General features: G+C 49.5%; 10 gene segments (V, D, J or C); all 10 read right to left on the reverse strand.

The window, feature by feature from the left end:
- Nucleotides 1–1,293: 1,293 nt before the first annotated feature.
- Nucleotides 1,294–3,983, reverse strand: LOC119050712 (immunoglobulin lambda variable 5-37-like). The segment is given in 2 exon segments: nt 1,294–3,002; nt 3,120–3,983. Coding segments are annotated over 2 exon segments (651 nt in total).
- A 2,109-nt stretch (nt 3,984–6,092) lies between these two features.
- Nucleotides 6,093–8,101, reverse strand: LOC119050716 (immunoglobulin lambda variable 1-40-like). The segment is given in 2 exon segments: nt 6,093–7,896; nt 8,009–8,101. Coding segments are annotated over 2 exon segments (489 nt in total).
- A 4,857-nt stretch (nt 8,102–12,958) lies between these two features.
- Nucleotides 12,959–13,631, reverse strand: LOC119050713 (immunoglobulin lambda variable 7-46-like). The segment is given in 2 exon segments: nt 12,959–13,431; nt 13,517–13,631. Coding segments are annotated over 2 exon segments (507 nt in total).
- A 3,864-nt stretch (nt 13,632–17,495) lies between these two features.
- LOC119046263 (immunoglobulin lambda variable 8-61-like) lies at nt 17,496–18,052 on the reverse strand. The segment is given in 2 exon segments: nt 17,496–17,830; nt 17,934–18,052. Coding segments are annotated over 2 exon segments (366 nt in total).
- A 9,301-nt stretch (nt 18,053–27,353) lies between these two features.
- LOC128627642 (immunoglobulin lambda variable 5-52-like) lies at nt 27,354–28,271 on the reverse strand. The segment is given in 2 exon segments: nt 27,354–28,094; nt 28,171–28,271. Coding segments are annotated over 2 exon segments (426 nt in total).
- Nucleotides 28,272–30,833: 2,562 nt separating this feature from the next.
- Nucleotides 30,834–31,381, reverse strand: LOC128627644 (probable non-functional immunoglobulin lambda variable 11-55). The segment is given in 2 exon segments: nt 30,834–31,177; nt 31,260–31,381. Coding segments are annotated over 2 exon segments (390 nt in total).
- A 94-nt stretch (nt 31,382–31,475) lies between these two features.
- Nucleotides 31,476–34,618, reverse strand: LOC128627645 (immunoglobulin lambda variable 1-40-like). The segment is given in 3 exon segments: nt 31,476–31,622; nt 33,982–34,400; nt 34,511–34,618. Coding segments are annotated over 3 exon segments (624 nt in total).
- A 6,269-nt stretch (nt 34,619–40,887) lies between these two features.
- Nucleotides 40,888–41,553, reverse strand: LOC119034577 (immunoglobulin lambda variable 7-46-like). The segment is given in 2 exon segments: nt 40,888–41,360; nt 41,447–41,553. Coding segments are annotated over 2 exon segments (507 nt in total).
- Nucleotides 41,554–61,804: 20,251 nt separating this feature from the next.
- LOC128627629 (immunoglobulin lambda variable 8-61-like) lies at nt 61,805–62,393 on the reverse strand. The segment is given in 2 exon segments: nt 61,805–62,139; nt 62,243–62,393. Coding segments are annotated over 2 exon segments (366 nt in total).
- Nucleotides 62,394–66,586: 4,193 nt separating this feature from the next.
- LOC119038795 (immunoglobulin lambda variable 5-45-like) overlaps nt 66,587–70,694 on the reverse strand; it is a gene marked incomplete at its 5' end in the record, with an annotated part of 5,811 nt that continues 1,703 nt past the window's right edge. The window contains 1 exon segment of the V gene segment in view: nt 66,587–66,915. Coding sequence covers nt 66,587–66,915 — 329 coding nt within the window.

Raw genomic sequence — 70,694 nt, forward strand, 5'->3', positions numbered from 1 at the left:
ACCATCGGAAAGTGGAGCGTGCTACCCATTTCAGAGTTGCCTCCCTACCTCAGTTTGTGGAGTTTGTGTGCCTGTGTCACATGTTTCTTGTTGGGGTTTTGTGATAGGTGACCTAACATCTGTTTATATCTTAAACAAATTTCTACCCACCTGTGTTCTCTTACTGATTGTCTGATTTTTGTAGCAAGATAAATGTGAAATTGAAGTTTTCTTTTTAAATTTGAACTATGGTGTTTTTCAGTTCTTTAATTTCCATCGGGTTTGTTTTCATGACTTTATTTCAATTCTAAATTTTTCTCTTTACCCATTTGAAACGAGCAGGCTTATGACCGCTCATCAAATGGATGTTGGGATTGCTCTCAAAAAATCCCAGTCACAACATTTCCTCATCTAAGTCACCTCAGTGTTAGCAGGAATAGATTTTCTTTGCATTCATGCTTTGTTTTTTTGTGTATTTTTAACATGACAAGCAATATATTTACACTGGATTTGTGACTTTGTGGATTAGACTAGGAGGAGCTTAGCAGAAAGAGAGTAAGGCTTGGACCTCACTCCTGCCTGTACCCCACCTACCCACACTGGGCAGGGGCTCCTTGTCCCCCAGGGTCCTCACTGTGCTGCAGGAGTCCCCACACCTGACTCCTTCCTCTAAAGAGATGACCTCCTCTGCATGAGGTCTTCCTCCTGCTCCCCCTACCATTTAGATAATTATGTTGGTGGGACCATATAGGTGCCTGAGCCCTCAGAGTGAACGTGTCCTCCACTCAGAGAAAGGACGGGCGGAGGGAATGAAGACCCCGGCGCACCTGCTTTTTCAGGGTGACCGGCTCCTCTCTTCCCCCTCATACTTTTTTTCCCACATGTTGTCCCAGTGCCATAAACCTCTTCAATGGTCCCATCACCTGAGATGGGGCCTGGGTCCACTTACAGCAAATCACAGGGGACGTCTGCAGAAAGAGACCGGAATCATTCAGAAGTGAGATCTGGCTTCTTCTTGTTCGGCCCCCTGATAGCATCCACATGAGACGGTCACAGCACTTCCCTCCCAGGACGCAGCCAGGTCCCCACAGCCATGGACGTGTGACTCCTATGCAATACAGTGAGCTGATGTGCCCTGTGACTTATTCAGAGGAGGTGTCAGGCCATCACAGGAAGATAATATGCACTTGTAAACTCAGTGAGAGTGGACTGTGACTGGATAAAAAAGTAACTATGTGTACACCCACACACATAACCCAAGAATTTATTAGATTAAGTTTCTAAGGGCATAATTGTGTTAACATTCGGTACGTGAGAGGAATACGAGTCTGACACACAGTAGAGTCTGGAGAAGGTGTGTTGAGTGAACACAGAGCCATTGTGGATGGTGAGGGAGGCTGTGACAAAGCCCCAGGGACGTTAGGTCATCATACTGAACACTCTCCCTAAACTTCAGTGCTTCTTTGACAGCCGTGTTGGTATCATCACAGTTCAATGGTCATTTTCAGCCCTGTTCTCGGGCTGCAGGCTCGTGATGGTCAGAGAAGCCATGTTGCTTAACCTGGAGCCAGAGAACCAAGCTGGGATCCCTGAGGGCCAAGTAGTTCTGAGCATCACAGCTTTGGGGCAGCACCAGGGATGTGTTGGTACCAGCCTGCACCAGGGCTCCCAACACTGCAGCCGTCCCCAGGGCAGGGGAGGCTGACCTCCTGTCCTGCTCATTTTGTTCCCATTGCAGATGGAGAGTGAGCATGTCACCCCCCACTGTCCTGGGGCCCTTCCTGCTTCACTAACCAAAGGCCTGGCCCACAGCAACTTCCCTCATTTATTTGAATGATCAGTATCTTTTCCTTTGCATTCTTACTTGTGATTAGAACATTCCGGGCCCCACCCATACATCCACGCCACTCCTACTTATTCCGCCAATTCCAGACTGAAGATCAGTCTATTTATTAGGCCTCATTGGCCCATCTCCTCACCCACCCTCAGGTCCAATCCCACCCACACAAAGCATCTCCCGTGCAGGTGCTTTTTTCCACTCCTTACACTTTTCCTCACAGCACAGCTTCAGGGGCTGGTAACAAGCAGACAGAGAGCTGTAAATACACAGATGGCATAGTTCTGGTTTCAATTGTAATTAAGAAGACATTTATAAGTTCTTTAGATAAAAACTCATTTTTATCGCATGTCTGGAGCATCCAAGTGTATATCCCAGTACAAATTCAAACCCCTCTCCCTTTAGGACAGCCCCACAGCGCCCCCTGCTGGGTCCACATCCCAATCCCTCCAGGTCCTATGACCTGTCTGAGGAATGCAAGTACAATGGTCATGATTTGGGATGATTTTACTAATAACTCTGGATCTAACTGATTAGGGGTCTTGGAATTTTGGTCCACACAGAGAACAGAAGAGACTGTTGTAAATTTGTAGGATACACCTTATGTGATCTTTGCAAAATATTTAGTTTGTGAGCAGGCAATAAAGATAGTAATACTAGAAAACAAAATTTTTACCTATAGACAATAAGGGATAAAGCACACATCCAGGGGTCCTAGGAAAAGAGTTGCCCACTGAAGACGTGACAATAAATGTCACTCTACATTAGTCTTTGTCACAGCCACCTCAGGAGGGACAGCCGCAGCCAGAAAGAGCAAGGGGAGGATTCAGTCTCACTTCCCCGTGGCTCTGGAGCACCGTGTAAGTACCACTGCTGTCCCATGCAGCACAGTAATAGTCGGCCTCGTGCTCAGGCTGCAGCCCAGAGGTGAACAGGAGCCCGGCATTGGCCGAGGTGTCTTTGGATCCAGAGAAGCGACTGGGGACCCCGGAGCCTTGATGTTTACTTGAGTTTGTGTGATAGTACAGCAGATACCGAGGAGGGCTCCCTGACTTCTGCTGGTACCAGAATATACCACAGCTGCCGACACTGAAGCCACTGCTTAGGGTGCAGGTGACTCTGGCTGAGGCTCCAGAAGATGCAGAGAGGGAGGGCAGCTGAGTCACCATAGGCTGGGAGAGGGAACCTGCAAATAGAGACATGTGTCACTGATGGGGCAGAACCAGGGGAAGCTTCTCAGGAGATGGAGCAGGAAGGGAATAAACTTAGCAACAGAGCCCTACTCCCCGAGGCCTGTCCCTACCTGTGCAGTGAGAGAGGAGCATGAAGACGAGAGGGGTCCAGGCCATGGTGCACACAGCCCCTGAGCCCACAGTGGAGCTGGGCTGCCCAGGCCTCCTTTTCTCCCCACCCCCTGCCAGGGGAGGGGCTGTGTATGCAAATGTGTGTCCATCCAGGGGCCGCCCAGCCCCTTCCTGAGCCCTGGTGCTGGAGCTCAGTTCACACCCCAGACAGAGGGGGATGGAGGTTGGCTTCACCCCTAGAAAAATCATGTGGATCAGACAATATCAGGTACATTCAGGACAGCATGGCCTTATGGACCATCTGAATGGACCCCAAACACTACTTTGATAGAACATCAGCAGCCCTATGTTCATGGCGGCATTGTTTATAGTCTACAAGATAGGAAGCAGCCTCAGTGTCCATCAATAGATGAGTGGATAAAACAACTATGGACATTTACACAATGGAATACTGCTTTGCCATAAAAATGAAGAAAATTTTACCTTTTATGACACGATGGATTGACCTGGAAAATTTGATGCTGTGTGAAATAAGCCAGTTAGAGAAACACAAATACCATATGATTTCACTCATGTGTGGAATCCAATACACAAACTGAACTAAGAAGGAAAGTAGAGACAGACTCTTAGAGACCAGGGTGACAGCTAAGGAGGGGGAGTCAGAGGGTGGAGGGACTGAGACAAAAAGGAAAAAAGACTCATGGACACGGACAACAGTAAGGTGATGGCTGGGGTGGGGGGAGGTGATTAAAAAAGAATGAATCATAATGGAAAAAACATAATTAAAAAAAGAAAAAGCATGGGGAGGAAGCACCTGCTGAGAGAACACAAAGGTCTTTGCTCAGAGGATCTGCCAGGCCAGAGAGGACCCATCTGCAGGGTAACAGTCAGTGAGTTCCAGCCCCTCCCCCAGCCCCAGGCTCCATTGAGTAAAGAGTCCTAACTGAGCTACTGTGTATGGAGCACAGGGCAGTCCCACAGCGCCCCCTGCTGGTTTCAGCCCACACTCCTCACCAGGGCCTGAAGCCCTAAGAGCCCTGCTGGTCTCTGCAGCTCAGCAGGGTACACATGGTTCCTTGGGCTTCATTCCTAAAACTGCAAGGACTGTATGATCCTGAATTCCATTTGTGGGTGTTTATCTGAAGAAAACTAAAACATCCCTAGAAGAAACGTGCAACCCCAGGTCCAGGGCAGCACTGTTACACAATAATCAACATGTGGAAATCACCTAAGTATCCCTTCATGGGTCAATGCCTAAAGATCAGGTCATACATAATATAAAATGTCAAATCCATGTATAAATGAGCCTTTGAGAGAAATGGAATCTTGTCATTTGACACGACATGAATAAAACTTGGGGACATTGTGCCATGTAAATAAGTCAAACAGCAAGACAGATACCATGATCTCACTTACATGTGTGATCTGATCAACAAAAAAACCCTGACAAACAAAACATGCAGAGAAAAAACTGGTGGTTGCCAGAGGCTGAGGTAGGGTGAAACAGAAATTAGTGAAGAAGTTCAAAGGTACAGATTTGCAGTTATAGCATAAATCAGGCCCTGGCCAGGTAGCTCAGTTGGTTAGAACATGTTTGGATGAGGCAAGGTTGTGGGTTCAACCTTTGGTCAGGGCACATACAAGAAGCAACCAATGAATGTGTAAACAAGTGGAACAACAGCATCCACATCTGTGTGTGTCTCTCTCCTTCTCTTTCTTTCTGTGTCTCTCATACCTCCTTCCTCTCTCTCTCTAAAGTCATTTCTCCAAAAAACCATCACTATTTTTTTAGAATGCTCTAGAAGCCAGTATCTGGGAAAAGACAGGCTCATCACACTGGGCACCGTAATAAGCAATCACACTAAGCAGACAAGACAATAAAATATTTAGAGTAAACTAGTGCAGGAACATGCACATTTGTAAATATTTCCATATGCAATTGGACATGCCCATGAACAAACCTGAGTTCACGTTCCTTACATCTGCAACTCTGACACGTCACTGCCGGGAGCATCACGCCTCCTCCCTGTGGTGATAAGTGTCGATTTCCATTCCTGGAGTGAGGAGTCTGGCCCCCACCTGTGCCCACCCACTTATGTGATTATGTAACGACTGTGCACAGCACAGCCACACCTGCACTGTTACCTGGACCCCCTGGGAATCCACTTTACCACCTGGAGCACAGTTTCATGTGCAGTTTCCTTTGCTGTTAGTGTGACCGGCGCCCTCACTGTCACAGGTACTTCGGTCAGTAACTTCCTTCCCCTTCTCCCCAGGGCAGTGGCTCCTGCCTTCACAGTGCAAACTGATGGGCTCCTGTCACTTCCGCATCCCACCACGGGACCCTCAACCTCCTAAACTGCATTTCATGTGCACACATTAAGGTCTGTCATTGTGCTTCTCAGTTTTCAATGCATTTGACAAGCTCGTAGTGCCATTTAGGTGCCCTTGCATTGTCACGTAGAATAATTCCCTTGCTCCTCCTTTTTTTCACACAGTCAAATTTACAACAGATGTTCAGACACTCCCCAGAGTTTTGCCTCTTCCAAAATGTGGCATCATTAGAAACATAATGTGAATCACATCGTCTTTTAAAAAGAGGCCACTTGTTGGAGGACCTCACAGCTGCTTCCTTGGGTGAGTCTACACACAGCTGTAACACACACCCACACACGGCCTTTCGGTTGCTCTCAGGTTGGGGAGACTGTTAATAAAGTGGCTGTGAACATTGGCATGTAAAATTTTCTGTGGATAGAGACTGCGCAAAAACACTAACCCATTCACATATTGGATGTTTCAAATGTGTTTGATACACATATGTACTTATTTCCAAATACTGAACAAAAGGAAGCTTTCCTGATTCTTATAGAAAGCAGGTATTATGGAGAAATAAACACCTAACAGAGAAAATACAAAAAAGAAAAAAAGGACAGAAATTAAACTGAATTATTAATGTAAACATTCTAAACAAAATATTAACACAGAGATTCCAAAATCAGACTAGTAAATAGACACACCTTCACCACAGCTGATTTGTTCCAGATGCAAGTCGAGTTGCATACTGGCAGCCCTTTCACAGAGCACATCATTTTAAGAGACCAAAGGATAAAATCAAAACACCTCAATAGATTCAGAAGAAGCCTTTGAACAAAGTATAAATAAATTTCTCATGAAAACACGCACAGTGTAAACTGCAGGCACATCTGCAGTGCGGGCACTCACACTCCCTCCTCACACACACGCCTGAGCCCACACTCAGCTCTCAGCTACTGAGGCGGGAGGACGACACTCCCACACAGATCGAGAGCTGGCCAGTGTGACCTCACCTGCGTTGTCATTCAGCGTCACACGGCAAGTATGAAAATGCACGTAAACAAGAAGGAATCCATGGTCGGATCGTAGCACTGATGGGAACAGACACGGGGTCACTCCCCGGCCCCAAAGGTCCGCCACAGTCTGAGGAGCTGTGGGGCCAGGTCAGCCAGGACAGGGGCCTCTCTCTGGGAGCTACAGGGACAGGGGTTCACAGTGAGGGACAACAGAGAGGACGGCAGCTCTGGAACATCGAGGAAAGAGGTCAGTGGTCAATGACAAAGACCCAAGGCTCACAGTGACTTTAGAGTTAGTGTCTGAAATGACCAGAGATGGTACCCCCATTTCAGCCCCTGGGCTTCAGGGCAGAGCCACTCTGTGTCCCCAGCTGATGGGGAGCTGACTTCTGTTTGTTTGGAGACCTGCTGTCTAGGAAGGGGCTGCAGTGAGGTGCTGTGAGGGCAGCAGGTGGAGGAGGCACATCCACTCCCCAGGGGCTGCCCTGGAGGAACCTGGCCCCGGGTGGCGGCAGAAGCAGAAGCCACAGGTGTTCTGAGTGGCAGATACTGGAACGTGCCCTCCCAGCTGATGAGAAGGAGCTTCTCCTGGTCTCAGGCCCCACAGGCCTGCAGCTCTGTGTGAGGCAGCCTTGTCCTCAGCTCTGAGCCCAGTGAAGGTCCAGGAGCCTGAGCTGCCAACCTGATCCCAGGAATGGATTGTGGGCCACACAGGGTGGATGACATCAAAGCGATGTAGAGAGGAGAAGCTGAGTGGGGACATGTTGGTGACAGCACACACATGGGGCCTTCCTGACGTGCACTGATGGGGACACAGCCGGGTCCCATGTCTCTGGTTGTTCCTTGCTCATCACAGACTCTGTTCCCAGCACAGCCTCCCCCTGACACACAGGAAGTTCCCCTCATTGAGAAAACTACACACTGTGTTGTTGGCACAGACTGGCCTCAGAGGCAGCGTTCAAAGGATGGACAGATGTTCCCATCACAGTCCCCTGTGGTGGGTCTCAGACTTGAGTTCAGGCCAAGCAAACTGAGAAAGCAGCTGTCTTCTCAGAACAGTGGGGACTGCACCAGGGAAGCACACTGCAGGGGACAGCAGGTTTTTGTCTCACTTCCCCACAGCCCTGCAGCACTGTGGGAGCACTGATACTCTTGTCCCATGCTGAGCAGTAATAATCGGCCTCGTCCTCAGCCTGGAGCCCAGAGATGGTCAGGGTGCCGATGCTGCCAGACCTGGATCCAGAGAATCGTTCGGGGATCCCCGAGGGTCTGCTGCTGGTACTATAGATGATGTTTTTAGGGGGTTTCCCTGGGAACTGTTGGTGCCATTGCACACTATAACCATCCCCGATGTTGGAGCTGCTTCCAGTGCAGGAGATGGTGACACTCTGTCCTGGGTTCCCAGACACTGAGGGCGGCTGAGTCAGCACAGCCTGGGCCCAAGACCCTGCAGGAGGGAGAAACAGAGAGATGGTGATTCTGGGTCCAGAGACAAGAGCAGGAAGAAGACCCCCAAGTGTCCTACCCAGGTTTCCTCCCCTGTCCCCTTATCCAGTCACCTGTGCAGTGAGCCAGGAGGGTGAGCAGGACAGGGGACCAGAACATGGTGGAGACCATCCCTGAGCCCTGCCTTCTGTGACCCCACAGCTGAAGCACAGATGGCCCCAAACCTCACCCTTCCCCTCTTCATACTCTGGGAGAGGGAGGGCCCACTCATGCAAATAAGACCTCCCTCCCCTCAGATTTCTGATCCCTCCCTGGGCCCTCCCTTGGCGACCTGTGCCTGGGGATTTCAGGGTAGGGGTTAGGAGTGTGCCTGTGTGAAGCCCAGGGCGTGGCAAGGTCATAGCCGTGTGCCCTAAACAGAGGGCACCAGGCAGTACCAAGTCACAGGTCCCAGCTCTGATTAGCCCAGACCTTCAGGAACAGTCCCTGAGCGCCCCCTGGTGCTCAGACTTAGACACACCATTGTGTGACATACTGGCTGAGGCCCATCACAGACAGACCCTGCCTCCCCACAGCCCTGTCCCCTGACCTGCTCCCTTAGGGGCAGTCCCTGTGCCCCCTTATGAGGGGTCCCCGTCACTCCAGGACACTTTCATGCCCTACTCAGATTACTCAGGATGAGTGGGTCCACGTGTCCCTTGGCTGAACCATGGTCAGCACTGTGCTGCTTTCACTCCTGTCATCCTCCTGAGAGCAGAGTCAGCCCAGAGCAGTGACTGTCCCACGGGAGCATGAGCCCTATTTCAAGGCAGTTTTATTTTTTACTGTGATTACTCCCTTGTTAGTAATTAATCTGCATTCCTCCAAGGCCCCCCAAATATACATTCTCTCAATGTCCTTCCTTTTTATAAGCAGACAATAAGTATATTTTTATGCCTATAATTTTGGCCAAGCTTTACCTATTATCTGGTATGGGGGGCTTTGCCTGAGGAGCCCTCCCGTCTGCCGTGGATGAGAATAAGTCTACCAAGGCCTGGACTGCTTGGGGAGGAAAGGTGGCCAATCTCTCAAAAAAGAAGGACCAGGAGCCTGTTCCTCAATGGGTTTTTATTGGATTTATCCCCAGAGAAATACAGCGCATCTACATAAAGCTCATCAATCATTGTCAGGCAGTAATGATCAAACAATAGATAACTTTCAAAGAACTATTCGGGTTTATTTTGAGTCAGAGTCAGAGAGCTAAAGGGCCATAAAATTTGGGGGAAACTCATTCGACCCTTATCATTTAAATTGAGGGTATTAGTAAAGTAGGTTTCATAGGACTCTATGCATTTTTTCTTAGGCCTGATGGCCCCTGGGAACCAGCCCTTTCCAGCACTCACCTCAGGCATTGTTTCAGGCTTAAATTGGGCAGGGGAAGTAAGGCAGACAAGAGATTTAGAGACTTCTTGCTGACAGAATGAGGACTCAGGCTATGTCCCAGCCAAGGGGCAAGGGTCCATCACCCTGCTTCTTTTATAGCCCCCAAGTTTTCCCCTGAGGGCTCCTTCCTGCCCCTGTCTGTCTTAGGTCTTCTCTCCTTTGAGAAATCTTACCTTAATTGGTTAACCAGTCACCTGCCTGGGGCCAAGCAGGGTGAAGTAAAAAAGGCAGAAGTGGTACCCCTGCCAGGGAGATAAGCTTTCTCTCCTTAATGGTCCCAAGGGGAAGAAGGCTTATGAGACCTAAGCTCATGGTCCCAAGATCCTTTACTCAGCATTAGCCATGTGGGACTAGGGCTTCTGAAATCAGGCAGGGCAGTTCCCAACAACCTGGTATCTTCATTATGTTATAAATTGAATAAGTAACTAACACTGGTCCTGTGTATATTTGAATTAGAGCTGGATATCAATCGTTTTAGTCAGGCTCACTCTGATCCCATTTCCCTTCTTTGCCTTTCCCTAACCTTTTCCTGGAAGGATCAGCCCCACAGTGCCCACTGCTTGTCTCTGATCCAGGGCCCACCAGCCCCTGGACCACACCCAGCACTCACAGAGGGCATCCTGATTTGGCACTGGGGCCTTTGGGATGTCACTACCCAGAACAGGAGAATGAGTGGGATTCTCCATGGGGTTGGGAATTAAGACATTATTGTCTCTAGATAACCAATGACTTCCAGGTGGCTACATGCAAGACGCATTCACCCTGTTTATGTTGCCAGATATTTCCGGTTCTCTTGACATGTCCTCTTGCTCCTTCTCCTTGTGAGATGCCATTTCACATATAGAAACATCTTAATCCAAGTTCAAGGCTCAAAACTTTCACTGCACTCTGCTGGCTCTCACTGACAAAAAGTCTATGGGATTTACATTTACTCAATAACATTGTGTTGCTGGTGTGTGTTGGAGACACTGCTGTTTGAGTCCCACCCCCACTGCCCAGGTACTGGTGGGTCATGTCCCTCTCTGTCACTACAATCAACACTGTCAGAGAGAAAGTGTCCTCCTGCTCTCCACTCCAGCCCGTCATGTCCCCTTCAGTGCTATTCTGATACTTCTTTCTTTCCTCTTTTGCCTATATTATATGATTATGTGCTTTTCCCCTTTACCCTTTTTGGTCTAATCCTAAAATTATGTTCAGTCTAAAGATTGAAATCTACATCTTTACTATAAACATCTCTTTTGTGTATATTGTTTCTCCTTTTCAATGTAATGGCCTCATTCCACACTGAGTCATAGTCAACTTGTGTGAAAATGCCTTCAATGTTGACCTGGAAGAAAAACCAACCAGAGCTTTCTTGAAATTTCCTTGTGTTTTTGATAATTGATGGCACTGAGGGTTGCCTCACTGGCTCTAGATGCCAATAAACTGAAAAGTTTTAAAAAACGTTTAAATAATTAAGACTTTCGTTATTAAACTGGGTACTGCTAAAGGTTGTGTTCCTGACAGCCAGGGCCTGAAAGAAACAGGGCTCTCTCCTGTGCATGGGAATCCAGAAGTTCCTCAAGGATGATCTCAGGAGAAAGAGAACACCCTTCTGTCTGCAGATGTCAGAGCTCAAGGAGTCATCAGCACATCCTGGTCCAGGCTCAGGGGACAGAAACAGGACTGAGCAGCAGGAAACCCGAAGCTTCTCCCTGAGCAGCTGGGCATGGACCACAGCAAAATCCCACAGCACCCCCTGGTGTTGGTAGTGCACACATCTCTACATTTCCTAAAGGCCTTAGAGCTCAGCTGGTCCCTGCAGCTCAGCAGGTCACTGACTCTATCCCCATGTCTATGCCATACTCCCCAATACTGTGATTCTGATCCACTGTGTATAATCACAGTACAATCCCTCACTTCGGGATGGAGGCCCCACCTGTTGCTCATTCCTGACTGCAGAGATACACATGCCTCTCAAATTCCTAAGACACTGTCATTCTCAATGCTCTGTGCACAGCATGTCCCCAGTCCCACACCTCCCTGTCCCACTCCAGGTGGTTACGGGTTCGTTCCCCTGTACACTCTCCAGGACCACTCAGGTTCCCATGTCTGCTGCTAGAATTGGTCCTCACTTTGTTGTATTCTTTGCATAATTACCAGTTATGTTTCACATATACACATGTGGTGAGGCCCCTGTCTGATGATAAATCTCTCATGTATACCCTCTCTACAATAACTAAGAGAAAATCTTTAGTGTCTCATTCAAGGTATCTGGGTCAAGTCAGCACAGGGTCCCACCTCCTCCCTCCCATCTCCCGTCTGTAGCCTGTGAACTAGCACACGTGGACCCTGGAGGCTAAACTGAAACTTACCTCTGGACCCTTTTGGGTTAAATGCTGGTCAGACCACACCCCCCATTACTAGCACTGTCCTTACAGGAGACACGAGCAACCTTTCACCCTACTGCATATCCAAAAACAGTGTCAGTTTAGACCTGCTGGGGGATGACTCTCAGCCATCAGGCAAGGCATGAGCAGTTCTGAAAGAGCTTCACAGCAGGGCACCCCTGCATCTGCTGGTGTCATCACTGGCTCTGCTTGGACCCTCTAACTTCAGACATAATCCCAGGAGGACGTCCTAGTCTAGGAATTCAATTGACCTGTTTTCCTGAGGGAGGTGGGATTGCAAGATGCCATGCTTGGCAAGAACCACCAGTTCAGTTGGTAGAGCTGGACTTAAGCTATAAGATGCTCACTGTCCTCTTCTTCCACTTAATATTCTCGATGCCCTGCCCACTTGCTTAGCACCTGGTCAAGATTTCTACCTGGTAATAGGCACCAGAAATAGCTCCATATGCTCATATGCTACAAACACATGTCCTTCTCAAGATGTGGGCTATGTTTTTATTATGTTTCACTTTAGCATGTCTCTTCAGAAATCACAGCTGTATAATATTGCTAATGTTCAACTGACAATTAAAGGCCAATGTGAGAGGCTACAAGCATTTATTTGAGATAAGATGCAATTGTAGGCCTGAGGCATACGTTCATTCATGCAGAAAGCCACCCTGTGTCAAGTTACGGGGTGAAGGCAGTAATTTTTATAAGATATGAGAAGAATTAATTTCATGAATAGAAGAGAAGTATTTCAATTGGTGATAATGAGCCAAGAAAGAAATCTCTACAGTGAAAATAAGCGAAGTTGTTCTTTAAATAAACACAGTGAAGCCCTTTGTAAAGAACGTCTTGAATTGTGAGCCCTGTAATCAGTCTGTCTGCTTTCCCATTAGCTTTGCAAACAGTTGTCTGGAACAGGCAGCTGCTTTGACCCAGAACAGAGTCTAGGCATTCCTGCCCTCTAGCACCACAGAGGCTGGAGAAGGAAGACGGGCAAGGACACTCCTCTGGGAGGTGGCTCCAGCTCCATTTCCCACTGTCTCTGCCTCCTCTGATTCTTCACACCAGATTATGAAGTGGGTCTTGGTTATCAAATGCCGGCCAGGCCACAATCAGAACTGACTGTGTATGTGCACATGTGTCCTCATGGGAATAACCTTTCCTTTCCTGTCCTGTCCATTACCTGTGAAATTATTGATGACATTTGCTCTTGTTTTATAAAGAATCTTGTCTTCATGAAACCATGGGTTAAATCAAGTGGTGGCTTAGAAATGTGGATCAGGTTGCACCCCATAGGGCCATGGAGAACAAGCCTTGTGAGCCCACACTTGATAGACCAGCCTCTGAGAGCAGGAGACGGGGGATGGGAGGAACAGAGGGTGGCTGAGCCCTGGGTTTTTCTCTCACTTCCCCCCTGCAAGTGTCACTGTGGTGATAGCCACTGTACCACAGAATACAATAGTACTGGGCCTCATCCTCAGGCTGGGCCCCCGACAGGGTCAGGGCAGCTTTGCCCCCGACAATGGAGCCTGAGAACCGGGCAGGGGTCCAGGAGTGTTTACTGTTTGTATCATAAATCAGCGTCACTGGGACTTGGTCAGACTTCTGCTGGATCCAGTATGGATAGTTACTGCTGGTGACGGCTCCAGTGCTGGAGGCACAGGTGAGAGTGACTGTCCCTCCTGGGGACACAGTCAATGAGGGCTCCTGAGTCACCACAGCCTGAGCCCTTGACCCTGAAATGAAAACAGTCACATGTCAGGAATGAAGACCAAAGGCAGAGGGATCCCTCCAATTCTGTTCTCTGAAGCATCCTCAGACCTGGGCAGAGGGTGAGGAGGGGGAGCAGGAGGAGAGGAGTCCAGGCCATGGTGGGCACTTTCCAAATCCCCTGGCCTCAGGCAGGGACTGTTCTCTGGGTGGCCCTTTATCTCCTCCTCAGGTCCCTGGGTGAGGGGTGTGTTTGGTGGGGCATTATGCAAATAGGAGCCCACAGCACCATCCAATTCTGGGTCCTGGGCCCAGTTAATAGTTCTACTGTCAGAAGGAGGCTGGGTTTGTTGTGAGCTCTGAGTCTGTCCCTTGAGAGGAAGCACCTGCTGGCACTCTAACTCAGCAAGGAATGTGGGCACAAGGCCCATTGAATTAAGAACCATTTGGGTCGGTTTCAGGCCTTGCATCTCTGAGAAGACCCACAGCGCCCCCTGGTGACGTCCTCCACAGATTACTCATGGTGGTGGGAGCTGTGCAGTAGGAATGGGAGCCCAGTTTTCATTTCAATGATCAATCAATCTATAAACAGATAAGAAAAAAATAAAACAATTGATAAACTTTAAGGATCGTTGGTCCCTCTACTGGTTTATAAAATTTCATCTCCGTTATTTCTTATTTCTACACTTCCATTTGGTGTCATTTTATCATGTCTCCTGCTATTTGAGTTTCTCTTCTTTTTCATTTCTTACAAGAATGTCTGTAGCTTCTGCTTACATGGATTTTATGACTACTGCCAAAGAAATCTGTCATATAATTTAATTATTTGAATAATTTCTGTTTTGGTTTCTGTAGACTTTCTTGGTGTCTTCAAGTTTTCATTTTCCTGGTTCTGGGTATGACCAGTGTTACTTCTTACAGGGTCCAGGCCATTGGGAGACCACATCAGGGGCCCCTGAGTCCCCTTTCCTCTGTCTTCCATCAGGCCGCCTGCCTGCTGAGCTACAGCAGAGAAGGTCAGGGGCGGATGTTCAGCTCCCAGTGGCCCCACCAAAGCTGGAGCACTGACTCCCCTGCTTTGACACCTTCTGGGGACAGTGGGGCACTGACTGTCACCAGCTGGTTCCCTTCAAGTTAGAGTGAGTCAGTCCCACAGCCCGGCTCCATGGACTCAGGGAGGGAAGCACAGGGAGGAGGGGAGCTGCTGTGCTCGGTGGGTTGGCTGCCCAGTTCCCCACTGGGTCTCTCGGGCATCACTGACACAAGGAGAGTTGGGGGTCCCTGCATGGCCCACTCCCCTGCCTCCCACTCCTTACTCAGATCTCTGAATGCAACTGGGTGGTCAAGGCTTAGCTCCTCACTGGGTCCCACAGTTACAAGCAAGGGGCACAGGAGTGCACACTAGCTCTGGCCTCTATCCCCTCATCCAGTCTCATTGCTGAGAGATGAGGTTCAAGTTCAGGTCTCTGCTGGTGGCCAGAATCATGGGTGGGAGAACTAGAGTGCTAACCAGCTTCAACTGGCTCTACCTGGCTGAGGCTTGTTGAATTTCTAATGGGAGGGAGTCAGCCTTCCCTGAATCACCCACACAGTCCCAGGTGGCAAAGGGACAGTGCCAGCTTGTGCTGGGAGGGAATGGGGACCCACACCCTGGCCCTTATGGCTGACATCCCTGGATGGGGTTGTAGGTCAGGATTGTATAGTGTGGGAGGGCAATGGGTGGGTGTAGTCTCAAAGATTTTCTCTGAGTGGGCATCTGATTACCAGGTTATTCTGCTAGAAGGAAAGGGTCTTCTAGGAGCATTTGTCTATCTATCTATCTATCTATCTATCTATCTATCTATCTATCTCCCATTTTGTCTGTATATTAGTTGTTGGAAATATGGAGTTCTCTGCACCTATCTGCTCTGTCTACACGGAGGTAATAAGGACCCAAGGACTCCAAACCACTCTGTTCCCCCAGTTTGACTACGTAGGAAGTCTGCCTTCTCTTCACATTTGAAGTCTACTTCTGCTTTGATTGACTAGGTCCAGTGTATGTAAGATTTCCTTGGGCCAGGAGACCAGACAAGGAGACTGACAACATCATTCCATCAGGAGCTCAGGAAGGGAGGTCCCACTCAAGGTGCATCTCGGGCAGAGACAGGACCACATGGATTTGCTCTGTGCCTTCCACTGCCACCCCCAGACTATGTGCTGTTTCTCTGCACTGGTGAGCCTACCTGCTGGGAAAGGAACTTGTCTTTAATCTGAGAGTGGGGCACTCTCAGGTGAGCCAAGCTCTGTCACCAGAGCTGGAGTAGAGACAGATAAAGACCAGGGAGGATCACAGAGTCTTTGTGTCTACTGGGAGGGCAGGGGCAGCAGGAGTCACAATGGCAGGTTGGGTTCCAGATGGAGTTGCTTTGGCTGCACAGCCAGGAGTTTATACTTAAAGAGACTCTGGGAACAATGGGGCTCTTCACAGGGACTCAATCCCGAAATCCTCATGGAATGGAATCCTAATGTTTTGTTTCAGCCCTTGGATGAATGAGAGTCTTTCCTTTCCTGGTTCTGCAGAGAGTATTTATATATAAAAAAAGTGGCTGGTAAACATGATTCATATTTTCATATTTTTTTCCTGAGCACAGATGAACATGAACATAGAACAGGTGGCCGTGGTTTGCATGTGAAAGGCTGACTCTCTGCCCAGGAGCCTTGCACTACCTGGGGGTCGGCCCTGGACTTCCACCCTCCCAGGGGAGAAGGGAGTGTGTTTTCATTCCTCTGTGTGTGTTCATAAACTTTCAGCATTGTGAAAATGTTGCACTTACAGACAAAATGTTAGCAAATAAAACTTTTCCATAACTATCACCCAGTTTTTTCCAACATTACAGTCTTGACAAACTAGTGTCATTTTTACAAACTGAAATGCTAACATTGGTGAGACAACATTAACTAAAGTGCAGGTTGGATTTATATTTCATGAAATTCCCAATATATATTTTTTAGATTCTTAGGACCTGTCCAGGAATCCGTAATGTCTAAATGCTACAGAAAACAATCACAGATAACTATATATATTTCTAACATGCCTGATATTACACTTTTTCTTTAAAATATATTCTGGGTTGACTTGAAGTAAAGTTTTTCTGAGAATTTTTTAACAAAGGTCAGAACAGTAAATAAAAGGACAGTTTCCTTCTCCGCATCTTTCCTCACTGCCCAGTGCCAGGCGCCCAAGGCAGCCTGGTGTGGAGACCCCGCCTGTGGCCCCTCACCTGTCCCTGCACCAAGGGGGGGACCCGGGGGCTGGGAGGGGGTTCCTGGGAGGCCCTTCTAACAGGTGTCATCTCAGAGCATCAATATTCATGTAAGTCATGGAAATCCTCTCAACTTGTGGTTGTAGTTTTCCATTTAAAAACAAGAATAAAGGAAAGCAAGCCACAGTTTTCATCGAAGACCTGAGGTTTTAAACCTGTTTCTGAAGGTTCCAGATTCATGAAGGTTGATATAGGAAAGATCATGACCTGAAATTTCACTTGAGTAAAGTTCAAACAAAAGTGTTCAGGAACAATTTCATAATAATAAAGATAGAGGCAGTTTTCAAACTTTAGTGTTCCTAAAAAAGTGTAAGTGACTTGCTTAAACACAAATTTTGCTCACACACACACAGTTCTGACCCAGCAGGCCTGGTCAGGGGACCAGCATCACCTGCAAGCTCCCAGTGACAGTCTCACTTAAATGCTAATAAAACATTCCTGCAAACACAGTGTGAAATCAGTACATGAGAGGATGACTTGTTAAAGCTCCTGGAACACAGGCAGGATTACAAAGGCCAGTGTGGCTCTGAGTCCCTCTGATGGTTAATGTGTCTGCACTCAGCTTTCTGCCCCCTCATGGTTCTAGGCAGAGGGGAAGACAGGAAGCTCACTCTGCCAGGGTCACAGGGTCACACCCTAGGGGAATGGAGGAGGCACATGGAGAGGAGCCACTGGACATGGGAATGGGGCCCTGGAAACCTTCTCCTTGGTGTGCTGACCATTTCCACCCCCTCTCTTTCCTGTCACTAAAGCTGAGCCATTCTGAGCACAGGAGGAGGTTTTAGTCACACTTCCCCATGGGGTCACATCACTGTGTAAGTGTAACTACCCATGTACAGAGCACAGTAATAAATGGCCTCGTCCTCAGGCTGGGCCCCCGTGATGGTGAGGGCGGCTTTGTTCCCAGAGATGGATCCAGTGAAGCGCTCAGGGACCCCAGAGAACCGGTTGCTTGTAAGGTAGATGAGCGAGCGGGGAGCCTTGCCTGGAGTCTGCTGGTACCAGCCGGGGTAGTTGCTACTAGAGACTGACCCAGAACTAAGGCCACAGGTGAGTGTGACTGTCTCTCCTGGAGACACAGACAGTGATGGCTCCTGGGTGACGACAGTCTGAGAATCCACACCTGAAACAAACAGGAAAGACATGGGTGTTATTATAAGAGACAAGATCACCCTGAGACCATGCTTTGTTGTGTCCCCCAAAAGTGCAGAGTCCCTTCCTCTGACCTGAGCTGTAAGTGAGGAGTCCCAGCAGGAGCACCGTCCAGGCCATGGTGGGGACACTCACAGGACACGAACTCCTCAGACTCCTGGGGTGGAAGGAGGTGTCCCTGGGACCTTTTCTTGCCTCCCAGACCCATTAGGAGGAGAATGTGCTTCATGCAAATCAGCTTCCTCTGTCTTCCTGCCCCAATGTCACCCTGATGTCCCCTGGGGGTTATATTGAAAGAGGTAGGTGCTGGCACCTTACACACAGCAGTGACCGTGCAGTGACTGAGACACTGAGTGAGGCATTTGGTTGGATGTCTTCCACCCAAGCAGCTTCCCTAAGTCCCCGGGGACCTCAGTCCTAATTTCCCCTCTGGAAAATGGGAGGACTGAACAGTGACCTGTGTGCAGTCTCACCTACAAGCCCTAGAGGCTCTGTTTTTCCCGAACCTAACCCCATCCTTCTGACCGTGTTGTGGCCTCTCTGGTAAAACCCCTTCCTGCCCTCCCTGTGGGTTCTTAGCAGGTCTCCTGCCTCCAGCACTGAGACCACTAGGGAGCTAGTGTCAGGGGTGTGAAGGGACAGGAGTCTCCCACTGACACAGCCCTGTCAGCTCTGTGGGTGCAGCAGTCAGGGGACCAGAGCAGTAGCTGTCCCCCAGGTGTGGGTGCCAGCTCCCCTCAGCTCCCTGCAGTCATGGCGCCCAGAGTGTCCTCCACATGGCTGCAGGCTTTGAGGAGAAAGGCAACAGCATCGCCATCAAATTACATGATTTATCCCAACAAAGAAGGGTTATAACAAAATAAGGAAAATATGCCTGATAGTTAGAAACAAGAGAGTCACGTGGTGCCTAGAGTTGTTGGTGTGAACACCAGGGGGCATTTTAACCACCTGGGTCCCCACCATCCGCTGCGGAGAAGAGGGAATGGACAGGAAGGTGGCAGACTTCGGGGGAGGGAAGGTGGCAGGAGATAAAATTTTTTCAGTATTTGGTGAAGATAAAACCCTCAATTGTTTTCATCATAGTATGATATCAAAACTATGATTTCATATTTATTTCTTAATTTCCAGTAACCTGATTAATGAAATTTCAATGTACTTTTTGTTCTCATCATTGTGTTCATGATGCTCAACTTACATAAAATAAAATGATTCCTGCTGAAATACTGTATGTGTATAGTAACCAAATGCGCATTGGATGCAATAGAGACAATTATATAATTACATAGGTGGTATCACCGCATCTTGAAAGGAGAAGAATCTAAAATTGAAGGTAAAAATAAATCATTGGAGAGGTAATTGAAATATCTCAATATATACATAACATCCGTTTCCAGAAGTTAGTAGGAATTACTGTCCCTGAAATAAGGGGGAACTGGACCAGCCAGACATGAAATCAGAATATATGACAGTGAAGGACCCAAGCCTTGACCGTGAGTGTCCTGGTGAACACACTGGGCCCTCACCACTGCTTGCAGGGTTCCTGACCTCTGCAGGGAGCTCTGAGCCTCCTTCGGAAATTGTCTGAGACACTAGGGTTGAAGGCCGTTCTCTGCTGTGGGGAAACCTGGGCTGCAACTGGGAGGAAGTGCTGAACTGAGGGTTGTTAGAACGCATATGGGAGAGGAACCCAGGGGGCCCAGGAACCCATCACAAGGCAGGAAGGTGGAGCGCATTGCCCCCTGGTGGCTGTGGGGTGATGCTGCCTCACCCAGCTAAGAGCTTTCCTTTGGACTGAGCTGTGCATCTGAAAGAACCCTGCTGATGCACTTCATGGACCATGGGCTGCAGTATCAACGAGTCCGTGACATCATGTCTGGTTACATCATCTTGTCCTCTTATGGTGGGTCACAGCAACACCTGTGAGAGCTCTGAGTGGGGCATCTCCCATGTGGTTCAGGACTTCTTCATATTTGCTCTCCCTCCAAAACCCGTGTTCCCCTTCCTCAGAAACATCTCATAAGCCCTAGCTTCAGCCCGTGTCCTCCCTCATGGTCAAGCAAGTCTTTCTTGAAATAACATGGGTTCTACTGGTTTGTTGAGGTATTTGTCCACCTATGCTCATAAATGATGTCCTGTAATTTTGAAACCTCAGACTGTTCCTTTTGGGGGGTTTCTCCTTTTTTGATAATTAGTGAATTAGATTAGACTATATACCTCTATTTCAGGTATTTGAAATACCTTCCTCTTTAGAGTTTAAAGTGAAAGTGAGTTTATTAATAAAGCTAGGAGACAGAGAATGGCCACTCCATAGGAAGAGCATCCTGGAAGACCTTCTAGAGGATTTCCCAGAAATGCGTCCTTTTGCTTCTGGCTCAGACTCAGTGTCAGAGATCATCCCCCTGACACACTCACGTGCACACATACACACAGACCTGGAGAACGTGCACGAAGGCAGGATTAGCACTGTCTAACCCAGGACACTGGGACTGGGGACAGAAGGTGGTAGGAAGACTGAAATAACCCACTTCTTGTGTCCAGATGACAAAAGTAAAGGGCAGTGAGACTGTCCCCCAGGGACATCCTTCACTCCCCCACAATGAAGCTCCTTGTCCAGTGAATGAGGAGGGTGAGGAACAGAAGGGTCTGGGTCATGACATGGGGAAGCCCCAGCCCTCTGCCTGCTCAGGCCCAGTTTTGGAACTGTCTCATCACCAATGGTCTCTTGTCCTGTGCCCAGAAGACTTCATGCGGATTTGTTCCTGAGGTGTGGCAGTCTCTCTGTTTACACCTGGACATCAGGCCGGAGAAAGAATTCTAAAAACTGGGAAGGAAGGAACGTGAGGCAGGTGTGAGAGCCAGAGCCCTGAGCTCACAGGGCCCCTGAGAGTGCTACAGATGCAGTGCCCATCACAGGCAGATTCCACAGGACTTTCCTGTACTGCGGTCCTCACCTGGGAATGCTGCCCATCCCACTGTCTGTGAGAGGGATTCTCTTCTTAATTCCTGCTGTGTAGGGATGAACACTGTTTGGGTGAGTCATTCTAGCAATAACTCAGATAAAATACGGTAGAGCCTTGAATGTTCAAAACTTGAGAAAAACAATAACTACAGCACATGGAAAGATGTCATTGGTCACTAGAGGAAAACAATTCAAAACTCAGTAAGAGCCCTGACCAGTGTGGCTCAGTTGGTTGGGTGTCGTTCTGCAGAGCAAGAAGGTGGCTGCTGTGATTCCTGATCACGGCACATGCCTGGGTTGCAGGTTTGATTCCTGGGTGGGACAGGCACAAGGGCAGTCGATCAGTGCTCCTCTCTGAAACTGCTGTGAGGTACCACTCACCCAGACTAGAAGGGCTGTAATAAAGGGAGACAGGTTAACAGGTGTTGGGGAGATGTGAAGAAATCAGGCCCTGACACCTGGTGGGTAGTAAAGTCAACCATCCAGCCATAGTGACCAACATCTAACAGCCTCTCACAATCTTAACAGAACATCGTCACGTGTCTCGGTAACTCCACTTCTAAGTGTCTGCACAAGAGAAACAAGAGCACACATCCAGTCAAAACAAAGTAAATCGGACACAGATGTTCCCAGCAGCACTGTGCAAGGTGGCAAAAGACAAAAACAACTCCATGCCCATCAGCAGGTGACGGACAACAAACACCAGCCTGCCCAGTCATTGTGGTATTATTTGACCAAAAACAAGGATACTGACCCATGCCCCGGTACAGATGAGACCTCAAGCACATGGTTCGAAAGAATTGTAAAGGACACTAGACAGTCACTGAGGACCACCTATTTTCTGCTTCCATCTATATGAGTGTCTGGGAGAGGGAACGTGTAAATGCAGAAAGTGCGTCGGGAGTGGCTTGGCACCGATTGAGGGGTGATGAGGGGCGACTACTGATGGTGGGGACTTTCTCTGAGAGATAATGAAAATGTTCTAAAATTAGAACATGGGATGGTAATACCACTCTGTAAATATGCTAAATGATGTTGTATTGTATGAATGAACTAGTGAAACTATGGAATGTAACTTATATCTTAATAAAGTTATGAAAAACATTAAGAGGAGAATCAGCTGCCACCAACTCTCTAGGTGGGTTTTTGCTCACAAAGTCAGACCCTTGGAGTCAGACGTTCTGGGCAGGGGCGTCCAACCGGGGCCTGTGGGCTGCATGCGGCCAGGATGGCTATGAATGTGGCCCAACAAAAGTCGTAAATTTACTTACAATGTTATGAGATTTGCGTGTGTGATTACGTGTCTCAATGTATTTAATGTGCAGCCCAGAACAACTCCACCTCTTTCAGTGTTGCCCAGAGATGCCAAAATGTCGGACACCCCTGCCTAGGGGCTGCCACATCACCTCCTTCATTTGTCACAGGCACGATGGGAACAGGGCAGGTTTTTGTCTCTTCCTATGGGGCTGGAGCACAGTGTGATTCCTACTATAGTCTAATGTGGAACAGTAATAATCAGCCTCATCCTCGGGCTGCAGGCTCGTGATGGTCAGAGAGGCTGTGCTGCCAGACTTGGAGCCTGAGAACCGATCTGGGATCCCTGAAGGCCGAGTACGTCCAAGCATCACAGTTTTGGGGGCAGCACCAGGAACCTGTTGGTACCAGGCTGCACCAAAAATTGCAATACTGTAGCTGTTTCCAGTGCAGGTGAGGGTGACCTTCTGTCCCACAGACCCTGACACCGAGGCTTCCTGTGTCAGCCCAGACTGTGCCCAGGACCCTGGAACAGAAGAGTGGAGACACACAGATGTGAGATGAGGTTATTTCCCACAGCGTGTTCTCAGTCAGAGAGGAAAAAGGTGACCAAGGTGCGTCCCATTGTCACTACACCAGTTCCCCTCAGTCACCTGAGCAGTGAGCAAGGAGAACAAGGAGGAGAGGGGTCCAGGCCATGGTGGAGGTGCCCACACTCTGCTCTGAGCCCATGAGGGAGAGAACCACACAAAGTCTCTCTTATATTCTCCTCTCCTGGGAGGGCAGAAATGACCCTTCATGCAAATTGTTTCCTCCTTTTGGGCCCCTGGGGATAAAACTGGTGAAAACTGAGGGGGTGGGGGCTGCAGAAGCCTCACAGGGAGAGGAGGTCCTGAGATGTCACCCAATGAGCACAGAGCAGAGGGCAGTAGACTCAGGCCCTGGTTTCCCAGCTGAGATCCCTCACAGACCTTCAGGGATGGGCCCACAGCGCCCCCTGCTGTTTCAGAGTCCAGACTCACTTAGGACTGGAATGGAGAGGCAGGAGCTCAGCAGAGAAGAGTGAGGACTGGACTGCAGTCTTGCCTGGCACCCCACCCACCCACTGGGCAGGGGCTCCTCCATCCCCAGGGCCCCTCACAGTGCTGCAGGTGTCCCCACCCCTCACTCCTTCCTCTAAAGACGTGACCTTTTCAACATGAGGTCCTCCTCCTGCTCCTCCTTCCCTTTAGATAATTACATTGTTGGGACCATACAGGTGCCTGAGTCCTCAACTGAACGTGTCCTCCACCCAGCCCGAGGGCATGAAGACCCTTCAACATCCTCTATTTCAGGGAGACTGCCTCCTATCTCTCTCCTCACACTTTACTTCCCACCATGGTGTCCCAGTACCATAAACCTCATCAATTGTCCCATCGTCACCTGGAATGGGGCCTGGGTCCACTGATAATCAGTCGCAGGAGACGTCTCCAGGAAGAGACCAGAATCATTCAGAAGTGAGATCTGGTTTCTTCTTGCTCGGCCCCCTGACAGCATCCACATGAGACGGTCACAGCACTCCCCCCCCCCAGGATGCAAACAGGTCCCCACAGCCCCTGAGTGGTCCACCATGGTGAATGGGCCCCTTGCACCAAATGTGGCCTGCACTGCAGAACAGGGCTGGATCTCTGGGGATGTACAGAAGTGTTGAATTTGCTACGGAGTGTTTAGTATGATGACACTGACATCCCCGGTGCCCTGTCTGTGCCTCCCACACTGCCCACATGCCTCACTCCACACACCTTCTCCAGACCCCACTGTGTAAGAGACTTGTATTCTCCCCACTACAGAAATATCAACACAGCTATGTCCCCAGTGCCTTACCCTAATCAATGTCTGTGGTAATAATGCTATTTTTATGAATTGCATACATTTAAATATATATAAACATGCATACATTTTTCCATCCAGCCATGTCCACTGTCACTTAGTAACATCACAAGTACATACTGTGTTCCTGTGAAGTCTCAGTGCTTCCCTCTGAGTAAGTCACAGAAAACACCACGTCACTACATGACACAGGGACCACACAGAAACCAAAGGGTGCCCACGGCCATGACAGTTTCTTGTTCCCTTATTGTAGCACTAGTTGTCTGGAGCATGATGACATTTATTTGTGGCTCAGTAATTCATTTTAACTTAAAAAAAATAAGTCTGTGAATAGAAATGAAAACACAAATATTCGCTGTTCTTAACCCACGGTTCCACATGTTTGTCCCTCTTGCATACGACCATGGTCATCCAACCACATCCCAACCAGCAACATGGAGCCGTCCTAGACCCATCCACACCCCACACTGAACAGACAGGCAAAACCCTAGGCCAGCATTTTTCCCAGAGAAACCATCTGGAATCTTCTCTACTGTCTTCATCTTCACTGTACTCACCTAGATCTGGCCACTATCTTCTCCTCCAGGATGGGACAGACAGGCCCTCACCTGTCTCCCTGCCCTGCTCACTGTGTTCTCTTACCAGCTGGAAATGGAGTGAGCAGACACCAATGTGTGCATGTCACTCCCACTGAGGGTCCTTCTGCGACTATGCTTCTCCTTCTCAGCAGAAGTCATCACGGCAGTCTGGCCCCTGCCTGCCTCTGCAGCTCTCCTACTGCTTCCTAAGGAGCTCCTCCTGGTGCCTGTCCTCACTCCACTGACCCAATGCAAGGCCCAAAGCACCTTTTCCCTTTCATTGGCATGACTGATACCCCCCTCTTTGTGTTTTTACCTGTTATTACAACATTGTGCCCATCAACCAAATACCATCTCACTCCTACTTATTTTAAAAATCCCAGATTGGACACCAGTCCCACTGATTGTGTCTGTTTGGCCCAGTGCCCCACCCACATTCAATCCCCAAACTACAGGTAATATCTCACGTATGTGCTGGTAGTCCACATAATTTTTCTTGCTTAGAAAATCTTCTGTGGCCAGGATGAAGTAGATACAGTACCGTAACTACACAATTGGCATATTTTTGGTTTTGGTTGTAATTAAGAAGAGATTTTAAAATCCTTCAAGTAAAAAATTATTTTTATCGCATCCCTGGAGCATCCAAGTGCATTTCCCAGAATGAAGAGTTCAGACCCCTCTTCTCCTTAGGACAGCCCCACAGCGTCCCCTGCAGGATCCTCGTTACAATCCTCCAATTATTTTACCCCACCCTGAGAAATGAAGGAGGAGACCCATGATTTGAACTGTTTTACTCATCACTCTGGATCTCAGTGGTTACAGGCCCTGGAATAGTTGTTCACAGAGGAAAGAGAAGAGACTGTTCTGTCTTTTCCAGGATGCACCTGTGGGATCCCTGCAAAATTGTGAGTTTCTGGAATCTTAGATTTCACAACAATGTCAAGTTATTTCAACAGACTACCTCTCTTGACTTGAGGGAGAGGTTAAAGCTTAAAACAAAAGGAGGTGGATCCTAAACGTGCACGCAGACCAGTGGCTCATAGAGGCTCAGAGTGGCCCCTGTGAGGGGCTGTGGACCCACCTGACAGGGAGTGTCACTCCCTGAACCCCACCCCTGTCTGTCTTCTAAGACTCTCTCCTTCCTTGGGCTTTGCCTATTGGTGCCAGTGATGGAGTCATGTTTTTTAAAGCACTGAATACCCTTCCAAGTGTGTATGTCACACAAAATGACGTCCAGTTAAAAGCCACTCTGAGGGTGGTGTTGGGGTTTTGGTCAAGATCTGCTACACCGGCTTCACCCTCAAATTCTCCAGGAATCCCCTGAGCTGTTCACTGCTCCAGCTGGGAGAACTGAGGCAGGCAAGACAGTGCTTTGTCAGTGTCTTTATAAATTTAAAACCCAAAAGGTGTTTCTAATCATATGGAGCAGTAAAGAGATCAAAACTGATCTTTATTTGGTATCTCCCAGTATTACTTAAGGGGGCAGGAATCCTGTGATACTGGACAAAAGCTCATCACCACACGATCCATGTCAATTGCTGCCATAAATAGGGTCCCCAGACAAGCAAGTAAAACTCAGCTGGTCCAAGCTTACCAAACTCAGAATCCAGATGGGTGGCCATCTTCATTTGGCCTCACCTCCAAATGCAAACTCCCCAGTGTCCTGTGGTGTCCCCCTCATCAGGCTTCATTGGGGACATTTACAACAGTGGGCTCGGCAGATGCACACACAGCCCTCCTGTGCTCTCCTGAGCCTTGTGATTATCAGATGTGGTTGCAGCCTGAGGCATCTGGATGGATTTGGGGTCCCAGTCCTAGAGAAGCACTGCACCCCACCCCCCAGAGGCCCTGTCTGTGATGATGAAGTGGGTGACAGGTGGTGCAGGGACACAGGACAGAGGACAGTCAGCAGCAGTTCAGGGAGACTCAGGGCTGGGACTCAAACCTGAGTCCATGGCACCTGGAGACTCGAGAGAGTGAGATCCCTGGGGTAGCCCAGATGGCATCATGGCCAGCTCAGGTCAGGCCACACTGAGAGGAATATTTGAGCCACCTACAGACAGTTGTTTTACACAAGTAGGATCTGAAGCCACAGAAAGAGCCACACCTGTCCTAGGGGATGGGAAGGAGGAACAGGGATGTGCTCCCAAGGGGCGATTTCCAGGAGCCCCTGAGCTGCTCACCTGTGCAGAGAGAAGGGTGAAGAGAGGAAGACTCCAGGCCAGGGAAAGATTGTCCCCAGTTTGAACTCCTGACCCACTACTGTGTGACATAACACCCCTATACATCTCCGGTCCTCATTCAGATGTTTTATCAGATGCATCTTCTCCAGTGTCCCCAAACTCTGCCTGTCTTCAGCCTCACGGACATCTGGGCATGACCCTTCTCATGGTGGGCAGAAGAGAAAGATCAAGATTACAGATGCTGCCTTAGTGGTGGAGAAGCATCCAGGAGGAAAGGGGGTGGAGAGATCGAGAAAGACAGAGAGAGAGGAAGATTGATGTGAGAAAGAAACATTGATTGGTTGCCTCATGTACAAACACTGAAAACCTAGTATGTCCCTTGAGCGGGAATCAAACCTACAAGCTTTCTGGTGCACAGGTTGATGCTCCCATCAACTGAGCCACCCACAGTGCCCTTTGCTCATATCCTGGTGCCCACGGAAAGGTCACACACAATCATATTTCAGTGAGGACGAGATCCTGTTGGCTCAGCATCCCAGAGCCAGAGAAACCTGCTTCCCCTGAGCCCCGGAAGGAGAGAACACTTTCCAGAAAGAGGCCACAATGAGCAGAGGCAGATGGCACTGCACTCACTTTTAGAACAGTTTCCTGGGAGGTGGGCCTGGGGCATACTGACCCCCTGAACCATCAGAAGTTCTCAGCCCACTCAGGCCTCTGATCCAGGCCTAGACCCTGGGCTGGGCACAGGAGGGTTCAACCACCTCCTTCCTTGTCTAACACGCCCCTGGAGGATTATGTAGCCCTGAGACCTGATTTAGGACTGTGTACACATGAGCAGGCTGAGAAGATAGTAACAAGAAAGAAACAAAATTTTTAACTACAGTGAATCAGAAAAAACATCACACACCCATGAGTCTTGGGAAAACAGTTGCTCACTGAAGAAGTGACAACAAATGACACCCTGAGTAGGACTTGGTCCCAGGCAGATCAGGAGTGACAGCCACAGACAGAAAGATCACAGGGAGGGTTTTAGTCTCACTTCCCCGTGACTCTGGAGCACAGTGTAAGTTTTACTGCTATCGTGCCACGTATTACAGTAATAGTCAGCCTCGTCCTCAGGCTGCAGGTCAGAGATGGTCAGGAGCCCAGCGTTGGCTGAGGTGTCTTTGGATCCAGAGAAGCGGCTGGGGACCCCGGAGCCCTGGTACTTGTTTGAGTCTGATTTGTACCTCAGGAGGTACCGGGGAGGGCTCCCTGGCTTCTGCTGGAACCAGCGTATGTCGTAGTCAGCAACACTGAAGCCACTGCTGAGGGTGCAGGTGAGTCTGGCTGTGGCTCCCAGAGATGCAGAGAGGGAGGGCGGCTGAGTCACCACAGGCTGGGACAGGGAACCTGCAAACACAGAGACATCAGTGGGAACAGAAGGGTCAGGGTGCAGGTGCTCTGTGTCCTTGAGGCCTGTCCCTACCTGTGCAGTGAGAGAGGAGCACGAGGAGGAGCACGGGGGTCCAGGCCATGGTGTGTAGAGCAGAGCTGGGTGCCAGGAGCTGGAGCTCTGTCTTCCCAGCTTCTTTTATCTTCCTCACTGGCCTTGAATGGGAGGGGCTACTCACACAAATTTGCTTCCCTTGCTGGAGAACCTGCACCACCCTGACATCCTGTCCCTGAAGTCTGAGTTTCTTTCTATAGACAGACTGGAGCCTTAGGGTGGGTCTCCGAGTTTCCTCATAGAAGGCACTTGGGAGGAAGCAGCCCCTGGGACTCTCACAGTCTCCTGATCACAGACTAGTGATCAGGAGACTGTGCCCAGCCCTGAGAACACAGCTGCTGAGTCCCCAACAGCAAACAGGCACCGTGGCCTCAGCCCTGGGGACTTGGGGAGATTGCACACCAGGCAGCACCCATGGGCCGAGGAAGGCCCACTGTGCCCCTGTTGTCCACCTTTCAACCTTCTGTCTGTGTGTGGAAATGCTGTCAGAGATGTGGGCCTGATGGCGGGGTCGCTGTCATTTTAGCAGAATCCGGGGGCCACAACCCCTGTGGTGTTCCCAGGTAGCTGATATTAATAAACAGCCCTCCCCGTGGAGTAAGTTCCTAGGCCACTGCGAGTAAGCAAGATGGACACGTGACCCGTGTCCAAGGCAGACCTGGAGGAGATGAGCATTCAGAGGACTCTGGGAGCAAAGCCGGAGGTGACACAGGGAGGAGACTATGCTGAGCTGGGTCTGAATGGCCAGTGAGGGTGCGGCTGGTGCCCAAACAAAGGGCCCAATATTCTGAGAAGATGTGAGGATTCTTAAGGGTTTAGCAGATTCTGCAGACACTCAGCAACATGAAACGGCATGTGTGTGTGGAACAGGTGACAGACCACACAGGCGCCCATGGCACTGGCCTGGTGGCATGGAGGCTGCTGGGCAGAGAACAGCAATGTAGGCAGATTGCAGAGAGCTGTCTCAGTCAGAGGGCAGGGACAGAGGTGTTTAGGGGACAACTGTAATGAGGTACGGTTTTCCTACAATCAACATCCTATAACTAAATATATTATGTGCTAACTCCTCACACGTGTGTATATCTGTGAATCCATCCCCACAATCAAGATAATAAATACATCTTCCCCCTCAAAGATGTCCACGTGCCCTCTTTGAAGTCTCTCCTTCCTGCCACCCCCTCCCCGATCTCTAACCAATCACCTGGTGTTCCTTTCATCGTTTGCATGTCCTAGCTTTGTATAGAAATGGAATCTTATTTTCCCTGTGTTTCTTGTTTCCCTCATTTAGCGTTCTTTGGGGTCTGGCATGATCTGTACGTACACAGATCGCTCCTTGCTGGAGAGCGTCCCACTGCACAGCTCCCGCAGTGTGCTGGTCCATCGCCGGCTGACAGGCATGTGGGTCGTGTCCGCCCTGGGACGATCGTGCATACAGTGTTGTTTACATTGTAAATCGGTCAGTCATCAACTTATACTTGTGTGTTGCGATGTAATTATCAATGATGTAAATGTTTAATATTAATGAATGAATATAAATTTGGTCACAAATCATGTACATTATGAATGAATAGAATCGCAGTGCATCTCTGTGGACATGTCCTTGCATGGATGTGCATTTTGTTTTTGTGGGTAAATACAATGGCTGGGTCACAGGGGAGATGTATGTTCAATCTCATGAGAAACTTCCAAGCTGATTTCCAAAGGGTCTTTTCGACTGCCCACTCCCCACCAGTGTTCAAGAGGTACGGGGCCACGCACCCTCCATGCTGGCATGGGGAGGCATTTTCGTTCGCCCACTCTGCTACATGTGTAGCAATATTCTTGCTTCAATTTCTATTTCCATATCGTGCAATGATGCCGAACATACTGCCAGGTCCTAATTTGCCATCATAGTGAGGTGTCCACCTCTATTTGATCCAATTGCCTTCTAATTTTGAATTGTAGGAGTTCTTTGTATATTACTAATAGAAGCCTCTATTATAGATGTGGTTTTGCATATGCATTTCCTCAGTTTATCGGCTATTGTCTTTTAATTAAGCTTGACTGAATGATGTCACTTTATCTTCCTTAAAAGCATTCACAGAACAGCATGTCTCACACACTGGCCCCCCGGCTGGTCCCTGGGGTGACCCCGCTGATCTGTGACCTGCTCTCTGTGCAGTAAGCACAGTCGGGAAGTTTCTCTCTGGTTAGCTTTCCCTTTCGACAAACAAGGCCAAGGTCGGGGGCTGTGACAATCATCTGGTCAGTCTCTGTCACACAGTCTCACACACTCGCACACTCACACCCACACACACACACTGACACAATGATCTTCCCTGAGACACCCTGTGGCACTGTGGATGGCCCCATCATGGATTTCACCTTCTGTTCCCCAGGCATTTTGCTACTGAAAATGTGTTGTCATTCTGCTTGTTTAGGACTGTCATTGTTTTATTATGTTGGTATACATTTTAGTTTGTTTAATGTTTAAGGGTGATTGTGACCATTTTATATAAAATGGGAAGGGGCTATAGTGTGGCCTCATTTAAACCAGACACCCCGGGGCTTAGGTCTTTTGTTATTATCAGTAATTTTTTTACCGCCTCTTGAATGTATCAGAAGCTGGACAGAATGAGGCCCTGGGTTTCTGTCACACTTCCTCATGTGTCTCTGTCACTGTGGAAAGTGCTGCTTTCATACACCTGACAGTAATAGTCGGCCTCGTCCTCAGGCTGCAGCCCCGAGATGACCAGATGTGCAGCGTTGGCTGAGGTGTCTTTGGACCCAGAGACCCGACTGGGGACCCCAGGTCCCAGCTGCTTGCTTGAGTCTGAGTAGTAGTACAGGAAAAACCTGGGAGCGCTCCCTGGCTTCTGCTGGTACCAGTAAATGCTTTTACCACCAACACTGAGGTCTCTGCTGAGGGTACAGGTGAGTCTGGCTGTGGCTCCAGGAGATGCAGACACAGAGGGCGGCTGAGTCAGCACAGGCTGGGACAGGGAACCTGCAGACACACAGACACGTGGGAGTGAACAGAAGGGTCAGGGTGCAGTCCTTCTGGGTTGGTCTCTGAGGCCCGTCCCTACCTGTGCAGTGAGAGAGGAGCGCAAGGAGCAGAGGGGTCCAGGCCATGGTGAGCACAGGCTGTTCTCAGGCCACAGAGCTGGGGCTGGACTGCCCAGGCCTCTCTTATCCCCTCCCTGATCACAGACAAGGGGCTGCCTATGTAAATGTGTCCCCACCCAGAGCTTATCCCCCAGGGGTACTGACAAGGTCTGTGGCCCTTGCCCTCACAGCCAGGCTCATGTGCTGGTTTCCCTGTGGGTGGGTCGGGGGGAAGCATCTGCTGGAACCACACTCAGGCCCACGTGCAGGGGACTCACATGCCCACAGAGGACGCACCTGCCCAGTCCTCCCAGGAAGTAAACAGCCAGCCAGCCCAGCTGATCCTGTAAGAGCAGACAGGGCACAGTCTCACAGCGACCCCTGCTGGTTTTTTTAAACCACTCCAACTCCTCACTTTCCCCTGCTTACTTGACTCCCCTCTTTCTAATACAGGAGAGTAACCCCTACAGGGACAACACGGGGCGCTTTTGGTATGAGCATCACGAATTTGAGCCTCCTCCATGGGTGGTGGGCCAGGGCAAGCATCACAGAATCCTGCTGAGGAGAGTGTGGGGACCACTGTGGGGCAGAGAACACAGGGCCTGGATCTGAGAGCAAAGTGGACCTGTCCCCATGCAGGGCCCTGAGGAGGGAACTTGCTCTGGGTGCTGAGTGTGAACAGGAGCTCACCAGGGGCACAGAGACCTTCACAGAGGAGGACATAGAAGGAACAGAACACTGGCCCTTGCAGAGCAGGGTGGGGGGGAGTCCGCACCCCCATGGAGCTGATCTGAATGGAGCAACTAAACAACAGGGGGTTTGGGGAGAGGGCAGGGCCTGGGCGTCCTTGGGAATCACTGTGGGGCCTGCCTGCAACTTTGACCCACATGCTGGGACATTTTAAATTGCACTTGAACCTGTCCTCAGAGCTGCATTCATTATAATCATCCTCATGCCTTAGGGATTCAGCACTGCTGGAAGTCCTAGGGCAGAGCTTGAGACAGGAATCAGCAAGGGCACATTCAGGGGCAGCTGGCAGGAGATGACAGCAGAAGGAACAAGCACAGCGTGGGTGGGTGCTGTGCTGAATGGGACTCAGAGAGGAGAACAGCCTGACCCCACAGTATGGGTTACAACTCTGATGTATTAGAGAAATTGCAACACAGTTCTTAAGGTCAAAGTTAGTCATGTTCTTACAGTCCCTCAGGAAGTTACCCCAACTCATCTGTCATTTCCCAGGCTGGCCAGGGGCTCTCAGACCAGACAACCTTTTATTCAGTGAATCCCCACAGACACCCTCACAGTTGAGCAAACATCCTAAATCTGCCCGCTGCTGCAGGGTCCCAGGCTGACCGTGCTTGTTATGAGAGCAAGTCTCTGACGCCCTATAGAACCTAGTCCTGTGCCCCGTCATCACAATCACCCACTGAGGCAGGTCTGACGTTCCCAGGGACACGTATTCTCAGGAGGAGGAACGTCCGCGTGTTCTGAACTGGGCAGCCCACCCTGCCTTTGTCTGTGACATGGGGACTGACAGTGTGTTTCAGGATGAGCAATAAATTTGCCAGTGGCTTCTCTGTGCAAGTGAACCCAGAAAAGACACCAGACCTCCTGCTACCTGTCACCTCGGAACCCAGGGAGCAGAGACAGAGATTGAATCTCTATTGGGCTTTATTCAGACGGCCAGTGATCTGAGGAGAGGGCGGGTTGGCACCCTTAAAGAACCTTCTCACATTTCCTTTCCAGGACAACGTTTTTATAACAGGGAATAAACAAGGTATGAGGAGGGGTTTTGAAATTCAAGGAGCATTGGGTGAGAGAAACTGCAACATTCCTGTCCTGGGCAGTTAGCTGTTCCCTGGGACTAGTGGTCCTCTGTCTCTCTCTGGAACACAATGGCCCGGATGCCTCCCCTTGCCCCCAGGCGGTGGTCGGCCGCAGTGCCCCAGGAGGTCAATTTCTCCCAGGAGCCAGGATGGGCCTTCTCTGTAGTTTCTGAAACAAAAGCTTTAACATATGCATTACTTATTAGGCTTATAACTGTTTATGTTAAACTAAAATTTTCCAAGTTTTCAGTCACCTATCACAAGTACTCAAAGGTGGATGCTCACATCTTTTAAAGGAAGCAGTAATTACATGTCATATTACAGAGATTGGCTGTGGGTGGTGGAGAGTGGATGACACACCTGGGAGTTGAGAGTAGGAAACACTTAAGAAGTGAACTTATGAAGTGAACTTACGCTCATCTAATGAAGTTAACTACCCTCCCTAGAGACAGAGCCCTGGGGAACGGAACTCCAGCAGGAACTTGTCCTTTTTCCTGAAAATTAAAGTGGAGATGGAGTTGAGTCCCACAGAGCCAGAGGGAGAGAGGAGGGGGGAGGGAGCAGAAGAGGGGAGGGACAGTGTGCAGGGCCTGGGTCCCTTCACCTGTGCTGGCTGCTCCAGGGACAGAGGAAACCGGGTCTATGACCAGGGTGCTGTTGACATATCACTGTGGACATGTCATTAGCAACACAATATTGACACTTTAAGGTGTAAGGTTTGCAAGTCAACATGACTATCTTTTTTCACTTGTCCTTTTTTTATCCTTGCCTGAGGACATGCTTATTAACTTTACAGGGAGAGGAAGCAAGGGGGAGAGAGAGAGGCACCAATGGGAGAGAGAAACAATGGCCTGTTGCCTCCTGCACCTGTCCTGACCAGGGATCGAACTGATGACCTAGGCATGTGCCTTGAATGGGAACACAAACCCCAACCCCAGGGGACAGCAGGTTTTTGTCTCACTTCCCCATGGCCCTGCAGCACTGTGAGAGCACTGATACTGCTGTCCCATGCTGAGCAGTAATAATCGGCCTCGTCCTCAGCCTGGAGCCCAGTGATGGTCAGGGTGCCGATGCTGCCAGACTTGGATCCAGAGAACCGGTCGGGGATCCCCGAGGGTCTGCTGCTGGTATCATAGATCACGGTTTTAGGGGGTTTTTCTGGGACCTGTTGGTGCCAGAACACATAGTAAACACCCCCGATGTTGGAGCTGCTTCCAGTGCAGGAGATGGTGATGGTCTCTCCTGGGTTCCCAGACACTGAGGTCGGCTGAGTCAGCACAGCCTGGGCCCAGGACCCTGCAGGAGGGAGACACAGACATGGTGATTCTGGGTAGAGACACAGGAGCAGAAAGAAGACCCCCAAGTGTCCTTTCCAGGGCTCTTCCCCTGTCCCCTTATCCAGTCACCTGTGCAGTGAGCCAGGAGGGTGAGCAGGAGAGGGGACCAGACCATGGTGGAGACCATCCCTGAGCCCTGCCTTCTATGACCCCACAGCTGAAGCAGAGCCTCCCCAAACCTCACCCTTCCCCTCTTCATACTCTGGGAGAGGGAGGGCCCACTCATGCAAATAAGTTCCTCCCAATTTCTGATCCTTCATTGGGCCCTCTAGCAGGTACCTGTGCCTGGGGATTTCAGGGAGGATAGGGGTGATTCTGGTTGTGGGCCAGGGCGTGGCAAGGTCATAGCCGTGTGCCCTGAGCAGAGGGCACAAGGCAGTGCCAAGTCACAGGTTCCAGCCCTGATTACCCCAGACCTTCAGAAACAGCCCCTGAGTGCCCCCTGGTGCCCAGACATAGACACACTATCGTGTGACATGCTGGCTGAGGCCCATCACAGACAGATTTTGCCTCCCCACAGCCCTGTTCCCTGACCTGCTCCCTTAAGGGCGGTCCCGGTGCCCCCTTATGGGGGCGTCCCCGTCACTACAGGACACTTTCATGTCCTATTCAGACTCCTCAGGGTGAGTCACTCCATGTGTCCCTCGGCTGCTACATGGTCAGCATTACTCTGCTGCTTTCACTCACGTCATCTTCCCTGTAGTGGGATCAGGCCCAGTGACTGTTCCATGGCAATGTAAAACCTATTTTCAGGACACTTTTATTTTTTACTGTGATTCCTCTCTTGTTAGAAATGAATCACTATTTCTCCAAGGCACAAAATGTATACATTCTTTCAATTCTTTCCTTTTTTTCAGCAGACAATAAGTATGTTTTTATGCATATAATTTTGGCCAAGCTTTACCTATTCTCTGGTGTGTGGGGCTTTGCCAGCAGAGCCCTCCTATCCACTGTGGATGAGAATAAGTCTACCAGACATCACCTGCTTGGGAAGGAATGGTGGCCCATCTCTGAAAGGAGAAGGACCAGGAGCCTGTTCCCCAATGAGCTTTTATTGGGTTTATTTGCACAGAAATACAGGGTATCTAGGTAAAGCTCATCATTCATTGTCAGGCAGTAATGATCAAACAATAGATAACAGTCAAAGAACTATGAGGAGATAGCTAATGGGCCATAAAACTTTGGAGAATCTCCTTCTACACTTGGACCCTTATGATTTAAAAAGAGGGTATTAGCAAAGCAGGTTTCATAGCATTTTATGCATTCTTCCTTAGGCCTGACCTCCCTGGGGAACCCACCCTTTGGAGCACAGGGCCACACCCATCTCTGGCATTGTTTCAGGCTTCAGTCGGGTAGGGGAACTAAGACAGCCAAGAGACTAGAGACTTCTTGTAGACAGAAAAATGACTCAGGCTATGTCAGAGCCAAGGGGTGAGGGTCCATCACCATCTTTTTCTCTACCCCCAAGCCCTTCCCTGAGGGCCCCTTCCTGACCATGCCTGTCTTAGGTCTTCCCTCTTTTAAGGAATCTTACCCATCATTGGCTAACCAGTCATCCCCCCAGGGCCAGGAGGGTGAGGTGAAAGGGGGCAGGGGCGATGCCCCTGCCAGGGAGATAAGCTTTGTCTCCTTAATGGTCCCACCATGACAAAAGCTTATGGGACATAAGCTTATGGTCCCAAAATCCTTTACTCAGCCTTAGTCATGAGGGATTACAGCTTGTGAAATCAGGCAGGGCCCTTTCCAAAAACCTGGTATCTTCATTATGTTATAAATTGAATAAGTAATGAACTCTGGTCCCAGGTATATTTGAATTAGAGCTGGATATCAATTATTTTAGTCAGGCTCACACTGATCCCATTTCCCTTGTTGGCCTTTTCCTAACCTGGTACTGGCAGGACCAGCCCCACAGTGCCCACTGCTGGTCTCTGATCTAGGGCCCGACAGCCCCTGGACCACACCCCGCACTCCTGCAGGGCAATCTGACTTGGCACTGGGGCCCTTGGGGTGTGACTGCCAGGAATAGAAGGATGAGTGGGTTTCTCCATGGGTTGGGAACTAAGACATTATTGTCTCCTGATAACCAATGACTTCCGGGCGGCTACATGCAGGACGCATTCACCGTGTTTCTGTTGCCAGATATTTCCAGTTCTCTTGACATGTCCTCTTGCTCCTTCTGCTTGTGTGATGCCATTTCACATATAAGAACTTCTTAATCCAAGTTCAAGGCTCAAAACCTACACTGCACTTTGCTGGTTCACACTGACAGAAAGTCTATGGGATTTACACTAATTCGATGACATTGTGTTGTTGGTGTGTGTTGGAGACACTGCTGTTTGAGTCCCAGCCCTAGTGCCCAGGTACTGTAGGCTTGTGTCCCTCTTGGTCACTACAATCAACACTGTCAGAGAGAAAGTGTCCTCCTGCTCTCCACTCCAGCCCGTCATGTCCCTTTCAGTGCTATTCTGATACTTCTTTCTTTCCTCTTTTGCCTATATTATATATTCATGATGCTTTTCCCTGTACCCTTTTTCAGTCTAATCTTAAAATTATGTTCATTCTAAAGATTGAAATCAACACCTTTACTATAAACATCTCTTTTGTGATTATAGCTTCTCCTTTTCAATGTAATGGCCTCATTCCACACTGAGTCATAATCAACTTGTGTGAAAATTCCTTCAATGTTGACCTTGAAGAAAAACCAGAGCTTTCTTGAAATTTCCTTGTGTTTTAGAAAATTGATGGAACTTAGGGTTGCCTCATAGGCTTTAGATGCCAATAAACTGATTTATTTTTAAAAACCTTTAAACAATTAAGATTTGTGTTATTAAACTGGGTACTGGTAAAAGGTATGAGCTTGCCACTCAGGGCCTTAAAGGGACAGTGTCCCTCCTGTGCCTGAGAAACCAGAAGTTACTGAAGGATGTGACCTCAGGAGAAAGTGGATGCTCTGCTGTGTGCAGATGTCAGAGCTCAAGGACTCATCAGCACATCCTGGGCCAGACTCAGGGCACAGATATGGGACTGGGCTGTGGGGTCCTGAAACACCTGGCTCTCACAAGCAGGGATTGTCTCTGCCATTCCCAGTCAGCATGAGAGTGGAGGTATTGTAGCTTCTGGTGACAAAGAAATGTTCTTTTCATTGGACGAGCAGGAAGAACAGGAGTGATTTTTGTGGCATTCCTAAAGGTGGAGTGAGTCAGAAGCATCAGTCCCTGTAGCTTCAATAGCACAGGGACAGAGAATCCAAATCTCAGCTGGTGCTGCCCACAGGCAGGAGCAGATGTGTGGCGATTTTAATGAGGGAAATGGAGAACAGATGTTCTCACACTTTCCATGGACTGCCTGTTCCTCGGTCACTGGGTTGTATTCAGCTCCTTTGACCATGACCACCAGCCTGGTTCCTTGTCAGGCTGCAGCCCTGTGTGGTCATGGAGGGTGTGTGCACTGACCTGACTCTAGAGAATCAGGCTGAAACTGGAGAGGGTTTGCAATGCGTCCGAGGTCATGCACTTAGGGGCTCTGTCTGGGGGTCTGGGCCCGTGTCAGAGACGCCCACAGTGACTCTGCTGCCCCCCTGGTGAGAGCTTCCACAGGACGTTCCTGGTTGGAGTCTCCTGGTGCACACCCTGGGGAGGCTGTGCTCCCTGATATTACAACGTCCACCTGTGAACTTGTGTTGGTTAAAAGCTACAATGGGATATGAGGAGAACGTAAGACACACTCCAGCTCTTGTGGACTCAGGAAACACCCCTCACGTCAATTCTTATGGATTCTTGGAGATACGAGCTGTAGAAATTTCACACCCAGGGACCCAGTTTGCCCACCTTCCTGGAGCAGGCTCACAGTTTTCCCAGCAACACTGGGGTCTGTTCTTCATCCTCTCATGTCCCATATAGGAGTTTCATGTCCTCAGGCCCTCAGTCTACACGCCTCTTCTTGCCTGACACCCTTCTCCCTGACATCACAACTCACGTACCTGCGTAAGTGCCAGAACAGCTCTGGCCTGGATTCCTCCCAGACCTGCATCTTCACACAGCACCTGCAGTGCCTTGTCTCAGGGACTCAGGGTGCCTCAGGTCCTGGAAGGAATGGGACGGCTCTGCTATGACCCCTAGATTTGATTCCTTAACCTCAGACCAACTTCTTATGCTGCCCCAGGCCTCCTTTCATTCCCACCTTCTGCCACAGGCTGGGCCATCCAAGCAAATATGTGTCCATCCAGGGACTGCCCAGCCCCTCCCTGAGTCCTCCTATGAGTCCAGAGCTCAGGTCACACCAAAGACTGAAGGGGGTGGAGGTTGGCTTCACCCCTTGGGAGAGCCCTGGGACAAAGCACCTGCTGAGACCACACAAAGGTTCCTCCTCAGGGGACTCTGCCAGGCCACAGAGGACACAGATGCTGAGTCTCCAGCAGTGAGCACAGAGCTCAGCCTGCAAACCCAGGCCCCAATGAGTGAACAGTCCTCCTTGATCAGCTGGGGACCACAGCAAAGTCCCACAGCGCCCCCTGGTGTTTACAGGACACACATCTCTATGTTTCCGAAAGGCTGTGGAGCCCAGCTGGTCCCTGCAGCTCAGCAGGTCACTGAATGTACCCCCATGACTATGGTGGGACTCCCCAATACTGTGATTTTAAATGACTGTGTAAAGTCAGAGCACAGTCCCTAATTCCAGGATGAAGGCCCCGCCTATGCCTCATTCCTGACTGCTGAGATACACATGCCTCTCAAACCCTTAAGACACTGTCATTCTCAATGCTTTGCACACAGTATGTTCCCCAGTCCCCACACCTCCCTGTCCCACTCCAGGTGGTTACGGGTTCTTTCCCCTCTACACTCTCCAGGACCACTCAGGTTCCCGTGTCTGCTGCTAGAATTGGTCCTCACTTTGTTGTATTCTTTGCATAATTACCAGTTATGTTTCACATATACACATCTGGTGAGGCCCCTCTCTGAAAATAAATCTCTCATACATACTGTCTCTATAATAATTAAGCAGAAATCTTTAGTGTCTCATTCAAGGTATTTGGGTCAAGTCAGCACAGGGTCCCATCTCCTCCCTCCCATCTCCCGTCTGTAGCCTGTGAACGAGCACACGTGGACCCTGGAGGCTAAACTGAAACTTACCTCTGGACCCTTTTGGGATAAATACTTGTCCGACCCTCCCAACCCCCAGGTTCTAGCACTGTCCTTACAGGAGACACGAGCAACCCTTCACCCTACTGCACATCCAGAAACAGTGTCAACTTAGACCTACTGGGGGATGACTCTCTGCCGTCCAGCAAGGCAGGAGCACTGCTGAAAGAGCTCACAGCAGGGCACCCCTGCATCTGCTGGTGTCACCGCTGGTTCTGTTTAGACCCTGTACCTTCTGATGTAAGTCCCAGGGGGATGTGTTCTAGGAATCTGATTGGCCTGTTTTCCTGAGGGAGGCAGGATTGCAAGATGCTGTGCTTGAGAAGAACCACAGGCTCAGCTGGTAGAGCTGGTCTTAAGCTGCAAGAATGCTCACTGTTCTCCTCTTCCACTTCCCATTCTGGATGTCCCGCCCCTTTGATTAGCATCTGGTCCAGATTTCTCCCTGGTAACAGGTACCAGGAATCAGTTCCGTGTGCCCATGTGCTCCAAACCCATGTCCTTCTCAAGATGTGGGCTACTTTTTATTATATTATGTTTCACTCAAGCATTTCTCTTCATATATAGTGGCTGCATAATATCACTAATGTTCCCCTCAAATTAAAAGCCAATGTGAGAGACTACAAACATTTATTTGGGATGAAGGATAATTGCAGGAGTAGGACATAGTTTCATGCCAAAAGCCACACTGTGTCCAATTATAAGATGAAGGCAGTTAAACCACTGCCTTTACCCCAAACTGCCTTCACCCCATATGGGGAGAGAACAATTACATAAATAGAAGAAACATGTTTCTGTGAAATTATTTTAATGAGCCTTCAAAGAAATTTCTACAGTGAAAATAAGTGAAGTTGTTCTTTAAATAAACACAGTGGAGCCAGTTCTAAAGAACGTCTTGAATGGTGAGCCCTGTAGTCAGTCTGTCTGCTCCCCCCATAGCTGTGCAAACAGTTGTCTGGAACAGGCAGCGGCTTTGACCCAGAACAGAGTCTAGGCATTCCTGCCCTCTAGCACCACAGAGGCTGGAGAAGGAAGATGGGCAAGGACACTCCTCTGGGACAGCGGTTCCAGCTCCATTTTCCAGTGTCTCTGCTTCCTCTGCTTCTTCACACCAGATTATGGAGTGTGTCTTGGTTGTTAAATGCCGGCCAACACACCTTCACACCTGACTGTGTCTGTGTGTGTGTCCTCATGGGAGTAACTTTCCCTTTGCCATCATGTCCACTACCTGTGAAACTGATGATGACATTTGCTTCTGTTTTAAAGAGGACTTTGTCTTCCTGAAAAGGTGGGTCAAAACATGTCACGACTTAGAAATACGGATCAGTTTGCACCCCCTGGGGCTGTGGAGAGCAAACCTTCTGACCCCACACTCGCTAGACCAGCCTCTGTGAGCAGGAGATGGGGGATGGGAGGAGCAGAGGGTGGCTGAGCCCTGGGTTTTTGTCTCACTTCCCCCCTGCAAGTGTCACTGTGGTGATGGTTGCTGTACCACACAGCACAGTAGTACTCCGCCTCATCCTCAGGCTGGGCCCCCGACAGGGTCAGGGCAGCTTTGCCCCCGACAATGGAGCCTGAGAACCGGGCAGGGGTCCAGGAGTGTTTACTGTTTGTATTATAAATCAGCGTCACTGGGACTTGGTCAGACTTCTGCTGGATCCAGTCTGGATAGTGACTGCTGGTGACAGCTCCAGTGCTGGAGGCACAGGTGAGAGTGACTGTCCCTCCTGGGGACACAGTCAGGGAGGGCTCCTGAGTCACCACAGCCTGAGACCTTGACCCTGAAATAAAAACAGTCACATGTCAGGAATGAAGAGTAAAGGCAGAGGGGTCCCTGCAAAGGCTGGTCTCTGAAGCATCCACAGACCTGGGCAGAGGGTGAGGAGGGGGAGCAGGAGGAGAGGAGTCCAGGCCATGGTGGACACTTTCCAAATCCCCTGGCCTCAGGCTGGGACTGCTCTCTGGGTGGCCCTTTATCTCCTCCACTGCTCCCTGGGTGAGGGGAGTGTTTGGTGGGGCATTATGCAAATATGATCACGCAACACCATCCAACTCTGAGTCCTCAGGACAGTTCTCAGCTTTCCTGAGAGCAGAATGCAGTGGTTGTGTGAGCTTTCAGTCTGTCCCTTGAGGGGAAGCACCTGCTGTCAGTGAGGTCTAACTCAGGGCACGAATGTGAGCACAGGGCCCTTTCCATTAGAGCCATTTGAGTTGGTTTCAGCCTTGCACCTCTGAGAAGACCCACAGCGCCCCCTAGTGTCGTCCTCTGGGGAACATTCATAGTATTGAGAACTGTTAAAGTAATGGTGGTGAAAGTGGAAGGGAGGAGGGAGGGGAGGGAGGGAGGGAGGAAGGAAGGAAGGAAGGAAGGAAGGAAGGAAGGAAGGAAGGAAGGAAGGAAGGAAGGAAGGAAGGAAGGAAGGAAGGAAGGAAGGAAGGAAGGAAGGAAGGAAGGAAGGAAGGAAGGAAGGAAGGAAGGAAGGAAGGAGGGAAGGAGGGAAGGAGGGAGGGAAGGAGGAAGGAGGGAAGGAGGGAAGGAAGGAAGGAAGGAAGGAAGGAAGGAAGGAAGGAAGGAAGGAAGGAAGGAAGGAAGGAGGAGGGAGGGAAACAGAAAAAGAAAAAGAGAGAGAGGCAATAGAGGGAAGGAAGGAAGGATGAATTCAAGAAGAGAAAAAAAGTTGTCATAGTCCTGATTCGCTGCCAAAAGTATCCTTTTTCAATTTCCTTTTATGTGCCTCTCAGTTCTACAATATAATGTCCATTTGGTTTTCTGATGATTCCTATTTAAATTCAGTTTTTCTCTTTTCCCATTTGTCTTGAGAACGCTCATTGTTGCTCATCTCATGGGTTTAGGATCATTGCCAAAATAATATCTGTCACAGTTCTCCTCATCTGAATCAAGTCAGTATGAGTATCAATAGATTTTTCATTCAAACTGTGACCTTTCTGTTTGCTTTTTAAAATATATAATGATGTGTTTTTACTGGAATCTGGACATTTGGAGACCACAGGAGGATCCCCTGGGTCCCGTTTTCTCTTCCTTTAATCAGCCCGCCCTCCCGTGGGGCTGAGCAGAAGGTCAGGAGGGTGTGTGTTCCGCTCCCACTGACCCGGACAAAGGTGGAGCCCTGACTCCACTGCTCTGTGCTCTGACACCTTGTGGGGACCCTGGGGAAGTGTCTGTCACAAGCTGGTTCCCTTCAAGTGGGGTGTGAGACAAGTGCCCTGCTCTGGCACTGCTGGCCTCAGGGAGGGAAGCACAGGGCTGAGTCAAGGTGCTGGGCTCACTGGGGGTGGGCACTCAGCTCCCCACTGGGACCTTTTGTCCTCACTGACACCAGGGAGCAAGGGGGCAACTGTGGATCTACTCCCCTGCCTCCCGCCCCTTCTTCAGTGCTGGTAACACAGGGGAGTCAAGGCTCCTCTCACACTCATCCCACGGTCACCAGCAGGGGGCACAAAGCTGCAGACTAGCATTGCCTTGCACCCCGTCATTCAGTCATTGCTGAGGGCCCTGGGTTGAATGGAGATCAGCTTCCCCCTGGGCCACCAGAATCACAGATGGGAGGCGGGTGTTCACTTTCAACTGTTATTTCTGGTTCTCTGAACAGAGAACACTTGGCCTCATGATATATTTTGGAAACCATTCCTTCCTCCCCCTTTTAATAAAAAAAATTGCTACAGAATAGTTATTTCCTCATTGTTGATAAAATTAAGCAAAAAAGTAACCTGACTTTGGAGGTGTAAAACTATACTGATGAGGCACTTAAATAATGTAATTACACACCCGGGATTCAACAGAACCGATTTCTCATTTCCTTGGGCAGCAACCACAGTGAACAAAGAAGCAACATTTTGAATAGGTGTGGTTTCACATTCAATGTTAGTATCATTGTGAGTGGAAAATAAACTGCATTTTTATCTTTTGAAGAAAATTATTTCTTGATTTTAGTACAGATCATGTATTTTGAAATAAAAATACTAGAAGCTGGCCGAATCCCATTTCGACTGTTGCACTGACTTTACCACAAGTGCGGCACTGACAGCGAACGCGCTGTCTCCCACCAGCCCCTGGTCTTCAGGCGCTTTCCTGGGAGCAGCAGGTTCTGGGGAAACAGGTCACAGCAGCTGCACTTCTGCCTCCCTTGTCATTCTAACAAGCCTCTCTAAGGAGTGTTTTTGAAGCTGGTCACATGGTAATTCTGTTTGTGTCAGGAAAAACAGAAAGACAGGGGTTTTTTGACGCCATAAAGAGAGACCCAGGTAAGAACAGGAGGTCTCCTAATCATTAGTACAAGTGGCAGCAGAAGTGAAACTTGAGCTGGTGTTCATCACACTCAGGGACAGGGCAGTGATGGGTCACTGGGGAGAGCTGGGCAGATGTTCCCCTCCCTTCCCCAGGTAATGGGAGCCTTTGGTGGCTTTAGGTTGTACTGAGTCCTGTGACAGTGATAATCAGACTCCTGATTAAGCTGGAGCCCAGAGGTGGGCAGGAAGGTCTTGAGCACCAAGAAGGAGCCAGAGAAGAAGCTGAACCCCTGAGGGTCGACGACCTCTGTCCTGGTTCACAAGGTCAGAGACCTGTCTGGGAGCCCCGAGGACCAGTAGGTTCACTACTCCCTGTGCAGGAGAAGGGGTGGTGTACCTGGGCTCATCAAGAGCTTCCCAGCGGTAGTGACCCAGGAACACCCTAGACATGTCCTGCTCCTGCTGGCCCACAACCAGCCCACACCCTGGAGTTTTTGAAATCTTCAGTTTCTTCTGAGAGGAGAGGGGACACAGTCAGAGCATGTGGGCTCAGGAAACCCACTCACAATGACCCCATGATCCTGAGTGGTGGCAGCTGTGAGAGCCTCTCATCCATGCACCCACTTCCCCCACGTGACCTGCAGCAGGATCAGCATTTTCCCAGATGCTGTGGAGCCTCCCCCACCACCTTGTGACCCGAAGAGATATGTAGGCTCAAGACCCATATTTCCTCTGTGAGCTTCTTTTCTACCCGAACTTGACAACTAAAGACTCAGGTCCCCAGCAAGGTTACAGGGTAGCTCTACCTCTGGATTTCTCCTGGGCCTGAGTCTTCACTCACCTCTGAGTTTCAGGCCCTGAGACATGGTACTCCTTGGCCTGCCCAGTGCTCAGGGGCAGGGATGGGAATGGGACAGTCTCTGCTCTGAGCCCAAACAGCACACAGTCCGTGCAGTGAGCGTCTGTCCCCGTGCTGGGATGGTCCTGGGCTCAGACCAAGGGGAAAGGCAGGAAGGGCTGTTACCTTATCTCAAGGGAAAGAGGGAAGTTCCACAGGCTCTGGTTTTAGTGCGCATGGCAGCACTGCTGTGTCATAAATGTTTTGTTTTTGGTTTGGTTTCTGCTTCCTGAGACTTTAGAAACATAGGAGAAAAAAGTGAGTAACTCATGATGGATCAAAAGTACTTTAAAGTACATTTTACCTATTTACAAGTTATTTGAATATGTTCTATTGTCGTAAATCAAACCATGGGAAGGTTTTGTCCCACTTCCCCATGTGTGTGAGTCACTGTGAGGAGCACGACTGTGCCAGTTCCCACAGTAATAGTCGGCCTCGTCCTGAGGCTGCAGCCCAGAGATGGTCAGGAGCCCTGCATTGGCTGAGGCGTCTTTGGATCCAGCGAATCAACTGGGGGCCCCGGAGCCCTGGTGCTTGTCTGAGTCTGATTTATACCGCAGGAGGAACTTGGGAGGGCTCCCTGGCTTCTGCTGGTATGAGTGTATGGTGTAGCTGCCAACACTGATGCCACTTCTATGTGTGCAGGTGAGTCTGCTGTTTCTCCCCAAGATACAGAGAGGGAGGGCGGCTGAGTCAGCACAGGGTGGGAGAGGGAGCCTGCAGAAAGGGACATTCATAGGTGCTGGGGAAGATGCCAGGGTAAAGTTTATCAAGATACTGAGCAAGCTGGGAGTGATATTGCAGATTCCCAGCAAGTCAAATTCTGTCCCTACCTGTGCAGTGAGAGAGGAGCACGAGGAGGAGAGGGGTCCAGGCCATGGTGCTCACAGCCCCTGAGCCCACAGTGGGGCTGGGCTGCCCAGGCCTCCTTTTCTCCCCACCCTCTGCCAGGGGAGGGGCTGTCCATGCAAATGTGTGTCCTTCCAGGGGCTGCCCAGCCCCTCCCTGAGCCCTGGTGCTGGAGCTCAGCTCACACTCAAGAGTGAAAGGAATGAAGACTGATTTCACACTGTGAAAGATCCCTTAGACGAAGCAACTGCTGAGACAACTCAAATGTCTCTGTTCAGAGGACTCTGACGGGACATAGAAGACATAGCTGTTTAGTAAGCACCAGGGAACACATCCTGGGTCTCCCAACAACCCTGCACCACCCCCACCCAGCTCCTTTGCCTGAATGGTCCTCACTGAGCAGCTGTGTGGGGACCCCAGGGAAGTCCCACAGCGCCCCCTGCTGGTCACAGAGCACACTCCTCCCCACAGACCCAGAGCCCTGGGAGTCCTGCTGGTTTCTGTGGCTCCCCAGGTCTCTGTCTCTATTCACACATCCGTGGTCTAATTTTCAAAATAGAACAACCTCATGATCCAGTTCTTCCAACTCTGGGTATTTATCTGCAGAAAAGAAAAACACTATTTTGAAAAGATATATGCAACCCCAATATTCATGGCAGCATTATTACATTAACTAAGATATAAAAGCCATCAAAGTACCCTTAAGTAGGTGAATGGGTAAGTAGTGTTATTCATGAGGAATATAAAATGCTATGTAAGATTATACACTGAATAACGTCCACCCATGAAAAGGAATGGAATCTTGTCATTGCAACGACATGGACGGACCTTCAGGACATGATGCTACAAAAAATGAATTAGGAAGAAAAAAAGCAACAATCTCACCTGTGTGTGAAATCTGAGGAAACAAAGCAAAAAACTAGACTAAGAAATAAGTTAAACTGTCACAGTTACAGAGTCGAGGTTGGCGGCTGCCAGAGGCTGGGCACAGGTGTGGGGGAGACGGGGGAAGAAGGGCAAGGGTTCAAACTTGCAGTGATACAATAAATGAGTCACGGGGTTACAATTCACCACATGGTGACTGACGCATGCACTGAGCAGCAGTTCCCTCGGCATCATGGATGAGACATGGGACAAATTCACACGGACTACTGAGTCCCGTGGAGGAAAAGGGCCGGCACGGCTACTCCCTCAAGCGGGGAGAGCCCCAGAATGGCCTCGCCACCCTCTCAAGGGGAGAGTGGCTTGGAGGGGCTTCAGCAACTCTCTCAAGGGAGAGCACACTGACCCTTGCCTAGTCAGGCTTTTATTGGGATTTTTGCACAGGAGTTCAGGTACAACTTATTAATCACTTTAAGGTGGAAAACAGTATATAGTATACAAAGAACCATTAGAGCCTCTTCTAAATCAGGGTATGTCAGCTAAAAGGCTACAGAACTTTGGTGACATAAACTCTTTTTCTGCTCGGGCCCTTATCAGATGATAAGATCTAACTAAAAGCGTTCTAAACAAAGCAGGTCTGACAGTGTTTAACTTATTCCTTCTCAGGCCTAATTACCCAGGAAGCCCGCCATTCCCAGCACAAGGCTGTACCACCCTCTGTCATTGTATCCAGGCTCAAGTCAGGCAGAGGAGGCAGATAACCAAGGAATTATCAGAGACTTCTCACAGACAGACTGAGGACTCAGGCTTCATCAAACCTGGGGGGTGAGGGTCCATCGCCCCTTTACTCCATAGCCCCCCAAGTCCTTCCCTGGGGCCTCCACGTGATCATGCCTGTCTCAGGTGGTTCCCCCCTTGGGGAATCTTACCCATCACTGGCTAACTGATCAAGCATTGGGGGCACGTTATGGAAAAAGCAGCAGAAGCTGAGCTCCTGCCAGGGAGATAAGCTTGGTCTCCTTAGTGGCTTATGGTCCGAAGGTGTCTCACTCAGCCTGAGCCACGGTGGGTTTCAGCTCCTGAAACCAGGCAGGTGGTTTCCAACAGGTAGCAGCAGTTAATAAACATATTTGAAAGTCACAGTACCAAGAGAGCATATCTTAATATTACCATCATAAGAAGAAAAAAACCACAACCAACTATATGGTAAAGAATATTAACTAGAGTTACTCTAGTGATCATTTCTCAATGTTTGCAAATAGTGAATCATTGTATTGAAAACCTGAAAATAATATATAAATTATATCTCAATAAAAAATCATACCTCAATAAAACTTAAGAAAATGTTGGGTCACATTTGATTTCTCAGTCACTCAGAAAACCGTATCTCGCCACAGCCAGCTGTCCAGCCCTGCCTTTCTGTCTCCGTGCCCTCCTTGGCCTTGACCAGACCTGACCTGCAGTGAGGGAAGCTCCCAGAGTGTGTAAGTAAGCGTGGGGTGGAGAGAGGTGGGCAAGGGTTCCACAGCAGACCAGGATGGTGTTCACCTTCCTCCTCCATGGGCCAAGGGCCAGCTCCAGAATCATGGGCAGCAACTGCAAAAGCAGTGCTTTTCTTTCCACCAATGGAGAGCATGTCTTTTAAGGAACAACAACCACTCAGACCCGCTCACATCTGGAGGAAGCATATCCATCAGGTGCTCGTTGCCAAGTACGCCCCCAACAGGTTCTACATCGCCTCCAAAGATGTCCCTGGGGAGCTGAGGATCTGGGGCACCACGCGGAAGGAGCACCCCTTCAAGTATGAGGTTCAGCCCTTTGCTGGGAGGGTCGGGCGCGCTGCTAAAACGGAAGACAGCAGACCAGCCAGGCCAGGTGGTGGCTTCCAGAAAGACTCAGAGCGGGCAGGCGCCCACCTTACCTTGTATTCCACTCTCAGTCTCTGTGCTTGATTTTAAAAAAGAGGCTCTGATTTTTTTTTAATGTTCTTAACTGTTGCCTGTTCTCATTACCCAGTGTGGTCACAGGCCCTGCCTCCAGGGTTGTAGAGTCCTTGTCCCCAGACCGAGGCATCTGGGTCACCATTTCAGGGTCACGCTTTGATGTTTTCCTGTCTTTCCTTCACTCTGCTGCCCACAAGGTCAGAGATTAGTTACGGTAAAGATAAACTCACTGTAATCTGTGACACTTCTCCCCTCCCTCTTCTTTTTTAGTTCATTTAACTACTTATGAACCAAAAATAACTAAGTACATGGTAAGTCATTATAAACTTCTTTTAATTCATAATCTACCCTCTATGCATGGGAGTGGGGACCAATGTCAAGGTTGCTCATAAACTGAAAAATTATTAAAATTAGTTAACAGATACAGGGGATTCGTGTTTTATTGTCTATTTTGGATGTTTTGGAACTTTTCCTTATTGTTAATTTTATTTATAAATCACACCAGTAGTGACTTATAAAACACAAATGATTCGTGTTACCAAGATTTAAAAAGAGAGCATTCTCATCTTTCACAAACTGAAGTTAGATAATAATGATGATGATGATGACGATGATAACATTTACATGAGTGAGTTGGCATTAATCCTGAAGGCAGCATCCTGGCTTCTCCACACTCTCAGATCTTTAGCCCCCGAGATGCCCACTCTGACCTGCCTAATCACTGCTGGTCCCACTCCTCTTGCTATGGTGGGGCTGAGAGTCTACACTGTGTCAAAAAATAGGGACACGGTATTGGCTGGGCGTTCGCATTACCTCCACCCAGCAGCCACCTTTTGGGGCTTCATCATTTTGTGTCCAGGATCGAGTACAGGTGTGACTGACTCTCTGCCTCCCTCTGCCGGCTCCCCTCCTTTCAACTCCACCATTCACCTTCCTTTGCTTCAACTACACCACGACTCTTCCAGCTCCCAAAACTGCACATGCTCTTCCCTACCCTGCAATGCTGTTCCCTAACGTGCAGTGCCATCCTCTTGGCACTGACCTAGCAGTTCAACAATGCCTCAACAATGCCATTAATTTTTTGGATGGCAAAGATCAGTGTATTTCTAGTATATTTTTTCAGTTTCTTGGTACATTTTGCTTGCAACAAAGAGAAAGGAATTCATGGCACGGTCTCTGCAGGACACCATCCCTGTGAGGTGCAGGTTCCTCATTACCCCTGTCCCCACATTAATCTAAACAGGGGAAGATGGAGACACGCCAACCATCAGTGGAACATGGAAAACCAGATACATCCAAGAACAAACTCCCGTTTTCAACAAGTGCCTGGAAGACACTTTGCAAACCAGAAACAGAACCTTCAGAAGAAATGGTTGGGACCCACGAAGTCACCGGAGACAATGTCAATAACTCCCCTGCTGTCTGTGGACACTCAGCATTCCAGGTGCCCTGCGAATTCAGATGTCGGACGTGTGATTTCACATCACGTGACCACGTTTGTGTCCAGGCTTTTCAAAGGGCAGATGGTACCTCTTCTGCTGTAGTAACTGTGTCAGTCACTCCTACAGGGTAATAGGCAGTACTGCTCCACCCTTGTCCCCCAGATAAGCCCCCAAGAGAGTCAGGGGAGCTTTGTTCCTGAGGAGGGTCCCTGAGGTCAAAGGCATGAGACAGGGTGTCCAGAATTGCTTCTTGTTTGTAGCATAAATCAGTGAATGTCCTCGGTGCTTGGCCAGACTTCTGCTGGAATCAGTATGAACAGTGACTGCTGGAAAATACCCCAGTGCTAGAGCCACAGGTGAGAGTGACTGTGCCTCTTGGGGACATAGTCAGTGAGGACTCCTGAGACTCACAACCTGACAATTGGTCCCTGAAATAAACAGAATCATGTGTCAGGAATGAAGAGTAAAGGCAGAGGGACTCCTCCAAAGGCTGGTCTCTGAAGAGTTCATGGACCTGGGTATAGGGGTGACAAGGGGGAATGGGAGGAGAGGAGCCCAGACCATGGTGGCACGTTCCAAATCCCCTGGCCTCAGGCTGGTGTTGGTCTCTGGGTGTCCCTTTATCTCCTCCTCGGCTCCCCTGATAAAGGGTGTGCTCCTTGGTGCCCTATACACAATGAACTCACAGCACCATCCAGTTTCAGTCCTGGGCCCAGTTTGCAGCTTCATCTACAGAAGGAGGCTGGGGCCATTCTGGGCTCTGAGTCTGTTGCTTGGAGGAAGCACCTGCTGTCACCTCTAACTCGGGCCATGAGCATCAGCCCAAGGCCCAATTAATCAGAACCACCGGAGTTTGATTCAGCCATTGTAGCTCTGAAAAGACCCACAGCGCCCCCTGCTGACATTGTCTTCACAATATTGATGAAGATGTGAATGATTTCCACCACCAATCTGTAAACTGGCAACACACAAATAAGTACAGTAACAAATAAGCATTCCACATTCTTGTTCCCTCTAGGGAGCTGTCTTTTTAAATTACATCTATTGCATTTTCGTTTCTACATTTTCATCTGGTTTCTTTTTATGACTTCAGATTTATTCTGAGGTTCTCTCCTTTTCCATTCTTCCCAGGCCTGGGTCCTCACCTGGCATCTCGTATCTGAGGTCCTGGTGCCTGAGACACAGTTCTCCTGGGCCCACTTGAGCACAGCAGCCCTAGAGGGACGGGGATGTCTCTGCCCAGATCCCTGGATTGCAGAGTCTGTACTGTGGGGAGTAGACTAGTGGACACACTGTGCACCAGCCACAATTCCAAGGAGAGTCTGTGTACGTGCAATTCACCTTTAAAGGACTGAATGATCATGAACAAGACTCTGAGAAAGCTGGGTTTTTAAAAAAATAGTTCATTTCCAATTGTGTTTTGTCCATTTCTCCTTATCCCTTTATACCCTCTTTTACACCCACCTCTACCCATAGTCACCCTGGGCAGGCCAAGGTTTTTGTCCCACTTCCCCATCTGTGTGAGTCACTGTGAGAAGCATCAGTGCTCCAGGTCGCACAGTAATAGTCAGCCTCCTCCTCAGGCTGCAGCCCAGAGATGAGCAGGAGCCCTGCGTTGGCTGGGGCGTCTTTGGCTCCAGAGAATCGGCTGGGGACCCCAGAGCCCTGGCCCTTGTCTGAGTCTGTGTGGTAGTTCAGCAAATACCGGGGAGGGCTCCCTGGGTTCTGCTGGAACCATAATATCCTTTTTTCAGCAACATTGATGTTACTTCTCAATGTGCAGGTGAGTCTGGCTGTGGCTCCCAGAGATGCAGAGAGGGAGGGCGGTTGAGTCACCACAGGCTGGGACAGGGAACCTGAAGACACAGACACTTGTCAGTGGTGGGGCAGAACCAGGGGAAGCTTCTTAGGAGATGGAGAAGGAACGAAATAAACTTGGGAACAGAGTGCCTGGTCCCCGAGGCCTGTCCCTACCTGTGCAGTGAGAGAGGAGCAGGAGGAGGAGAGGGGTCCAGGCCATGGTGCTCACAGCCCCTGAGCCCACAGTGGGGCTGGGCTGCCCAGGCCTCCTTTTCTTCCCCACCCCCTGCCAGGGGAGGGGCTGTCCATGCAAATGTGTGTCCATCCAGGGGCTGCCCAGCCCCTCCCTGAGCCCTGGTGCTGGAGCTCAGCTCACACCCCAGACAGAGGGGATGGAGGTTGGCTTTACCCCTTGAAAAATCACAGTAATAAGACAAGATTGGGTGCATTCACGGTACGATGGCCTTACAGCGCATATTTGAATGAACCTCAAACACTAATTTGAAGAACATAAGCACCCCTGTGTCCATTGCCCCGTTACTTACACTCACCAAGTAATGGAGCAGCCTCATTGCCCATCAGCAGATGAGTGGATGAAACAACTATGGGACGTTTACACAATGGAACAGTACTCAGCCATCAAAATGAAGAAAATTTTACCCTTTATGACAGTATGGATGTACCTGGAGAATATTATGCCGTGTGAAATAAGCCAGTTAGAGAAACACATATACCATGTGATTTCACTCATATGTGGAATCCAATGAACAAACTGAACTAATAAGGAAAATGAGACAGACTCTTAATTAAAGACCAAGGTGACAGCTGAGGGGGGAGTCAGAGGGTGGAGGGACTGAGACAAAAAGGAAAAAGGACTCATGGACATAGACAACAGCAGGGTGATTGTGGGGGGCCGGGTGATTAAGGGGGACTAAATGGTAATGGCAAGATATCACTAAAGAAAGAAAAAGCCTGGGGTGGAAGCACCTGCTGAGAGAACACAAAGGTCTTTGCTCAGAGGATCTGCCAGGCCAAAGAGGACCCATCTGCAGGGTAAGAGGCAGTGAGTTCCAGCCCCTTCCCCAGCCCCAGGCTCCACCAAATAAAGGGCCCTGTCTGAGAAGCTGTGTAGGGGCCAGAGGACACTCCCACAGCGCCCCCTGCTGGTGGCAACCCACACTCTTCACCATGGCCTGAAGACCTAAGAGCCCTGCTGGTCTCTGCAGCTCAGCAGGTTGCACATGGTCCCTTGGGCTTCATTCCTAAAACTGAAAAGACTTTATGATCCAGAATTCCACTTGTGGGTGTTTATCAGAAGAAAACTAAAGCAGCTCTAGAAGACATGTGCAACCCCAGATCCAGGGCAGCATTATTATACAATAGCCAACATGTGGAAATCACCTAAGTAATGGTTGATGGGTGAATGGATAAAGATCAGGTCATACATAAAGGTCAGAGCAGAAAGTGTTCTGCTCTATGGGAAGCAAGAATGTCAGATGTCAGCATCCCCAGAATACACAGTAGAAAAAGTGACCCCCTGAGGTTCCACGAGGTTCAGAGTCAGACAAGAGGGAGGCGGTGAAACCAGTGTGTAGAGAATGTTTCAGAAAGTGAGCTTGGTGACATGTTCAAATCAGGGCAAGGCTTTAGAATTTTGGTAGGGAACAGAGAATATCCAGGGATTTGTGAGGAACTAACATGTGGGTGTACTTAGCATTTACCAGTGTAAGTCAAGAATTTACATCAAGGGTTGATTGCTCTCCTTCTGCATTTGTAGTATCTGCATATGCTGCCATATTTATTTTGCACATTTGTCCCAGTCATACATATACTATATGTGTACTCTTCAATATGCACATACCTTTTAATGTTCTCAAACTCTTGTGCATTAAAGCAGTTAATTCCAATGACTGTCTCCTCACTGACTTGTGTTCCATGTTCCCAAGGGCTGGCTGATGTCATCGATGAGCTGATGGAAAGTGGGGGAGGGACGATGGGTCCTCACTGTGCAGCTCTGTGATTCACGGAACGACACGCTGGGTGGAATGACGTCCAGACTGTGACACAAATTCTCACCTCATCATTGAAGGCTGCTTTGCCCTCACCTCGCTTTGCAAAAGCCTCTCCTCTGTGGATTCAGACCACACACACCCATCTTCCTTTTTCTCAAGAATTTTCACATCATGGCAGTTTGTGGGGTTTGGGATGTGAAGGTGGATACTAGAGTTTGATGGGCCATGTGGTTCTCTCTATGGAACATGCGTGGACAAATGATGACATCACAGGACCTTAGTGAAGGGAGGCACCAGTGCACTTTCACCCACCTGACCCGCACTCAGCACTGTGTAGGCTCATGCAGCTTGTCTGTGGTCCTCACAGTCTCCCCTGCTGTGTCCCTGTCCCTGTGGTTCTTCACTCAGCTCCTGACCACTCATCACGGCTTCTCTGTTTTCCCTGCGTGAGCCCCTGGATCCTGGTCTCTTGTACCATCACCTTCCGCAGCCCTGGGACCAGTACCTCACCTACATGGTTAATTAAGAACATGAGGACTCAAATTCGTGGCACTTTCCTGCTTTTGACACCTGGGGTCAAATTATTCACACTTCCTCTAGAACTAACTCAGAACCTCCATGTCAAAATGTCCAGAAAGCAGAAATCTTTCCATGGGCCTCAGGTCTGTGTCTTTTACAATATTACACATTTAGGTGCCAGATATATTCACTCAACAAACATATTTGAGTTTGTCCTTCATGCCAGCCTGTGTTCTGAATGTGTAGATACATTGGCAAGAAAACATGAAAACGTTTAACATCTCAGGTCCCATGGAGCATCTACACCAGTGGGAAACCCCACAGTGAACAGAGTCATTGTCATCACAAATGTCCCCATGGAGCTGGAATCCCCGCTGACCTGTGATCTCCCTCAGATCTGGAGGTGGCCCCTGAGGGAGGAGACACATGGGCCTCACAAGGATGGACAGTGCTGGTCTCAAGGGCCTCCCACAGTGTGTCCTCGTCCTCTGTCCCTGCTGCAGTGCCCCAGGGGGCTCAGTGCACGTCCCGTCTCACTCACCAGGGCCTTGCACAGCATCTCCCTCTGGTACTGTGCACCCTTTCCTTTGCTTCATTTAATTTTTTGCATTATTGTCGCAGTGATAGTTTAAATGTATGCGTATGATGAAGCCCCTCTCTGCTTATAAAACTCCTAATCGTTGCCTCCCCATCATGATTAAATAAAAATCTTTAGTGTCTCATTCAAGGTATCCGGGCTCCTACCATGAACTGATACCCATCTCCTGCCTCACCTTCCCCATCTGTAGTCTGTAAAAAACACAAATGGCTCCTGTTTGCAAATGTTTCTTAACCCTGAACATCTGAGTCTCATTCAATTACACTCTTCACATCTGTCAGCTCACATCCTGAGTGTCCTTTCCCCAGGAGATCATAGGGGGGCTCTTATCCAAATTGAGAGACAGGACCTGTCAGCTCAGACCTGCTGGATGGCAACCCTCTGTCATGGGGCAAGGACACTCAGTTCTGGAAGAAACAATCACAGCAGGACAGTGCTCCATCCCCTACGGTCCGCCCTTGTACCACTTAGATCCATGAACTTTTGTCATCTGTTTCACGAGCAGCTCTTCCCGGGACATTTGAGCAAGCTGCAGGGGCTCATCTGTGGGATGAACTGTAATGTCTGCTGCTAGAGTTGGTCTCAAGCTATCAGGATGCTACTTGTCCCCTCCTTTCACCTCCCATGCTGATTCCCCTGCCCTTTCCAATCACCAGGTCCAGGTGGCTACCTGGTAGGGTGGCTCAGAACCTCACTCTCCAGGGGTCTGTGCTCAAATCCACTTCCTTCTGAGGACAAGTGTTTGATGTTGCTGTAGCTGTTCTCTTCCCATTTCAAGCAGGGAGGAGAGACTCTCCAAGGCCAAGCTCAGCGTTTCTCACCCCCTTTTTGTGAAAGCAGCCCCACCACATGCTGATAACCAGAGTCCACTGTCCCTGCCAGTTTGGTGACTTTTCTCTTCATGTATAGCTTCTCCCAGAGAAGCTGACCTCGGAAACGTTAGGATTTATTTCTCTTGTTCCCCTGGCACAAATATTCCTCATCTCCCTGCAGCAATGTGAGAACCCACAGAGACAGCACTGCGGGAAATGGAGGCAGAGGTGCCCCTCATGGACCCCAACACTGACGGAGGGAGTAGCCTCTCCTCTGTTCCCCTTGTGGTGTTGGGGTCCAGACAATGCTCCAGGTCAGGTCAGAGCCCCACGCCCATAGTCACGGGTCCGGTGTTTCTACATCACAGGTGTTGTCCAGCCATCGTGTTGGGTGTTCTATTAAAGTGGGGCCGAGGGAGGATGGATGGAGTGAAGGAATTTGCTTGACAAGTGGAATACGGAAAATGGAGAGAAAAAAATTAAACAAGGTGAGAGTTTGTGCAATTATAGCCAGCGAATGAATCTCTAGGTTTTATGTTACCTCACCAAGGACACTAGGAGCAAAAGGGTCACACGTGGCAGACCATCCCGGGAGAAACCGGCATTCATAGTGGCCCCTCTTGAAATTGTTCTTAAAAATAGAGCTTACCAGAAAACATCCTGACCCCTCCAAACACACATTTTGATGGATCAGCACATTGCAGGACACCTAGAAAGTTGATGAATGTTCTATTCAGACCCCCTGCTGAGATAAAACCCCCTCAGGACAAAGGGTCCCTGGGCCCATCTCCCTGGAGCACACCCAGGCTCTGTGTCTCTGCTCTTTGTCCTAAATGCTCGGGGTCCCCATGAGACTTGCAACCAGGGAAGCAGTGGGCCATTCCCCCTTGTCCTGAGCTAACAGTGCAGTGTAGGCTCAGTTTCCGTTGTGTTTTTTCCATTACAATTTATCCTTCTCATACCCTCTTCTGTCCCCTCCCAACCCCGCAGTCACCACATTGTTGTTGGTGTCCAGGAGTTTTCTCTTGTGTTTGTGTTTCATTTTTGCTCCCTCCCTCCATCCCCTGCCCCCTCCACAGAGCAGGCAGCCTGCTGTGTTCTCTTTCTTACACGTTTGAGTCAGAATCAGCATCAGTGTGTGATTTGATGACCTCTGCATTTTTGTGTTTCTGTTATCACCTCTTCATAGCAGGCTGGGATTCTGAGTGTTGAATTAATTTTGTATACATCCAGTTGAGGGGAATGGCACCCGGAGAGATTATTCTCAGCCAATCAGAGGCCGAATGCATTGCACACCCTGTCACCTGTGCTCCCCACCCACTCACCACTGAGGAGACCAGCCCTGGGGCCACCACTGTCCTCACAGGGCTGCTGCCCTTGCAGCTCTCTGACCCAGGGACGCCCACTGACCTGCTGAGTGACATCTCCAGAGCACTCTTTTCCTTCTCTGTCCCCATTCCAGGAAGTCCCTGTGCTCTCTGCATCCAGGTGACAGTGTTTGGATGAGCTCTCCAACTGAGGGTTTGTCTGTCAACCACCCTGTCCAAGTGCAGGCCAAACAAGCTCTTGCTGGGCCTTGGCCAGGATGTGCTCATGCCTTCTCATTGTCCCCTGACAGCCTCTGTCTCTGTCCCCACTCAGGGCAGCCCACACTCAAGGCAGGGGTCACCCAAGGGCATGAGCAGCAGGAGTTGGGGCAAAGGCTGTCTCGGTGGTGGTCTGCCTTCTGACATCCAGAGGTTCACACCTTTCACTCACCAGACACATTTTCTAGGGCTTCTGTTCAGCTTTGCACCCACAGGAAGAAACAAAGCTGTGGCTGAACCAGAGTTTATGTCTTACTTCCTCCTTTGCATATGACACTGTGGCAATGGTCACTGTGCCACAGAATACAGTAGTAGTCAGCTTCGTCCTCAGGCTGGGCCCCCGACAGGGTCAGGGCAGCTTTGCCTCCAAGGATGGAGCCTGAGAACCGGGCAGGGGTCCAGGAGAGTTTATTGTTTGTATTATAAATCAGTGTGGTGGGGGCTTGGTCAGATTTTTGCTGGAACCAGTGTGGATAGTTACTGCTGCTGACGGCTCCAGTGCTGGAGGCACAGGTGAGAGTGACTGTCCCTCCTGGGGACACAGTCAGGGAGGGCTCCTGAGTCACCTCAGCCTGAGACCTGGACCCTGAAATGAAAACAGTCACATGTCAGGAATGAAGAGTAAAGGCAGAGGGATCCCTGCAAAGGCTGGTCTCTGAAGCATCCACAGACCTGGGCAGAGGGTGAGGAGGGGGAGCAGGAGGAGAGGAGTCCAGGCCATGGTGGGCACTTTCCCAATCCCCTGGCCTCAGGCTGGGGCTGGTCTCTGGGTGTCCCTTTATCTCCTCCTCAGGTCCCTGGGTCAGGGGTGTGTTTGCTGGGACATTATGCAAATAGGAGCCCACAGCACCATCCAATTCTGGGTCCTGGGCCCAGTTAATAGGTCTACTCTCAGGAGGAGGCTGGGTTTGTTGTGAGCTCTGAGTCTGTCCCTTGAGAGGAAGCACCTGCTGGCACTCCGAGGCCATGAATGTGGGCACAAGGCCCATTGAATTAGAACCATTTGGGTCAGTTTCAGGCCTTGCATCTCTGAGAAGACCCACAGCGCCCCCTGGTGACGTCCTCCACAGATTACTCATAGTGGTGGGAGCTGTGCAGTAGGAATGGGAGCCCAGTTTTCATTTCAATGATCAATCAATCTATAAACAGATAAGAAACAAATAAAACAATTGATAAACTTTAAGTATCGTTGGTCCCTCTACTGGTTTATAAAATTTCATCTTTGTTATTTCTTATTTCTACACTTCCATTTGGTGTCATTTTATCATGTCTGCTGCTATTTGAGTTTCTCCTTTTTCATTTCTTACAAGAATGTCTGTAGCTGCTGGTTACATGGATTTTATGACTATTCCCAAAGAAAACTGTCATATAATTTAATTATTTGAATAATTTCTGTATTGGTTTTAGTAGACTTTCTTGGTGTCTTCAAGTTTTCATTTTCCTGGTTCTGGGTATGACCAGTGTTATTTCTTACAGGGTCCAGGCCATTGGGAGACCACATCAGGGGCCCCTGAGTCCCCTTTCCTCTGTCTTCCATCAGGCCGCCTGCCTGCTGAGCTGCAGCAGAGGTCAGGGGAGGGTGTTCAGCTCCCTTTGGCCCCACCAAAGCTGGAGCACTGACTCCCCTGCTTTGACACCTTCCTGGGGACAGTGGGGCACTGACTGTCACCAGCTGGTTCCCTTCAAGTTAGAGTGAGTCAGTCCCACAGCCCGGCTCCGTGGACTCAGGGAGGGAAGCACAGGAAGGAGGGGAGCTGCTGTGCTCAGTGCGTTGGCCACCCAGTTCCCCACTGGGTCTCTCGGGCATCACTGACACAAGGAGGGTTGGGGGTCCCTGCATGGCCCACTCCCCTGCCCCCCACCCCTTACTCAGATCTCTGAATGCAACTGGGTTGTCAAGGCTTAGCTCCTCACTGGGTCCCACAGTTACAAGCAAGGGGCACAGGAGTGCACACTAGCTCTGGCCTGTAACCCCTCATCCAGTCTCATTGCTGAGGGGTGAGGTTCAAGTTCAGGTCCCTGCTGGGTGGCCAGAATCATGGGTGGGAGAACTGGAGTGCTAACCAGCTTCAACTGGCCCTACCTGGCTGAGGCTTGTTGAATCTCTAATGGGAGGGAGTGAGCCTTCCCTGAATCACCCACACAGTCCCAGGTGGCAAAGGGACAGTGCCAGCTTGTGCTGGGAGGGAATGGGGACCCACACCCTGGCCCTTATGGCTGACATCCCTGGATGGGGGTGTAGGTCGTGGGAGGGCAATGGCTGGGTGTAGTCTCAAAGATTTTCTCTGAGTGGGCATCTGATTACCAGGTTATTCTGCTAGAAGGAAAGGGTCTTCTAGGAGCATTTGTCTATCTATCTATCTATCTATCTATCTATCTATCTATCTATCTCTCTATCTCCCATTTTGTCTGTATATTAGTTGTTGGAAATATGGAGTTCTCTGCACCTATCTGCTCTGTCTACACGGAGGTAATAAGGACCCAAGGACTCCAAACCAGTCTGTTCCCCCAGTTTGACTACGTAGGAAGTCTGCCCTCTTCTTCTCACATTTGAAGTCTACTTCTGCTTTGATTGACTAGGTCCAGTGTATGTAACATTTCCTTGGCCCAGGAGACCAGACAAGGAGACTGACAACATCATTCCATCAGGAGCTCAGGAAGGGAGGTCCCACTCAAGGTGCATCTCGGGCAGAGACAGGACCACGTGGATTTGCTCTGTGCCTTCCACTGCCACCCCCAGACTATGTGCTGTTTCTCTGAACTGGTGAGCCTACCTGCTGGGAAAGGAACTTGTCTTTAATCTGAGAGTGGGGCACTCTCAGGTGAGCCAAGCTCTGTCACCAGAGCTGGAGTAGAGACAGATAAAGACCAGGGAGGATCACAGAGTCTTTGTGCCTGCTGGGGGGGCAGGGGCAGCAGGAGTCAAAATGGCAGGTTGGGTTCCAGATGGAGTTGCTTTGGCTGCACAGCCAGGAGTTTATACTTAAAGAGACTCTGGGAACAATGGGGCTCTTCACAGGGACTCAATCCTGAAATCCTCATGGAATGGAATCCTAATTTTTTTTTCAGCCCTTGCATGAATGAGAGCCTTTCCTTTTCTGGTTCTGCAGAGAGTATTTATATATAAAAAAGTGCCTGGTAAACATGATTCATATTTTCATATTTTTTCCTGAGCACAGATGAACATGAACATAGAACAGGTGGCCGTGGTTTGCATGTGAAAGGCTGACTCTCTGCCCAGGAGCCTTGCACTGCCCGGGGGTCGGTCCTGGACTTCCACCCTCCCAGGGGAGAAGGGAGTGTGTTTTCATTCCTCTGTGTGTGTTCACAAACTTTCAGCATTGTGAAAATGTTGCACTTACAGACAAAATGTTAGCAAATAAAACTTTTCCATAACTATCACCCATATTTTTTCTAACATTATGGTCTTGATAAACTAGTGTCATTTTTACAAACTGAGATGCTAAAATTGGTGAGACAACATTAACTAAAGTGCAGGTTGGATTTATATTTTATGAAATTCCCAATATATATTTTTTAGATTCTTAGGACCTGTCCAGGAATCTCTAATGTCTAAGTGCTACAGAAAACAATCACAGATAACTACATATATTTCTAACATGCTAGATATTACACTTTTTCTTTAAAATATATTCTGTGTTGACTTGAACTAAAGTTTTTCTGAGAATTTTTTAACAAAGGTCAGAACAGTAAATAAAAGGACAGTTTCCTTCTCCGCATCTTTCCTCACTGCCCAGTGCCAGGCGCCCGAGGCAGCCTGGTGTGGAGACCCCGCCTGTGGCCCCTCACCTGTCCGTGTGCCAAGGGGGGACCCAGGGGCTGGGAGGGGTTCCTGGGAGGCACTTCTAACAGGTGTTGTCTCAGAGCATCAATATTCATGTAAGTCATGGAAATCCTCTCAACTTGTGGTTGCAGTTTTCAATTTAAAAACAAGAATAAAGGAAATCAAGTCACAGTTTTCACTGATAACTGAGATTTTAAACCTGTTTCTGAAGGTTCCAGATTTAGGAAGGTTGATATAGGAAAGATTGTGACCTGAAATTTAACTTGAGTAAAGTTCAAACAAAAGTGTTCAGGAACAATTTCATAATAATAAAGGTAGAGGCAGTTTTCAGACTTTAGTGTTCCTAAAAAAGTGTAAGTGACTTGCTTAAACACAGATTTTGCTCACACACAGTTCTGACCCAGCAGGCCTTGTCAGGGGACCAGCATCACCTGCAAGCTCCCAGTGACACTCTCACTTAAATGCTAATAAAACATTCCTGCAAACATAGTGTGAAATCAGTACATGAGAGGATGACTTGTTAAAGCTCCTGGAACACAGGCAGGATTACAAAGGCCAGTGTGGCTCTGAGTCCCTCTGATGGTTAATGTGTCTGCACTCAGCTTTCTGCCCCCTCATGGTTCTAGGCAGAGGGGAAGACAGGAAGCCCACTCTGCCAGGGTCACGGGGTGGGCACACCCTTGGGGAGATGGAGGAAGCACGTGAAGAGGAGCCACTGGACATGGGAATGGGGCCCTGGAGCCCCTCCCCTCAGTGTGCTGAGCATTCCCACCCTCTCTCTCCTTGTCACTAAAGCTGAGCCATTCTGAGCACAGGAGGAGGTTTTGGTTGCACTTCCCCATGAGGTCACATCACTGTGTAAGGATAACTACCCGTGTACAGAGCACAGTAATAAATGGCCTCGTCCTCAGGCTGGGCCCCCGTGATGGTGAGGGCGGCTTTGTTCCCAGAGATGGATCCAGTGAAGCGCTCAGGGACCCCAGAGGGTCGGCTGTTTGTGCTATAGATGAGCGTGCGGGGAGCCTGGCCTGGGGTCTGCTGGTACCAGTTGGGGTAGTTACTACTAGACACTGAGCCAGAGCTAAGGCCACAGGTGAGTGTGACTGTCCCTCCTGGAGACACAGACAGTGATGGCTCCTGGGTGACGACAGTCTGAGAATCCACACCTGAAACCAACAGAAAAGACATGGGTGTTGTTATAAGAGACAAGATCACCCTGAGACTGCGCTTTGGTGCATCCCCCAAAAGTGCAGAGTCCCTTCCTCTGACCTGAGCTGTAAGTGAGGAGTCCCAGCAGGAGCACCGTCCAGGCCATGGTGGGGACACTCACAGGACACGGCCTCCTCAGACTCCTGGGGTGGAAGGAGGTGTCCCTGGGACCTTTTCTTGCCTCCCAGACCCATTAAGAGGAGAATGTGCTTCATGCAAATCAGCTTCCTCTGTCTTCCAGCCCCAAAGTCACCCTAATGTCCCCTGGGGGTTATATTGAAAGAGGTAGGTGCTGGCACCTTCCACACAGCAGTGACTGCACAGTGACTGAGACACTGAGTGAGGCATTTGGTTGGATGTCTTCCACCCAAGCAGCTTCCCTAAGTCCCCGGGGACCTCAGTCCTAATTTCCCCTGTGACCTGTGTGCAGTCTCATCCCCAGAGGCTCTGTGTTTCCCGAACCTAACCCCATCCATCTGACCATGCTCTGGCCTCTCTGGTAAAACCCCTTCCTGCCCTCCCTGTGGGTTCTTAGCAGGTGTCCTGCCTCCAGCACTGAGACCACTAGGGAACCGCAGAGCTAGTGTCAGGGGTGTGAAGGGACAGGAGTCTCCCACTGACACAGCCCTGTCAGCTCTGTGGGTGCAGCAGTCAGGGGACCAGGGCTGTAGCTGTCCCCCAGGTGTGGGTGCCAGCTCCCCTCAGCTCCCTGCAGTCATGGCGCCCAGAGTGTCCTCCACATGGCTGCAGGCTTTGAGGAGAAAGGCAACAGCATCGCCATCAAATTACAAGATTTATCCCAACAAAGAAGGGTTATAACAAAATAAGGAAAATATGCCTGATAGTTAGAAACAAGAGAGTCACGTGGTGCCTAGAGTTGTTGGTGTGAACACCAGGGGGCATTTTAACCACCTGGGTCCCCACCATCCGCTGCGGAGAAGAGGGAATGGACAGGAAGGAGGGAGACTTGGGGGGAGGGAAGGTGGCAGGAGATGACATTGCTTCAGTATTTGGTGAAGATAATTCCCTCAATTGTTTTCATCACAGTATGAAATCAAAAGTGTAATTTCATATTTATTTCTTAATTGCCAGTAAACTGATAATGAAATTTGAATGTACTTTTTATTCTCATCATTGTGTTCATGATGCTCAATTTACATAAGATAAAATGATTCCTACTGAAATACTGTATGTGTATAGTAACCAAATGAGTATTGGATGCAATAGAGACAATTATATAAGTACATAGGTTGAAAGGAGTATACATCCTTTCAAGTATACATCTTGAAAGGAGAAGAATCTAAAATTGAAGGTAAAAATAAATCATTGGAGAGGTAATTGAAATATCTCAATATATACATAACATCCGTTTCCAGAAGTTAGTAGGAATTACTGTCACTGAAATAAGGGGGAACTGGACCAGCCAGACATGTAATCAGAATATATGACAGTAAAAAACCACAGCCTTGACCATGAGTGTCCTGGTGAACTCACTGGGCCCTCACCACTGCTTGCAGGGTTCCTGACCTCTGCAGGGAGCTCTGAGCCTCCTTCGGAAATTGTCTGAGACACTAGGGTTGAAAGCAGTTCTCTACTGTGGGGAAACCTGGGCTGCAACTGGGAGGAAGTGCTGAACTGAGGGTTGTTAGAACGCATATGGGAGAGGAACCCAGGGGGGCCCAGGAACCCATCACAAGGCAGGAAGGTGGAGCGCAGCGCCCCCTGGTGGCTCTGGGGTGATGCTGCCTCACCCAGGTAAGAGCTTTCCTTTGGACTGAGCTGTGCATCTGAAAGAACCCTGCTGATGCACTTCATGGACCATGAGCTGCAGTATCAACGAGTCCGTGACATCATGTCTGGTTACATCATCTTGTCCTCTTATGGTGGGTCACAGCAACACCTGTGAGAGCTCTGAGTGGGGCATCTCCCATGTGGTTCAGGACTTCTTCATATTTGTTCTCCCTCCAAAATCCGTGTTCCCCTTCCTCAGAAACATCCCATAAGCCCTAGCTTCAGCCCGTGTCCTCCCTCGTGGTCAAGCAAGTCTTTCTTGATATAACATGGGTTCTACTGGTTTGTTGAGGTATTTGTCCACCTATGCTCATAAATGATGTCCTATAATTTTGAAACCTCAGACTGTTCCTGTTGGGGGGTTTCTGCTTTTTTGATAATTAGTGAATTAGATTAGACTATATACCTCTATTTCAGGTATTTGAAATACCTTCCTCTTTAGAGTTTAAAGTGAAAGTGAGTTTATTAATAAAGCTAGGAGACAGAGAATGGCCACTCCATAGGAAGAGCATCCTGGAAGACCTTCTTGAGGATTTCCCAGAAATGCGTCCTTATGCTTCTGGCTCAGACTCAGTGTCAGAGATCATCCCCCTGACACACTCACGTGCACATACACACACACCCAGAGAACGTGCACGAAGGCAGGATTAGCACTGTCTAACCCAGGACACTGGGACTGGGGACAGAAGGTGGTAGGAAGACTGAAATAACCCACTTCTTGTGTCCAGATGACAAAAGTAAAGGGCAGTGAGACTGTCCCCCAGGGACATCCTTCACTCCCCCACAATGAAGCTCCTTGTCCAATGAATGAGGAGGGTGAGGAGCAGAAGGATCTGGGTCATGACATGGGGAAGCCCCAGCCCTCTGTCTGCTCAGGCCCAGTTGCTAGAACTCTCTCATCACCAATTGTCTCTTGTCCTGTGCCCAGAAGACTTCACACAGATTTGTTCCTGACGTGTGGCAGTCTCTCTGTTTACACCTGGACATCAGGCTGGAGAAAGAATTCTAGGAACTGGGAAGGAAGGAACGTGAGGCAGGTGTGAGAGCCAGAGCCCGGAGCTCACAGGGCCCCTGAGAGTGCTACAGATGCAGTGCCCATCACAGGCAGATTCCACAGGACTTTCCTGTACTGTGGTCCTCACCTGGGAATGCTGCCCATCCCACTGTCTGTGAGAGGGATTCTCTTCTTAATTCCTGCTGTGTAGGGATGAACACTGTTTGAGTGAGTCATTCTAGCAATAATTCAGATAAAATACGGTAGAGCCTTGAACGTTCAAAACTTGAGAAAAACAATAACTACAGCACATGGAAAGATGTCATTGGTCACTAGAGGAAAACAATTCAAAACTCAGTAAGAGCCCTGACCAGTGTGGCTCAGTTGGTTGGGTGTCGTTCTGCAGAGCAAGAAGGTGGCTGCTGTGATTCCTGATCAGGGCACGTGCCTGGGTTGCAGGTTTGATTCCTGGGCGGGACAGGCACAAGGGCAGTCGATCAGTGCTGCTGTCTGAAACTGCTGTGAGGTACCACTCACCAGACTAGAAGGGCTGTAATAAAGGGAGACAGGTTAACAGGTGTTGGGGAGATGTGAAGAAATCAGGCCCTGACACCTGGCGGGTTGAAAAGTCAACCATCCAGCCATAGTGACCAACATCTAACAGCCTCTCACAATCTTAACAGAACATCGTCACGTGTCTCGGTAACTCCACTTCTAAGTGTCTGCACAAGAGAAACAAGAGCACACATCCAGTCAAAACAAAGTAAATCGGACACAGATGTTCCCAGCAGCACTGTGCAAGGTGGCAAAAGGCAAAAACAACTCCATGCCCATCAGCAGGTGACGGACAACAAACACCAGCCTGCTCAGTCATTGTGGTATTATTTGACCAAAAACAAGGATACTGACCCATGCCCCGGCACAGATTAGACCTCAAGCACATGGTTCGAAAGAATTGTAAAGGACACAAGACAGTCACTGAGGACCACCTATTTTCTGCTTCCATCTATATTAGTGTCTGGGAGAGGGAACGTGTAAATGCAGAAAGTGCGTCGGGAGTGGCTTGGCACCCACGGAGGTGTGATGAGGGGTGACTACTGATGGTGGGGACTTTCTCTGAGAGATAATGAGAATGTCCTAAAATTAGAACATGGGATGGTAATACCACTCTGTAAATATGCTAAATGATGTTGTATTGTATGAATGAACTGGTGAAACTTATGGAATGCAAGTTATATCTTAATAAAGTTATGAAGAACATTATGAGGAGAATCAGCTGCCACCAACTCTCTAGGTGGGTTTTTGCTCACAAAGTCAGACCCTTGGAGTCAGACGTTCTGGGCAGGGGCGTCCAACCGGGGCCTGTGGGCTGCATGCGGCCAGGATGGCTATGAATGTGGCCCAACAAAGTCATAAATTTACCTACAATGTTATGAGATTTGCGTGTGTGATTACGTGTCTCAATGTATTTAATGTGCAGCCCAAAACAACTCCACCTCTTCCAGTGTTGCCCAGAGATGCCAAAATGTCGGACACCCCTGCCTAGGGGCTGCCACATCACCTCCTTCATCTGTCGCAGGCACGATGGGTTGATCATGGGAACAGGGCAGGTTTTTGTCTCAGTTCCTATGGGGCTGGAGCACTGTGTGATTCCTACTATAGTCTAATGTGGAACAGTAATAATCAGCCTCATCCTCGGGCTGCAGGCCCGTGATGGTCAGAGAGGCTGTGCTGCCAGACTTGGAGCCTGAGAACCGATCTGGGATCCCTGAGGGCCGAGTACGTCCAAGCATCACAGTTTTGGGGGCAGCACCAGGAACCTGTTGGTACCAGGCTGCACCAAAAATTCCAATACTGTAGCTGTTTCCAGTGCAGGTGAGGGTGACCTTCTGTCCCACAGACCCTGACACCGAGGCTTCCTGTGTCAGCCCAGACTGTGCCCAGGACCCTGGAACAGAAGAGTGGAGACACACAGATGTGAGATGAGGTTATTTCCCACAGCGTGTTCTCAGTCAGAGAGAAAAAAGGTGACCAAGGTGTGTCCCATAGTCACTACTCCAGGTCCCCTCAGTCACCTGAAAAGTGAGCAAGGAGAACAAGGAGGAAAGGGGTCCAGGCCATGGTGGAGGTGCCCACACTCTGCTCTGAGCCCATGAGGGAGAGAACCACACAAAGTCTCTCTTATATTCTCCTCTCCTGGGAGGGCAGAAATGACCCTTCATGCAAATTGTGTCCTCCTTTTGGGTCCCTGGGGGTAAAACTGGTGGAAGCTGAGGGGGTGGGGGCTGCAGAAGCCTCACAGGGAGAGGAGGTCCTGAGATGTCACCCAATGAGCACAGAGCAGAGGGCAGTAGACTCAGGCCCTGGTTTCCCAGCTGAGATCCCCCACAGACCTTCAGGGATGGGCCCACAGCGCCCCCTGCTGTTTCAGAGTCCAGACTCACTTAGGACTGGAATGGAGAGGCAGGAGCTCAGCAGAGAGAGAGTGAGGACTGGACTGCAGTCCTGCCTGGCACCCCACCCACCCACTGGGCAGGGGCTCCTCCATCCCCAGGGCCCCTCACAGTGCTGCAGGTGTCCCCACCCCTCACTCCTTCCTCTAAAGACGTGACCTTTTCAACATGAGGTCCTCCTCCTGCTCCTCCTTCCCTTTAGATAATTACATTGTCGGGACCATATAGGTGCCTGAGTCCTCAACTGAACGTGTCCTCCACCCAGAGAACGGACAGGTGGAGGGCATAAAGACCCTTCAACATCCTCTATTTCAGGGAGGCTGGCTCCTATCTCTCTCCTCACACTTTACTTCCCACCATGGTGTCCCAGTACCATAAACCTCATCAATTGTCCCATCGTCACCTGGAATGGGGCCTGGGTCCACTGATAATCAGTCACAGGAGACGTCTCCAGGAAGAGACCAGAATCATTCAGAAGTGAGATCTGGTTTCTTCTTGCTCGGCCCCCTGACAGCATCCACATGAGACAGTCACAGCACTTCCCCCCCAGGATGCAACCAGGTCCCCACAGCCCCTGAGTGGTCCACCATGGTGAATGGGCCCCTTGCACCAAATGTGGCCTGCACTGCAGGACAGGGCTGGATCTCTGGGGATGTACAGAAGTGTGGAATTTGCCACGGAGTGTTTAGTATGATGACACTGACATCCCCGGTGCCCTGTCTGTGCCTCCCACGCTGCCCACATGCCTCACTCCACACACCTTCTCCAGACCCCACTGTGTAAGAGATTCGTATTCTCCCCACTATGGAAATATCAACACAGCTATGTCCCCAGTGCCTTACCCTAATCAATGTCTGTGGTAATAATGCTATTTTTATGAATTGCATACATTTAAATATATATAAACATGCATACATTTTTCCATCCAGCCATGTCCACTGTCATTTAGTAACATCACAAGTGCATACTGTGTTCCTGTGAAGTCTCAGTGCTTCCCTCTGAGTAAGTCACACATGACACAGGGACCACACAGAAACCAAGTGCCCACGGCCATGACAGTTTCTTGTTCCCTTATTGTAGCACTAGTTGTCTGGAGCATGATGACATTTATTTGTGACTCAGTAATTCATTTTAACTTAAAAAAATAAGTCTGTGAATAGAAATGAAAACACAAATATTAACTTTCCTTAACCCACGGTTCCCACATGTTTGTCCCTCTTGCATACGACCATGGTCATCCAACCACGTCCCAACCAGCAACATGGAGCCGTCCTAGACCCATCCACACCCCACACTGAACAGACAGGCAAGACCCTAGGCCAGGATTTTTCCCAGGGAAACCATCTGGAATCTTCTCTACTGTCTTCATCTTCACTGTACTCACCTAGATCTGTCTACTATCTTCTCCTCCAGGATGGACAGACAGGCCCTCACCTGTCTCCCTGCCCTGCTCACTGTGTTCTCACACCAGCTGGAAATGGAGTGAGCAGACACCAATGTGTGCATGTCACTCCCACTGACGGTCCTTCCATGACTATGCTTCTCCTCAGCAGAAGTCATCACGGCAGTCTGGGCCCTGCCTGCCTCTGCAGCTCTCCTGCCGCTTCCTAAGGAGCTCCTCCTGGTGCCTGACCTCACTCCACTGACCCAATGCACGGCTCAAAGCAACTTTCTTCATTTATTTGCATGACTGATACCCCCCTTCTTTGTGTTTTTATCTGTTATTACAACATTGTGCCCCTCACCAATACCTACTTCTCATTCCTATTTATTCTGAAAATCCCAGATTGGACACCAGTCCCACCGATTTGGTATATTTGGCCCAATCCCCTTCCCACTTTCAACCCCAAACCTACACAGGCACCATCTCACGTATGTCCTGGTATTTCACTTAATTTTTCTCGCATGGCAAATCTGTGGCCAGGAAGAAGCACATATAGAACTGTAACTACACAATTGGCATATTTTTTATTTTGGTTGTAATTAAGATAAGATTTTAAAGTATTTCAAGTAAAAATGTATTTTTATCGCATCCCTGGAGCATCCACGTGTGTTTCCAGAATAGTTCAGACCCCTCTTCTCCTTATGACAGCCCCACAGCGCCCCTGCAGGATCCTTGTTACAATTTCTCCAGGTATTTTAACTTCCCACCCCCCACCCCCAACCACACTGGAAATGATGGAGGAGACACAAGATTTGGACTGTTTTACTCATCACTCTGGATCTCACTAGTTAGGGGCCCTGGAAGTTGTTCACACAGGAAAGAGAAGAGACTGTTCTGTCTTCTCCAGGATGCACCTGTGGGATCCCTGCAAAACCTTGAGTTCCTGGAATCTTAGATTTCACAACAATGTCAAGTTTCTTAATCTGAATACCTCTCTTGACCTGAGAGAGAGGTTAAAGCTTAATACAAGAGAAAGCAGATCTTAAACGTGCACACAGACCAGTGGCTCATAGAGGCTCGAAGTGGCCCCTGTGAGGGGCTGTGGATCCACCTGACAGTGGGTGTGACTCCCTGAACCCCACCCCATCCTTCTTCTAAGACTCTCTCCTTCCTTGGGCTTTGCCTATTGGTGCGTGTGATGGGGTCACTCTTTTTAAAGCACTGACTACCCTTCCAAGTGTATATGTCACGCAGAGTGACGACCAGTTAAAAGCACCTCTGAGGGTGGTGTTGGGGCTTTTGGTCAAGACTTGCTACACCGGCTTCACCCCCACATTCCCCAGGGATCCCTGAGCTATTCACTGCTCCAGCTGGGAGAACTGAGGCAGGCGGAAGAGGGTTTTGTCATTTTCTTTATAAATTTAAAACCCAATAGGTGTCTCTAATCATTGAGAGCATTAAAGAGCTGAAATCTGGTCTCTCCCCTGTGACTCCCAGCATTACTAAGGGGGTGGGAATCCTGTGATACTGGACACAAGCTCATCACCACACAATCCGTGTCAAGTGCTGCCAGCACAGTTTCTCCAAGACAAGTAAGGAAGGCTCAGTTGCTTGAAGCTTCCCAAACTCAGAATCCGGAGGGGTGATCATCCTCATTTAGCCCCACTTGCGAATGCAAACACCCCAGTGTCCTGTGGTGTCCCCCATCAGGCTTTATTGGGGACATTTACAACAGAGGGCTCGGCAGATTCACAGCCCTCCTGTGCTCTCCTGAGTCTCATGAGTAGCAGATGTGGTTGCAGCTCAATGGATTTGGGGTCCCACTCCTGGAGAAACACCGCGCCACACCCCCGAGAGGCTGCGTCTGTGATAATGAAGTGGGTGAGTGGT

This window comes from Artibeus jamaicensis, unplaced genomic scaffold (assembly GCF_021234435.1).
Source record: "Artibeus jamaicensis isolate MK-2021 breed Jamaican fruit bat unplaced genomic scaffold, CSHL_Jam_final contig_1255, whole genome shotgun sequence".
Lineage (NCBI taxonomy): Eukaryota > Metazoa > Chordata > Mammalia > Chiroptera > Phyllostomidae > Artibeus > Artibeus jamaicensis.